Source organism: Perissodus microlepis, chromosome 11 (genome assembly GCF_051167445.1).
Source record: "Perissodus microlepis isolate ML-2025 ecotype Zambia chromosome 11, ASM5116744v1, whole genome shotgun sequence".
Lineage (NCBI taxonomy): Eukaryota > Metazoa > Chordata > Actinopteri > Cichliformes > Cichlidae > Perissodus > Perissodus microlepis.
In genome coordinates this window covers 33,068,492-33,126,288 of record NC_140471.1, presented here as the reverse complement: position 1 = coordinate 33,126,288, position 57,797 = coordinate 33,068,492, and the positions used below count along the sequence as shown (strand labels likewise).

The window sequence follows — 57,797 nt, the reverse complement described above, 5'->3', positions numbered from 1 at the left end:
AACAGCCTCTCCAGCTTCAATAAGTGTTTCTCTGATATTAGTAATCGGATGTATCCTAATTTCCTCTATCTTAATTCTAGTAAAACTGAGGTTGTAGTGCTAAGCCGAGGCAGTTTCTCTAAGGAAGTTAGTCAAGCACATCAGCCCCCTCAGCAATAACCTTGAATCATCGGCTAAAAACCTTGGTATCACTTTTGAGCAGCATCTGAATTTTGGAACTCTTATCTCAAAGGTTACCCAGTCTAGTTTCTTTAATATGAGAGGTTATTGTGCTTTTGAGGTTGTAATGCCCAAACTGTGGAACAGCCTTCCTCAGTCAATCAGGCTGGCTGACTTTTTTTAAGCCAATGCTGAAAACTCAGTTTTTTAGGTTAGCCTTTCCTTAAACTGTTGCCTTTCATTTGTTGCCAAAGTTTAAAATCACACATGCAGGTATGTGTTTATGTTGGAGTGAATGTCCATCAGTATGGCTGAATATGTGTGTGATTATGTGTCTGTATGTTTTAACATGTACACTTATGTTTAGTTTGTGGCTTTTTAAAAAACAAACAAACTGTGAAGCATTTTGTAACTCTGTGCTTTGAAAAGTGCTGTATAAATAAAGTTATTATTATTATAAGATCATCATCTTCTATTAAAATGTTGTGCTCATTTAAGGCAATTTTATTTTAAAAAGGTAAAACTATATATATATTTTTCTAAGCTGATACGGCTCGTGTGACACTATATAAATATTACATTTTGTTTGGTTACTCTCCTGCCTACAGTCATTTTCTTACAAAGATTAAGAGAAGACACTCCCTTCTATATCGACAAAGAAGCAAACAGGAGGGATGGAGGAAGTATTTACTCTACTTTGTTTTGTTCAAGAACAATGTCATGGTACTCTACATAATTACATAGGGCAGGTAGGCATGATGAATCCATGGCAACATGTACAGTTTGTCGACACCAGGGAACACCTGTAATGATGTGAAAGGGAGCATTTGTGTGTGTGTGTGTGTGTGTGTGTGTGCGTTTGAGAGTGTGATTTAAAGAACATTACAAACACAGCGTTAGTTTAAGCTTCACTGGAGACATGAAAACAATGAAGTAGCAAGAATGATTCAATTAACTTTTTGTCCAAGCGAGCGCTACTTTAAAGCCACGGGAATGTTGAACTGCAGTGCGGCGAATGCGTTAGCTGCACCGTATTTATTAATTATCAAAACATATCTATCTATAATAAATTAGCAATACACAATTTCTTTATGACTTGATGGTATTTATATATAGTGATTTTAAGAGCAAGATAAAGAGATTCAACAAAGTTTTGGTGACCTCAAAGGATTTGAATGAGCTCTGGCAAAACTTTCTCCGCTTGTCTTCATTAACATGGAACACAGAGGCAGGTTTATCTTGTAAGGGGGCTATATCTGTACTCAACCATTTACCCAGGCCTGCAACGCCATTTTGTACTACATCCATCACATCACCATTAAGAATTGGAATGCCTTTAAGCCTCTTATGCACATTTCCATTTTAGCCACCATGGCTTTTTTGATACCACTGCAACCAGAGGAATCTCTAATTCTGCATAATTTTTCAGCAAAGCTTGGCTAACCTAATTGTGTTCTTAATGTCTGGAGCTGTTCAAGTAAAGACACAGCCAGCTGTGCAAGGTTAAGAATTTATGGTAAGTTATTGTTTTGTGACTGAGTTGTAATGGCACCTGTGCAGGAATTCAAGTCCAATTTAATACCCACTGTTGAAATCGCTTCATTTCTGTTAGCGAGGCCGTGAACAAACCTACAGCACTGTTACACTGAATGTGACGGGATGCAGTGGAACAAACGCTAAAAATGTAACCGTTTACAAGCTTAAAGCCTACAATAAAAGTTAATGCAAAAGAGCAGTTCAAAATGAGCACTGAGCTGCAGGATCGATTCACCCAAATTTCACAAATGTGTCTACTGATGTCACCCCATAACAGCGAGGTAAATTAAGTTTAAGATGAAAGATAGAAAACATGTCTTAGTATGTTTTTATGCCAGTGAAGCCCTTTGAACCTTTTACATGTGATATTAGACTAGACAAATCAAATTGAAATGAATTCTATGAACGTCTCATGTTTACAGCAACAGAAAAAAAGAAAGCTGCAGCATTTCTAGAAATCATGAAGTTGTTACTCAAAAAGGAATCCACAAACCTACATCTCGCATGAAACTCACATGAAACTCACATGAAACTACTCTTAACTAGGTTTGAGCTTTTTTTTCCCTTTCTTCTTTTTGAAGTAATGAAGTTATGGTTTCAGGACATTGTTGCTGAGTTTTTCAAATGTATTCTTCTGGCATTTGGCGGTCACCAAGTTTCGCTGAATTCAAGAAAATGCTGAGCTGAACCTGGGAAAGTTTGGGCGTAAACTGCACCTCTAAGTCCATTATTTAGCTGCAACTTTAAGCATAAAAATAATACTTGTAATAATAGTAATAGTAATCTTAAGAAAGTGCATATTATCCCTCTGTTCAGCACTTCGGCTGACACTTGATGTCTTTTAAATGTGCTATATAAATAAAGCTGACTTGACTTGACTTCTTTAAATTACTTTTTGAGTAGTGATTTAAAGGTGGATGCTGAGTTTGCTAACCTCAGTTCCTCTGCTAAACCGCTAACAGAAAATGCCCATTTTCCTTCAGTGATGAGATGGTGCCGGGAGCAGTTTGGAGAATCTGACCCAGGCGGCATCTCGGTTCATAAAGAGTGACTAAATCTATAATGTAGTTAGTAAGTAGGGAGTAAGGCCACGTAAGGCCTGAAAGGTAATTAATAAAAGTTTAAAATCAATTTAAGGAAGCCAGTGTGGAGACAATTTGTTAAGTCTGACAGCTGATTTTTAAATGAGATGAAGGCTGATAGGGACTTCTGGCTGAAGTTCAAGTTCACAGCAGACTTAAAGTGTGATGAGATGAAAGCATGGAAAGCAAGCATGGTCCTTTTTTTAATACTACATAGTGACTTTCATTAGGCTGTTTATACCTGGTAAATGTTTAGCTTGCATACAAAAGAAGGGCCTAGTCTGTGAATCACAGTTTTTGAAGCCTCAACCACAATATGGTTGTTAATTTTAGAAGTTTGGGTTGGCTTTAACCTCTAAACCAAAGGTAAATGCACACCCATGAAGTAGCGAGTTATAAGGTAGGCCTGCTTATTGTCATGCTGACCATTAAACCCCCCAGCAAAATCCCATCCTACGGCTCCTACAGATGGTTTTTACCAGCCTTGAGGTACTTCGTGTTGCTCAAGTCTGTACACAGACATATATGTAAACTTATCATGTTATAGTTTTTATGTTTATTATATCACTGTACATAGTGAGATGGCAAAATGAATAGTGCATCTGACATCGTGTTGGTGTTGTTCCTGCGTTATCATAAAAATGTTAGTTCAGAATCAACATTGCAACTTATTGATCATGTTGTTTTCATGCCACAGTTGGAGGGGAAAAAAGGAATTTTCATTATTAATTTATCTAATGTAACAAATGTATCATCACATGAGGTCTATCGTTAGCCAAATTAAGGTTATTCGTGTCGGTTTGCTTATGATAGTTTTTAATAGCATTAGCTAACTTCTTGGCTAATCTCTTTAACAAGCTCTTCCACAGCCACAGAAGACATAAGTCATTGGATGAGGGTGGGAAGTCCTGATGATGCCAAGCAAACTGATTTTTAATATGTAAAATTTGTGCTAATTCAACGGGCAAAAAATACTTGAAAGGAATCACCCAGAAAATGTCAAAGGAGTCAAGTTTTCTAACTGCACATGGAAGCACTTCTCCATTTTTAAGTGTACGTGGAAGTGTCAGCAGATCATCCATCAATCCACAGACATCTCCATACGCTGTAATGCATCACTTCACTCCTAACAATCACTCATACAGTAAACCTCTAATCCAGCTCGTGCTCTCCAGTTGCCTTTGACAGCAGCTTAGCCACCCTGCCATCCAGCGTAACACAGCGGGTGTGGAAAAGCCCTCAGGGGGGAGATATCCTACGCCACCCCCTCGCCCCCTCCACCTCCTTCCCTGTTGCCCCCGGTGACAGTGACAGAAGTCTGTAATTGCCACCTCGTCAGACGGCTTCATTAAGACGAGCATTGTCTGCGCAGCTGAACAGCGGTGGATGGGGAAGAGAGGAAACCTAGCTGAGGAGAGGAGAGAGCCCACAATGCAATTACTGCATCGCAGTGACAGGTGGGGCCTCCAATCCTCTGCGTCTGTGGGGCCCTGATGCATGTTGGGGAGCCGCGGCAGGCACACATCATTTTTCACCCCCCCGTCATTAGTTGGTAATGATTGGATTATTTTGCAGATGAATCGCTGTACATGTCTTGCTCACAAACATTTCCTCGCCATATTAATCAAAACCATCAAGGCAGTGTAGTCAGAGCGAATTAAAAAAACAACATGTCTACATTAAAAATTACCGTAATCCTTCATCAGCGAGCTTTTAACCCTCTGATTTGAGGTGTGTTGTGGTGTGTGCCATCTATAATGAATGCCTTTGACATCATGACAGTTTTTTATGAATTGTAAAACTCACAATGTTGACAATGTTTGAGGCTGATGACACTTGAAGAGTAGAAGGGGTAATACAACCATAATTTTGGTGTCTTTTTGCAGCCATATATCTCTGATATCTGTTCATTTTAAATTACACTTCCCAGTTTGCATCCATTGCCAGTTATGTAAGGCTTGATTCACAGTAATTCATAGCTCTATACCATAGCCTACACTGTAGACTAATGTGTACCTACCTTCCTTCCTGGTAGTAATATACTCTGTAACCACAGTATTGATAAAAACAAGAACAATACCTCAGAGAAACAAAGTGTAACTGGCTACAATTGTATTTAGTTTGCTCACTTTGCTAATAAATAGCAGACTTCCTCCCAGCTCAAACAGTGGATGTACAGATCGTTTCTCCTTCTTGTGTTTCAGTAAAAGTAACTGTTTATAAAGATCTTTTAGCAACAAGTCCACGTGATCAGCTTAGTTTCAGTCATAATGTGGGCACACAAGCCCACAATGAGGTCTTCCATTGCATAAGTCTCTATAGTTTACTGAGATTCAATGTAAGCTTGTAAGTTAAGTTTAAGACCAACATGTGTCCAACTCTGATAACAAATGAGATATTGCATCATCGTAAACACATTTTATAATGATTGGCTGTTGTTTTAAGATCTTAGTCCTTGGTCACCTTTTTTAGTCTGCAAATGTATCTGCACTTGTAAACTGTGGATCCTTAATTGTGAGCTAGAGTTAGCTTGCCTAGTTTAACCAGTGTTTTCACTCATAAACTTTTTGTTTCTTTTTATATTTGAAAAGTTTTTTTCTTAATTGCAATTGAATAAACAGAAAGAGAAAAAAGTGAATTTGCTGTAGGTTTATGTGCTTTTTTTGTCTTTTGTTTTTACAGGTAACTAAGTACAAGTGACCAAGATTCTGGAGAAATAGGCCTTTTAACTCTTTTGATGATAGTAATGAGCTCTCAAAAATTCCTCAAAGTTAAGTCTCAAAGTAAAGGTATGGAGCCTTCTTGACTCTTGGAGAACACATTCCCACCATGTGAACTTCAGGGGATAATTACTATTTCATTTATAATTCTTAAAACCATTTCTGCCTGGATGTAGTCAAAAATGGATCATTTATAATATTCTGAAGTTTTGTGAATATCACTGATGTTTTGTGTAGTGAATGTCCAATGAGAAAACATCTACCTCGAATAATATTTTAGCAAAAATGCAAAGAGCTTGTGGTAGTAACACCACAAACAAACCTTAGGTGGTTTACAATAAACAGTGAAAAAGTTTTTTACTCTTACAAGAACTTTTGCACAACCCAGACCTTTCAACAAATTAGTAGAATGTTTTAATATGATTTCTATGAATGACCCTTGAAATCTTTTTAGGTACATTTCATTAAAAGAAGAACGCCTTGTTGTTTCGACTATGAGATGAGGTAATGTGTGAAGGCAGCAGTCTGATTCTCTCCTGCTCAGTCCACCCCCGGCGAGACACATTCTTTTCATCCATCGAAATTCCACATGATTGAAATTGCCCTCGGTGGAAACATATCATAGCCATCCACAGCTCTTGGATGGCTCCCATTGGGCGGTTCGGCCCATGCCAAGCATCTGGGTTGGCCGAGAGCCTCCAGGGAGGCCGGGGCTTATGTCTCCATGGGCCAGTAAGCCTAGAGGCCCCGTAGCCCTGGGAAACGTAGCAAATCATGGGTGCACCTTGGCAATGCTACCCCCCCCCCCTCCCCCCCTTCTTTCCCCTTAGCCTTAGGACTGTCAAAGCTAAAAGAAGGCTAATGGTGGCCAACTGTGCAGCGAGAGGGTCTGGGGTGTTGGGAAGCATGTCTGTAGGTTCATCTGGATTGGCGTCGATAAGGATGTGCACTCTTCGTCCTCTGCCTATCACTACCCTGCACAGGGTGTGATGCGTTTATGTTTTTGTGCGTTAGACAGTGTATGTGTGTTTGTGTGTGTGCAGTAGTGGCACAATGATGAGGGACTGGCAGACCATCTCCTGAATGCCAGCAGTGACTGATGCCACACCAGACATTCCTTTCAGAAGAAACAGCAGTGCGGTCAGCACCATGCCAGCTTCCAGGGGCCCTCAGGACAGCCCCTCCTCTCGTCTCTCCTCTTCTTTAAGCAAAGACCATGGCAGTGATGGCATGAACTTCCAACGAACGTGTGGAACCGTGCAAAAGGGAAAACAAACTAAAAAGATGTGCTTGGTTTCAACTTCCCTTTTTTTGTTGTTGTTGTGCTGCAGTTTTACTTTGATTCACTTTTAATCAAACACATTTTACTGCATGCGGACCAAAGATTAAAAAAAATGTTTGATAAAAAAAAAACTACAATTAAAAAAAGTGTCCGCTCTTAGAAATTCAGGAATCTTATTCCATCCGTTTGCCAGATTCAGCATTTGTGAACTTTAGTTTTTGACAAAACTAATCAGGACACTCCAACTTTCCAGATATTTGTGGTGTAACTTAAAACATGTGCATTTGCTGGCTTCTTGTTTTAACTGTACTAGCAGAAATCCACCCTTTACAGGGTGGAGTAAGAAGTAGGTTGGTCCACAGGTTTAGCAGCAAAACTGGACATTTTATCCAGGTTTTTATGGTTGGTGCCAATTATCAGACTAACAATATATCTGGATGCAGTTGATTTTATTATTGATTAAAATTCTTTATTAACATGTTACAGAAGACTCATTAGTAGGCATATGTCTTTGAACAGTGCAGCCATGCAGTTTGTTGAAGCGGCTGGCAAAGTTTTTTAGGATTTGCTGATAACTTTTCCACTTTCTCCGTCTAATACGGTCACTTCTAGGTCACAATTTATTGCTTAGGTTTTCCCAGGCCAAGGGCTAATATCATGGTGGCTACACCCATTTTTTTTTAATACAGTCCAAGTTATAATCACATGAAAAGCTATTAAATCCACTGCGACCTTTCTGCCTCTCACAGATAATGCATTTTGCATTGGCATTGAGTTGGACATTGCATGTGAAGTTTCATGTGCAGATTCCTTCTGGTGTGTGTTATAAGACATCTCGGTGGGACTGATTGAGTCCAAAGACAAAGTCATTAAAATGCTGAATGAGTATATTTAGAGATGATTGCAATTAACAGTGTTAAAAGTGTTTGGTGCAAACTCCTTACAAGCCATACAAAGTTTGAGATCAACTGTAATCACTGAGCTGGTTTTTGGATTTTTTTTTTTTAAATGAATGAGTCTAATGATTACAACATTTGAGTTTTTGGGGAAATCCATTTTTATATGAGTGGTTTGTATGGGTTGTGGGTTTCAGTTATTTGTAGCTTCATCCTCGGCTATAAAATTTCTCTGATTACAGTCAATCAACAACCCACATCATTCAGGGTTGTTGAGCTAAATATCTGAGATATTTAAAATACTACAATGTCAAACAAATGTTGAAAAATAAATGCTTGTAAAAAAATATTTTGGAGGTAAATTCTTTCGTCTTTTCTTTTCCGAAAAGTAAAATTTAAGCATTAAAGCTAAACTCAAACCCACACAGCAGAAGATATCGCGAGCCACGGCTGAGCACTCCTGTCATACGAGTCGCTCCGTCACGTACCACAGATTATTACAGAGGTTAAGGGGGTATTCAATCGCCAGAGCCCCTCATGCTCCACCAGGGCTTAAGTGATGACACAGAATGATTATAGCACAGTTAAATACCTGGTCTAATGAGCCAATTAGCCCTATTGACATCCATGGCTGTCTCAGAGGTGGAGCGAGCACCACGTACATGCTCCTTAATCAGAACCGATAACACCATTTAGCCTTCAGACGCTAATCCTGACTCGCAGGCTCTCTCTGGAATCCACTGTGATTTCTCTATACTCACGCTGAGAAACTTCACGCCTGATTCATTTTCAATTCCAATCTTCCTGCACAGTTGTGACTTCGCTGTGGTTTTACAACCATTATGACTACTCAGTTTAGTTATGATTTTTTTTATTACTTGCTCAATAACTTCTAAAATAATTTGTGCAGAGAAGATCTTTTTGCACTCTTTCGGTCCAGAGGTGTTCACGTGGACATGAAAATATATTTTCTTTTAATGAATATGTTTTTAAGATGTAAAAGCAGGCAGTGGAAAACCTTTATTCTCTGATTTCCGTTTGATGTACAAAAAATGAAACTGAGAAACAGAAAAAAATGCACTTCAGGTAAATTTGGGGCATTTCATTAAAACGTGTGCCACAACAAAGACTCTGAAAGACAAACTTTTAGCCGCGGGCACTTGTTGAGTCATAATGGAGTGAATGTTTTGATATTATTCATGTTACTGTAAAAATTATGTGTCCTCAGCCTTTCAGCACCGTGAGAATATGTCATATGAAACTTTCTTTCTTCTCTCAGTGTCGCAGTTTGTTTCTCAGGTTTATTTAAAAAACTGAAAAGAAAATCAGTTTGTCCACAGGCAGGAAAAAAAATCCTACTCCAGGGTCTCTTACAAAGCACTGAAATGTCATATTCGAGGAAACGTGCTGGTTTTATATCGAGCGCAGACAGGATGCAAAGACTTCAGTTTGACATGGAAGAAACAGAGCACCTTCTTCTGTGTCTTTGTGGTTGGAGTGAAGCGAGGAAAGAACGACTGAGGTGACAGTCTGCCGCTTGTCTGCTCATCCTCACTTCTGGGTAACAAACATCAAGGTCAGTTGCAAAAACACACATAAACACCAGACACGGGCAGATAAGCACACTTACAGACACACGTGACCAAAACAGAATTTAGGGCATTTTCCATCTGCTACATGTGTTGCACACAGTCCCTCCAACCTCCAAAGGAAGCAGTTGTGTACATACGTTCAAAAAATGCACACGCATGCAAGGAGTTAACAAATCTTACTACAGTGCAGTTACACATCTACATGAACTTTACACATCACCAGACATACAGTGCATGGGCACCCGCTATGCCCACAACAGAAACAACCTTTAAATCATCCTACACTTTCTCTCAGTATCGCTTTGTTTTCACAGTTGTGTCGCTCAAACACGTTCATACACACACACACACACACACACACACTTGTACTTCTTGAATTCTGAGGTCTAAGACTGAAATAATATATTACTTATACCACAACCCCCCCAAAATCCCCATCACTCCCCCAAATAGAGATCTGCATATTCCAACATTGTGCACTGTTTCAAAAAACAGCTTAACCCCCCAAAAGAGCCCTGCAAACTAAAACTGCTTCTGCTCCCTTTCTTAAATATTTGCACGTTCAAATTGCTTCCCGACTTTCCAAAAATGGCTTCACTTTTGAAAAGTGCTACAAAAATACCTTCACTCTTTTTTGTTTTAAACATCCCCGTCACATTGCGCAGAACCTATTATCACTCTTCCAAAATGTATCTGAATCAAAATATTCTAATTTTGCAAATATTTTTCACAAAGATAAGCACAAAAAGTCCTTTGGGGGCCTTGCTCAGAACCATCTGAAACAATTTGAGCTGAGAAGATTTCAAGTTGTTTTAATAAGTTTTTAAGATGTAAAAGAGAAATAGTGAAAAGCTCTGATGTTCTGGCATCACAAAGCTATGCACAAGATATCTTTTGGCATCACAGCCTTGGTGAATATTAGCAGCCAAGAAATAATCGCCCTGTTTTAAAGCGGTTGAAGGGACGGCACTATGGTTTCATGCCATGTTTAAGGCCTTGTTTCTCCTTATTTTCTCCTGCTGATTTGTATCATTTGAGTTTGTTTTTTACTTGCATGCTAGTTTAGGACAGCTGGGATAGGCTCCAGCGCCCCCCGCGACCCTGAAAAGGATAAGCGGAAGCGAATGGATGGATGCTAGTTTAGCTTTAGACACCAAAACTTTTGTATTCTACTATAGTAGAGTAGTTACTTAAAGACTGCTTTAATCTATATGATAATTTGGGTTAACCCTACACGCTGAAAAATTATGCTTACCCATTGTGTTTAAATCTGGGACCTTAACTTATTTTCCATTGTGGACCACATACAGCTCATTTTGATTTCATTTTAGTTTCCTTTCTGCCAGTATATAGAAGTCTAACCACAAATGTAATCCCTTAGATATAATATAAAAAAAGAAGTGCTTTAACAGTAGGTCTCAGTTTTTCAACATCATAAAGAAATGCTCTTGTAGTAAATGAAAGTTGGAGTCTTTACTGGTCTGATTCTGGTCTCTGGGCCTTATGCTTGACACCCCTGGTTTAAATGAAGTGCTAAAGGGTTAGACAAGTTGGGAATGTGACAGGCATGTCACTATTGCCACAACTGTCACTTCTGTTAAAGGAAACCTTGTTCGTGTCTTTAACAAAACAACAGTATTTGACATGCTCATGTCTTCCTGTAGTTTACAAAAAACGCCCACAAGTATCCTTCATTGCATAAATGGCTCTGAAAAGTCTATGACTCAATTTGGACCTCAGAAAGACAAGAGCACATGCACGCACCAGTTTGAACAGAGGTGTTATCATCTAAAATCATGTTTCATCATGTTCATGAGTCTCTCTGGTCCCGATCCGTTTGTCAGTAAATCTGGTGTCCAGATGGTGAAGGAGGGAAACATCATACTGTCGTCCCTAAAGAAGCGATATACAGAGCCGCGTAGCTGGCGTGAATCTCTTTTCCACCAGTACCTCTGTGGACCCGCAGAAGTGTCTATCGGGCCACGTCTGCCTGCTTATCCAAGTGGCCACAGGGGAGGGCTAATTAGCAGTTCCCATGGAGAGACACTGTGGCCCTAATAAGAGACGGAGGGAGAAGGAGAATCAATTAAACCTGCGCTGACCCCTGGAAACATCATGGGAGAATCCGTCTCCACACAACCTTTAAAATGAGACAGCAATATGATGGCGGGAATTTAAGCCTCTTGCAGATGAATTTGACCACTCTGGCCTATTTGTGGAGGACAGGCAGTGCAATGAAATGAACACGAGAAAACGGCTTGTATGTGAAAGAAGGCCTGATCCTTATCCCATCTCCAACCTCAGTTTCCTTCTAAGACCTCGATGATATTCTGCTGTGGACATGGACAGCTGGAGATCACCTGTTATACTTCTATGAAGTCTGCTTCATAGAAGTATAACAGGACTTGCACCCCAGTGGACATTGCCCACCTGGGGCTCATGTGTAGTTGGTGGACTGTAATGTACGTTCATTGAAGAGACGTCCTTAGGATCACGATATTCAAGCAGAACCTGCACTGATTCTCGCTCATCTTCTGAACACAAAATGTATGCTAACTGGACTTGAACAGACTCCCAATCCCAGCCTATTTCTAACAGGTTAGACAGGCTACCAGTAAATGTAGAATCATGCTAACCTAACATAACAAAAAGAAATAAATCTTACATATTTGACCTAGGTCAGTAAGTAAAATAGGTATGTAAGCATTCAGGACAGCTGACAGTATAAATAGGGATACAGCGACTCGCTATTTAACAGTTAGCGGTTGCTGCCATGCTAGCTTTGACTTACGAAGCTAGCTATCAGCCTGTAGCACTTTTTCCTGTGTCATTTTTGAGAGCTGTCCAGTGACAAATTTGTTGCCACTCCTCACATAAGCACGAGTTGCATTTAAACAAACACTTAAAACAGATGCTGTTGCCAAAGTCCAAACCACAAATACATTTGTAAGTGTTAATTTGACTTGAGACAAATGCATTTTCAGTTTGCCAGATCCCATTAACATGACACATCAGCTGCATTGTTAAAGCAGTCAAACATGCTGCATTACTTCCGTTTAAAAGAATGTTGTATCTGTATGAGTTGGTGGTGCTACATGGTTAACGTGCAACAACCTTTCACATATAGCCAGGAGTTAAAGTGACACCTTCAGTTAGTGAGCAATTAAATCTAATAGGCAGGTTAGTGCATATTACTGTTGAGTTCATTTTAATCCACCTGTCGTTGCTTCCAGTGGCAACATGGAGACACTTGCTCAGTAATCAGAAAATGATGACATCCCAAAACCTGGTTACATGGTTACATGTCAGCACTGGTTACATGTCAGCACATCTTTTTTTTTTCTCTTCCTTCTCATCTCAGTGATGCGTTAAAGGTCCTACTGCAATAGAAGATTTTGTTTTTCAAAAAGTTCAGCAAAATATCACCAAAGAAAGAAATGTTTGCAAAGCTTGTCACACAGTGTGTTGCTAGCTATGGCTGTTGTATTTTTCAGATGTAAGAAATACAAAACAGGACTAGAGAGGAAGATGGGTGATTGTTTTTAAAGGTATGGACTATTCAAGTAAAATTTTATAAGCTGGGACTGATACTGTAAACTGCTTTGTAGTGTCTTGAGGTTGGAAATGAGGCAAAGCATGAATCATTTGCTTATGTCTTGTTGTTTTCAGTTGTATACAAAATCTACTTCAATACAGGTTATTAAACCACTTATTTCAGAATCATTTTAATTCCCACGCTGAATTGTTACACCCGATCTTTGGGTTCACTCACACATAATTGCTTGACACCAACAGCTTCACTTTTAGGAATTTGGTTTGTTCAAAATTTTAAACTGTCAGCTAAATCAATGTTGCATACGCACTGGCACCAATACTGCGATACTAACCAGTCTGATACCGGAAACAATTTAACAAATTCTCAATATACAAACATAAAGCTGTTTCTACATTTCATTTATGCCCTTAAATTTCTGAAAGTGTCCTCAAATATTTAAAAATGTTTGCATTTTCTAAGTGTTACTGCTTATAAATGTGCTTTTACATTTCAAAAATGTTTCTTTCAAAGTATGTCTAGATCCGGTCAAAAATACCCTCACTTGTGACATTTTATGCAAAAATGCACAAAATGCACAAAATTATTTCCTATTTAAACTTTAAAGAACAGATTTTGTTGTTTGACTTGGATGCGCTCTAATGCAGAGGTCCGGTACCAGTCCGTGAGTTGTTTGGTACCGGGCTGCGAGAGTTGAGGCTCGGGTGTGAAATTTATAGTTTTCAGGGTTTTTATCGTTATTTTTTTATCGTTAATTTGGGTTCCCGGGGTCTTCTCCTGTGTATTATGAATAAATCATCTTTTTTTTCTACCAGTACTGTTTTTTCTTTTTGTATTTATCTGCAACACCTATGTTGAACATAATCCGGTCCGTGGCGCAAAAAAGGTTGGGGACCGCTGATCTAATGGTTATATTAACATATATCACTGATAGCAACAGTGATGTTGTTATCAGTGGTGTGGTGTTTGCTGAAAAACAGAAACTTGTGGGATCAATATGCAATGCATTGTGGGTAGCTTCCTCTCATTTATGTTTTGGGAGTTGAGAAACAAAGATCTAGAGCGAAGCAGCAGAGGCACCTCAGGAGGGAGGACAGGATAATGAAAAGTTTGATTATCTGAGTTGCACTCTGTTTTCAGCAGTAATTCATACCAGAAATTAAATTCTGCATAGAGTTCTCTTAATTTGACTTTAATTAAACAATACTCTATAAATGGTACTTTCAATGACCAAATGTTCCCATGTAGCCCGGTGGAGGTCCCCAGGCATTAAGACCGCTGTAGTTGGTCTCATGGGGGTGGACTTGAGTCTGATTTGCAAGAATGACAGCTGATGACTTCAAAAAGTTAATTAACTTTTCAATTAAGTCTGCATCTGACATCAAGTTTTGTTTGCTATAGAACAACTAGACTGCTGTTCAGGGAGAAACAGGCTTGTGTAATGTAATAGATTGATGCACTTCAGTGTTTGAGCGATCGAATAATGGTTTGTAATGTGAGCAAGTGAAGAGATTGTACTCTGGATTTGTTTTAATTTTGTCGTTAGATCGGTGCTATCGTTGTGCTTGAGGAAGTTTTAGATGGTGTGAGCTCAAATATCATGCAGTTCAATTTGACTCCATGAATATTTGTGTTGAAGTGAATTATTCTTGATGCAGTTAAGTTGTTCATGATCTATTATCCATTTTTCCTGTGTTATCCAAGGCACGAAAATATTAGCAACATGCTTGAAATTCTGTAAATAATCTTTTAAAACATTTTATTACTATGATTATATTATTAAAATTATGACTATTCAAAACAAGTTGTTCAACAAAAATATATTAAAGAAGTTTTTTGTTAGTCCCCTCGTGTCCCAGTTTGGGTTCAACGGGGCAAATTGACCTCTTTACTTACTTAGTTTAAGATTAGGCTTAAAACCTGCTCTGGGCTCCATCCCATGTTGTGATACAGAGCTATTTAAATGAAATTGTATTGAAAATCCTTTGCAGTCGATGACTGCCTGAAGTCTAGAGCCCATGGACATGTGTTTCCTCCTTTGAGATGCTCTGCCAGCTCTTTACTGCAGCTGCTGCTTGTTTTGTGTCTCTCTGCCTTCAGCTTTGTCTTCAGTAACTGAAAAGCATGTTCTTTTGGGTTGACATCAGGTGACTGACTTTGCCATTGAAGCATTTCCTATTTCTTTGCCTTGCGAAACTCTTGGATTGCTTTCGGTCATGGTGGATGGCAGCTAGGGATGGGTATCGTTTAGGTTTTATCCGATACCAGTACCAAACCGGTACTTTTGAAACGGTGTCGGTGCTTAAACGGTGCTCGAACTGGTGCTTAAAGAATGAAGAACACAAACTTTGTCCAAAAACCTCTCATGTTTAGCTTTTTTTTGTAAAAAGATAACAATATTAGCCTTTTCTGCAGCTATAGGGGATTTATGGTATCACTCTTGGCTGGAAGCAGTGCTTAATCAATGGGGAAAAAAAACACCAACTTTGTCCAAAAACCTCTCACGTTTAGCTGTTTCCCTCTTTTTCTTTGGTCATTTTAGCCTTTTTGGCCAGGGTGAAGGGAGTATCTGCCATCAAACAAGAAGACAGCCGCATGTAACTATGACGGTGTTTGCTAGTTCACCTTACATGCATTAATTTAATAACGTGGTTAGCCTACTCAACATCAATTACACACGAACAACATTAAGCTACTGACCCAGAGAAGAACGGCTGCTGCTGCATCATCATCCGTCATCATTTCTGCTACACTGGCAGGGCTAGGGGCCAGGACTCTCCTCTTCGGGTTTTTGGGGGATGTTGCTAACTCCGGGACCAATAACAGGCACCACACCCGCAGTAGATGTGCTCGATGTGAGGTCTCGCAGCAAGCTATCAAATACGGTGCATTTCTCGGCTTTTAAAAAAACGCTATGCGTCGCCAGGTGTTTCATCAGATTCGAGGAGTTACTTCCTTTGCACAGTATCACCTTAAAGCACTTGTTGCAGGCTGCTGAGTTTGCATCTTTTGCTGTGAAGTACAGCCAGACTTTTGACCACTTCGCCTTGGGCGTTTTTAATATGTAGCTCTGCTCTAAAAGAACGTACGTACCTGGGCCCGCCTACTATCCTCGGAAAGGTAAAATGATTGGCTAGAATCCAAAGTGTATGACATCTCAGGAAAAAAAGCACCGAAATAAAGCACCGAAATGTGCGCTGCTTTTCGGTCTGGTTACTACCGCTTATGTCAGAACCGGTGCCATCATGGCACCGGATACCGGTACCCATCCCTAATGGCAGCCACACATGCTGAAGCCATAATACTGCCTCGAACATGTTTGACAGATAACGTGTGCTTCGAATCATGAGCTGTTTCGCTGCTTCTCCATCCTTTTCTCTCCCCGTCATTTTGGTGCACGTTCATCTTGGTTTCATCTGTCCAAATATTTCTTTTTTCAGAACTGTGCAGGCTCTTATGCGTAGTTATGAATCTGGCCTTCTTGTTGTTAAGTGAAACCAGCGGTTTACACCTTGTTGTTTCCAGTCGCAAAGGCGGCTGTTGATTTTAGACCTTGACGATGATACGCCTACCCCCTCGAAAGCGTTAAAGACTTGGTTAAATGTTGTGAAGCTGTTTTTCTTTGCCATGGAAATAATTCTGTCATCATGCACTTTTGTTGTCTTCTGTGGTTTTTCAGACCCTTTGGGTGTTGCTGAGCTGGCCATTGCATCCCTTCTTTTCATTGCTGATTTGTTGATTTTGCCACTCCTACAGTGTTTACTGTCTCTCTGACCTGATAGGCCCTCATATCCACTGACACCTCTTTGAGCCGTGTATTTAACACTACAGTGAAAAATATAAGTTAAACACATTAAGTGAACAGGCCTCAACTTGTCCAAATAATTTTGAGGATCTGAAAGTGTCTTTGTTCACATTACTGCCACTGCATATCCACACAGAAAAGCAGATTTTCAAGGAGAATTAAAAGACTACAGCACATATTAATATGAGAATAAGTGATTATCGTATCCTTCTTGATATTAGATCAAATATGCTTCACCATTTGCTTACAGCCACTCTCTCTTTGAATACAGTATTTTCAATCAGTGCACGATTCCTCAATTTTCAGCTAATATTAAGGAGTGCGCCAGGCTCTAATTGAAGTGGCTGTGTGCGCTGATGTGAGGACAATGTGCTAACGGAGAGCTACTCATTAGCCAGACAGTGCCTTACACCTGGGGTTCATTCAGAGCACAGGTCAGAGGGCACGGGAATTTGTACGATAATTATTGACAAGCAGATGTTATAAAATCATTTATGGTAATGCAGTCATAATAAATGGGCTGTGTGCAGCCGGGCAGATGAGTGTCGGAGGAGAAAGTTTATGCAAGATGGAGAGAAAGGAGGGAAATTGACTCCAGTAAGCTTTTGTGGATGATGAAGAAAATCTATGTCGTAACGAGCACTTGCTTGCATCTCACGACACACACACACATACAAATCATCTGTACACTCAAGGATTTGACTGGTGAAGAATGGGGATAAAGCTATTTTAAGGTGTTTTATTGTGTGTAAATTTAGCAAAATAAAATAGTAAAATTTGAATCTTTCACTGGAGGCACATTTGAGTGTTATGTTGCTAAAATAGCATTTTCCGTATGGTTGCAGGCCGAGAGTCACACTTAAAATGTGCGCTTAGGTGTTTGCTACATGTCTAGTTGCTCTTGATCACAATGCCTCCATTTAATTATAAAAATAACCCCTATCCTTGGTGCAAGGAGGCTCCTCACAAATAAAATATTAGGAACTAAAAGGGGGGAGAAAGCTAGGTGTCTTTACATATATTGTCATTTGCTATAAGACACCCTATCTGTCTCTCGAAATGTGTCAGGAATTACCACCAATTCCAAAAACATGCATTAGCCCCCACCTTAGGTGCAATAGTTCTTTTTACAGCGGGCAAATATCGCAGCGAAACATGGCTGTGCGAGGCAGCTAACCTGGCAGCTGGCGGAGAATAACCCAGCACAGGAAGAAAGCAACCATGTTATCATGCACACACATGTGGCCTGGGTAAAGATTAAGCCGTATTCATCCCTGGCTGCTTCGCTCTCTCCTGCCTCAGTCCATCACAAGATATGGCAACCGTTCAGCCAGGAAGCCAGGAGAGGTGCCATGGATTTCACGGCGTTCCCAAATCAGGCCGTCTGGAGACTCGGGCGAGGTGCTCTGCCGCTCTGCAACTCGCCTTGGCTTTCCCACAGATCATAAGCTCTGTACTGATGCTGGGGGTTTGGAATTTTTCTGGATGGGAGTGTCTGCTAACAGAGGCTCCCATCCACCCACCCAAACACACACGCATACACACACATTGACTAAATACAATCCCCTGTTGTGTGCATGGAATTGGGAATCATCTGCTGATTCATGCTTTCTGAGGACTATTGTTTGACAGCGTGTTAATATTTTCTGGGAATTTCTTTTTAGGGGAGTGGATTTACGTGAATGAAAGAAAGAGTGTAAGAAAGGAAAATGATTATTTAGCATGGAGAAGTGAGGGATCATTGCATGTCCCTGCTGACATGTACATTATCACTGAATGGGACTGAGGGCTCAGAGTGCTGTTGGCCTTGACTTGGGAGAGAGGCTTACACCCTGAGATCTACTTAGAGGCCTCTTGCGGTTAAGCCCCTAATAATTCCTGCAGTTCCCTTAAAAAAAAAAGAAGAAGAAGAAACACAAAGGGGAAACAAAGTGATGAATGCAAGCTGTAGCTTAATATATCAGGAGGTGTTCTCAATGAGCTGGAAGCTTTGAGTAAGAGGAAAGGCCAGTAACATGGGTCAACAAAAGCAAAGATTAAAAAGATATTAAGCAGCACTTTGATGCACTTGAAGCAAGTGCTGAAAACGATAGAAAGCAACTCTGCATAAGCAAAAAAACTGTCATAATCTCCAAAGGCTGAGAGTAAATCTTCTTTTTATAATCAATCTGTCTCAAACTGTAGCAGCAGTCAGTTGTGTCTAACTCACACACACTTGCTTTGTTTGGCCAAGAGTCCACAACCCCAAAATATCCGGTTAAATTTCATTCATAAGGGAAAAAAGTTTTGAACCTACTCAAAAATTTGTGTTAAAATCTTAGTTTATTTGTGTATATTCTGTGCTATGTTTGAGCATGCTTTAGCAGCTTAAAGGCAATCACAGGAAATCTACCCCAAATTTCTCAAAACATTATACAAACAATTACTTTACAGGTGTTTGCAGGAGAGTATAGTGGGGAAATGTCCCTAACAACATCCAGCACCTTTGTATTTTCCATCCCTAGCAATAATGATAATACAATTACAATATTGTCCACTCTTAATTCAAATCAGTGATATAGCTTCTTTAGTATTAATATTATTATTTGGCCATTTTGCCTTTATTAGACAGAATAAGGGAGACAGAAAACGTGAGATCAAAAAGCAGACATGCTGGCCAAGAAGTGAGGCGCACAATCAGTGCTGGTGACATTTGTGTGCCTGCTTTACCCAACTTAATGTAGGTTAGTAAAAACTACTGGGTATGATAACTGACACAGCTAACCTCTATAACAACAGAGCCACTTTGTACATTTACTGTGAATTGTGAAGCATATGTAACAATGTAGCGTTGAAACTGTATGTTATTTAATGAATTTCAGAGTATTCTATAAATGGAATGTACATTAAATTTGTGTGTGTTTGTGTTTGTGGTTTGTGTGTGTGTGTGTGTGTGTGTGTGCGCGCGCGCGCGCTTGTAATACTTTCCAGTAAAACAGGTAGCTCATTATGCAACTGTTTTACTGGTCCAGTGCACTTGAGATAGACTAAAATGAGTCTGACACCCTGGCTCTGCAGTCATAATCTCAGAACTTCCCACTCATCTGGAATAAGCCACGACAATAACTGTTGCTCACCAGATTTAATCAGTATTGGTGATTAACTTGTAGTTATTCTGGAAAGGTTTACTCGGAAATCTAAAGTCAGAAACAGGATGTGTTTAAAAAGTAGGCAGCAGAATTTACACATTATTTTATATTTTGCTTTCAAACTAATATATTCCATTAAAGTTTAAATGATTTGCATGGGTTGTATTTAACTCCTTCCAAAATCCTTTTTACACTGAATAAGAAGATTTGGCAAAACATCATCAAACTCTTGCTCATTTTCTGTTGATCAATTAATGCATTAACTGGCTAATTTGAGCCGGAAATTGGCAAAACAAAGAGCTCTGCAGAGCTGCAGCTAATGAAATAGAATTTGAAAATCACAGATAAAAATATTTATGAAAAGTAATGTGTGTGTGTGTGTGTTTTTTTAAATAAAGTCATACATAAATCAAACACTATGTATGAGTAACAAGAACCAAGTGATAAAATTGGTGTAAAAATCTCAGAAATTTTGCTAATTTGCACCAGCTGTTAGGTGGTAAAATCAATCTTTTAAGGCACACCCCTCATTTAGGGTGTTTGCCACAAAAAAAAAGTCATGAAACAAAACAAAAATGAAGACTTGTTCGCACAGTAATCACGGGTTGCTAATGCAAAAGAAAAAAAAGTCATTTATTGGTCTGAATTCATGCCGTGAACTTCAGTAATAAAGTCTCATTTTGCGCTCTGAAACTTTTTAATGGAAGCGCATGGAAACAAAAGGCACTCTGCATCGCCTTGAGAGAGCTCTGAAGTGAAGCCAGGTAATGACAATGGGTTATCCAGGCATAAACAATTAGCTTACCCATCTGAATATTCAAGGTGATGCCCGAGCCATTTGTGTTGTACTTCCTACATCTTCGCTTCAGCACACACAGATGATGGGGGGAGGGGGCACAGCGCTGCAGTAGTGAATCCAAAGTGGTTTCCCTGTGTCAGTAATTTTTTATTTTCCAAAAAGCCACTGGTGCAGTGTATTAGTCATAATTTATGTTTATCATCCCTTGTACCCCGACTGACTTCAACAAACCGTTTAACGCTCCAAGCATATGTGCATATGGCTGCTTTAATAGTTATTCTGCATGGAGGAGCACTTTAAAGACTCTAAATCACTTCTTTGGACAAACACTAATGAATTATGTCACCACAAGTGCAATTGAAAAGTGCAGTGCGAACCAGTGGTAATTATTGGGACTCTTGGAGATTTTAATTATCAGGAGGAAGCTCCTTCAAAGTGTAACTAACAGGATTCAGAAGGAGGGCGATGATGGGACAAATCACTCTGAAGCACTTCGGTTACAAAAAAAGAGGACGGACGAGACAAGTGGGTCCCAAAAAAATTTGATTTTTTTTTTAAAAGTTTAAATTAAAAAAAACAAACAACTTGCTGATTCTTCTGTAATTTAAATAAAATCATGCAGCCTTTTATAAATTAACTGCCAAATGTTTTTTATTTAGTTTATTCATGAATGTGTTTGAGGTGAAAAAGTCATCCTCACCAACTGAAGGAAAAGCCCAAAAAGCAAATACATTGCTGAGTTGATGCTCATCATGAATTATTTAATGCGTTGTTTGTTCCTTGCATGCGGAGCCTTACGTCCTCATGCATGTTGGCTTTTAATAAAACATGACCTTTCCTCCAGTCTTAATCTCACATCTACTTTTTGCATTTACTTTTGAAATGTGAAAACGAGACAAAGCTGCATAACAGACTTTCTTATTTATCCACCATCATCTAGGCTTATTTTGTCATCAGCAGCACCTGATTTTTATTTTTTTAAAATGCTAAAATTTCAGTCTTTTCCTAATCTCTTTTCCCATGTTTACTGACATGTTATAAAGTTTGTTTACAAAGTCAGATGCAGCCGGTGTCATCGCACCGAGTGTATTTATGTCTGAATAGTTAAGCACGACCATTATGAATGTCCTGAAATCAGGTTTATTCTAGTAAAAATATCCTCATTCCAAATCATTAAAAAATGGCAACGAGCTGTGTTTTTTTCTCCACACAAAAAATAGCTGAAATATGGCGTGTGAGAAATGTGCAAGGTGGCCGTCTTACAGAAGGTGTAGAGGTGGGATAAATTTAATTACAGCTTCAAATATTCATTTGGCAAATATATCAAGGTTGGAAACACAGGCCCAGAAATGGCAAGCCAGCCTGGCAGGCGCTCACAATAGTGGATGGCAAATGACAGTAATCCATGAAAAGAGACCAGACATTTATAGAATTTATAGAGAAGGACTCGCCATCCCAGATCTCTGCTGTTTGTGGGATTTACTCACTGGCATGTTAAACGTAGGAGAATATATATAATAATCCAAAACATGTTTTCTATCCACTACTTTAGTTGCTACATTTCCAAACTGATTAGGGTTTAATTATTGAGATGTTTGAACACATTTTCAAACAACTCACCTGACTTTTCATGGGATTAGTCTAAACACTGAGAATATTTTCAGTTAAATGTGCAAAGCCCTCATTTTATTTTCATTTCAGCCTAATGAGCACATACTGACACTCTCAAAGAGCGGTTGCTAATTTCAGTTATGCGAGAAAGGAGCCGCAATCTCTGTGAGTCTTTTGTTCTGAGGCCTCAGACGGTCACTCGACACCGTCGCGGTAGCAGGAAACGCAACATGTGAGCTTCGCTGCTCTCTGATCTAACACGCTTGCCTTCTCGTCTCCAGCTGTGCAACGGGTTGTAGCAGCAGCAGCACCAGCGAGGCATCGAGCACAGGTGAAGGTACACTAGGGCACTTCCTCTTCCTGTGACAGCGAGCAGAGGCGGCCTACTTTGCCTCTGTTATCTCGCTTTGCCCTGCTTAGGGTTGATTTAATCAGCAGGTCGGAGCGGGTGGTAAAGGAGGAAGACGGCCTACCTCACCTTTCCCAAAGCCTGGAAATGGAGGAGAGCACGTGGGCGCTAAGTGGTTCTCCGAAGACCACACAGTCACAGAGTCCCAGTACCGGTGCCAAACATCCACCCTCCTCCCTATCATCTGCTCCTCCCACCCACAATCAGATTAGAGCAGTTCAAACCTCACCCGCCTCACCTCCACCTCCAGGGGGCTCTTTCTTGGGCACGGTTGGGGCTCGGAGCAGGAATCGCTTTCAGGAGGGGAACATGAGGCATCGGTGGGAGCTCAGGTGCAGGGTTTGGTTAAACTTTAATAACAAACTGGTGCAAAACAGTTTAGTCAAAGTTGGAAACTGACACTGACCTACATAATGGAAAGCCACAAAACATCTTCGGTTTGCTGCATGCAACATTGTTATTTCATACTAAAGTCACACAGACACTTCATTGTAGGATCCTGGGTAATAAATTCAGACGGTGAATATTTCTCACCTTAAAGTAAAGACATCGACTGTAAATGAAAGTTTCCTTAGTATCTCGTGTCACGCAACCTTCGGCTTATATTGCGTTTCATACAATATGAGCCAATTTCCGGGCAAATTAGAACAAATCAACATCTTGACTGTGTCATAAATCTGAACAGAAACTTTTGTTTGAGTAAAAACAAGAAGTTATGATGAGCTGTAAGAGAAATCCCCCATACGGGCTTATGTTTACGTTCAAGGAAGTCGCGTGAACAACAAGGAAACCGCCGTTCAGCAGTCACTGTTGTTTTGTTTTTAAAAGATGACCAACATGATTCCTTAACCGTAACCGAGGGTTTATTACTGTAAAAGTTTAACCATTTGAAGCAGTCATATCAACCCACAGCACAACCTAAATATTATAAACTTAACCAGAAAACATGGTAACTTGCAAACTACTTTCTTTTCAATGGTTTTGAAGCCCAGACAAATTGATTTAGACCTGCTTTTAAGAAAGGACGATAAGGAGGATTGATGAATATAGAAAACTTCTTTTGGACAGTAGTGAAAATTTTTACTTTTAAGGCTGTGGTTCTGAAAACGTGTGTGATAGGTCTTGCCAAAGAAACCTGTCACACAGCAACATCAGTGTTTGTTTGGGATGAGATACAGAAACTTGCTAATGACTGCGCCCGAGCACCACCTACAGAGATTTGAATGTCATCATCGACAACAACAACAAAAAAGAAATCTAAGGAAAAAGATGTAGAAGTGTTGGACAGAGTCGTCTGATTCATGTTTGGTTGGTGCCATGGCAGAACCAAAGAAACAGACGAGGCGATGGGAACTTCTTGCAAAATCAAGACGCTGAGTTAAAATCGTAGTAGTCGGGCTGCTGCACCTTGAAGTTTTGAACAACTCCAACGTCTACCTCCACGTCAGCCCCTGCGACGTTACCACTACTGCTCAAATCAAAGACTCGTAAGAAGCGAGTAAATTTGCGAGCCAAATCGCGAAGCGACCTTCAGCTCGGCTGCTGCACGAGAACAGCCTGTGTGGAGGTATGGGAGACGGGAGGAAAGTAGAGGTGGTGGCGGTGGGGTGGAAATCAGGGAGGGAAGGAGGGATGGATGTAGGAGGAGGATGAGGGGGAAGAGAGGGAGGGAGGGAGGATTGATAAAGCCTGATCTGTGCCACGGGGCATTTATGGCTGTTGGGGAGGCAGGGGGACGGGGATAGGGGGAAACGGGTGGGAGGAGGCATTGTCTGCTGTGTCCGTGCGTTTATAGGATTGAGCTCAAGTTTCCTTTGTGTTTCCATTTTGTTGAGGGATTATGTTCTTTGAGAGAGTTGTGCAAGCAGGCAGGCACACAGAGTGGAGGCGGAGAGGGAGAGAGAGAGAAATGGGTGAGGCAGGGAGGGGGCATGAGGGAGGGAGGATGTCTTTGTTCAGAGCGTTGATCATGAACAAGACAGATAGCGGAGGGTGTGTGTCTGCAGGAGTGTGTGCATGTAAGTGAGCGTATCTGTGTGTGTTTAAATGCCAGAGAGAGAGCGTGTTTATGTGCGTGTGTGTGTGTCAGAGAGAGCAAAGCAAGATGTCAGGACATGTAACCAGCCATGTAACAATTTAAAATCAATTTGCCTCCCAAGAAGGAATTGCTCTGCGAACAGTTTTTCCCTCCGAGCGTTCTACAGGACTTTCATTCTATCTAAATAGATATCAATTACATAATCGCTTTTCTTCCCTCTGCCCGGCCGCCGGCTGCAAAGTTTGTCACACCGAGCTGCGGTGTAATTGCCCCTCAAGTCGTAATGTTTTGTGATTGCTTGTGACATTTGCAATGTCATTGATCAAACAGGGCACAGTTCTAATGAAGACGCAGAAAAGCTCTGACTGAAGCGAGGAAGTGGGGTGGAGGAGGTGGCGATGGAGGGGTGGGGTCGGGGGGTGTCTTATGCTTCTCGTGAACTATGTCAACTGAAGCAACAGTTTCATGTTGGAAACCACCTCCTTTCCCTCGAACCGTCACATCCAAAACCACTTTTCCCTCATTAATCGATTGGTGGCGGATGAAAGTGTGTGCCTCTCCAGCATTCATCATAAATTCAAAAAAAGAAAAAAGAAGAAGTAACTGGAAGTCTTAACTGGTGATAATCTGAGCACTGAAAGTTTTCCAGCTAAATACACTTACCTTGTTCCAACCCCACTGGGTAACCACGCGCCCATTGTGTTTTCCTCAACTTGTTAAAACACCACATGGTACATTTGCATAGGATAACCAACATATAGCGAATCATTTGCATGCCTGAAAGTGCACTTGAGTAACCGTAATTACACGTGACACCAATTACTCTGTTACTTTGTATTAAATTATAATGGAAAATTCCACTAGAGAATTGGAGCCTAATTGCATCTTAATTTGCATAATTTTGCATATTAATCACATCTCAGATGAATAATAAATTTCAGCCGATTTTTTTAATTTATGCGCAGATACAAAAACAAGTTGAAAAATAATTTGTGAGTGAAAAAAAAAAAATCAGAAACTATTACTAAGAGCATTTGTGCTAATTTCTCTCATTACCCGACGTTTAAGTTAAAGATATCTGCTCTCTTGATCAACGAGTTCTGCATTTGGAAATTGACGGTTCACTCCGGCAGAAAAAAAGACACAAAAGAGGTGCGGAAATGTGAATTTTGGAAATGCCCGTGCGTCCGTTTTAAATAAAAACTTTACGACTCTATTTAAAGCTTTTTCCGCTGCAGCCATGCCAAATGTATTCTGCAATGATAATTCAAATCACTTTCCACCTCTACCTTTTCTTTCTTTCTCTTTCACTCTGTCTCTTTTTTTTCCTGGTCAACACCTGTGCCTGCTATTGTGTGTGGCTCCCTGCCAGCTCACACAAAATCCAATACCTGTGGCCCAGATTAAATTCAAATTTACAAAAACAACATATTTTCAGATTTAACACGCCATCCTTTCCAACACAAAGTTGACCAAGTAGTTCTAAAAACCTGATTATGAAGAAATGTAAAAAATAAAATAAAATTTGAAATTGCAAAATACCACTTTTGTAAAAAAGAAAATGTAGATATAAATATATATATGAATAGGTTTTATATGAGCCAACGCAACCTCTTCTTGTGGCACAATGGTACAGGTTGTATCTGGTTAAACAAATGACTGGGTTTTTTAGTTTACTGATTGCATTTTAAATGGCAAAGATTAAAAAAAGGATACATCCAAACACCTCAGCTTTACAAATATTAGGCGATAATGTGACACACTTACAAGTCATTACCATTTTGACTGTAATTTCAGCTTCTATGACTTTTGTTTCGTTTTGTTTCACTGAGACAATTTTGAGGGACTGCATATTTAAATTTCACTCGGTATACAGATAAAGTTCACTGCCATGCATGGCTGTGGGTGTGAATGCCAGAAAAATAAAGAACATATAAAGAAACTGATAAATTTGGCTTGTACAGTATATCACTGTGTGTGGTCAGTAGGGCTATAGAAGCACTGTCAATACCAGCTTCTATTACAGTATATTACAGTATATATTGTGCGTTATAGGCAGCAGTTAACAGGTACTTATTTGGATAGCGTCATCATTTTCTTGAGCTGAGAAATGTTTCTGCTTTCTTGTCATTATTTGTTTTAATCCCCAGGTTAGAAACCACTAAGTTAAAGTGAGACGTTTCACCTCGTCCTCCCACGTGAACAGCAAAGCTAAAGTGCCATTTACATTCATTTTGTGACGTCTAGGATGTGCTATAGTTGTGATTCCACCCAGACGGCGTGCCCTTATATTTTATATCCACATGTTGTTTATTGATGGAGTTGTCTCATTGCCTCTGATGAACCAGTGTCCATATTTACTCTCAGTGACCTGCCTCGTGCACTCTGGAGGGTTTGTTCAGCACGGTATGTTCATCTCTGTTAGAGCACGTTACACCAGCGTGGAGCTCAGCCGTGGACAACAGTGCCTTTCAGTGGCACAACAGAGGAACGGACCCAGCGAAGACGCAGGCTGCAGTGTTACAGCTCACACGCTGTGATACTGAGTGACAATAATAACACCCTGAGGGTCCGACACTACAACATTATAAGACTAACGGGAAATTAGATTGAATGAATTCAGAAAGAGCAGAAATACTGCTGGGCCTCGAAGGCTATAAATCTGCCAAATATTTTGGAGGGAAATTACCTTCATTTATTAATTTAGTAATTATGACTCATTTACAGTCCCATTTGAAGATACTAACTCCCGAAAATCTCAAAACCAACCTCAACTGAAGAAGGTACATTACCTTTAAGTCAAGTTCAGCTCTTCAAATGACCCCAAACAATACACAAGACTTTGATATGGCTGTATGTGATCACCTTTAAACAACATCACGATTACTTACACTTGCAATACAACAACATGAGGAGAGACCTGGGGAAGTTTCACTAATGTGAACTTTACAAGAATTTGAGCAGCTTCAGATTTGTTATTATCAGCTAAATAACACCAAAGTCCTTCTACAACCCTGCAAAGCTTACAGATTTATCTAAAAGAACATTTTTACCATGACAAGTGCAGGTATAGAATCTGTTCTAAATCTGATGAAAATCTTTCAAACTTAATGAACCCTGAATTTGCCCTCAAATAAGGCGAAATTTGCCCATCTGAATTATACTTCCACTCCAGTCTTTGCTACTTCTCCCACAGATTTCAAGTCCAGGATTCTTTGAATTCCACAACTTGCTCTGATAATGTCTCTGATCGTGCCCTGCATTGTTAGTGCACATCGTGGCCCTGTCTTGGGGGCCTTCCCTATGTCAGTTCAGACTGTGTATGTTTAATATACCAATGGTGCAATAAACAGCAGCCCGGACTCTAACTCTTCCTCGCTTGTGTATTAAACTGCAGATTCTCCAACAATTAATCCCACCCAGTGAGGAGTCGTTAATATTCTGCTCCACTCCACTGGCAGATGTAAAAAGCATTCTCAACTGACACATATAATTACTATGATACATCCCGGAAAGGTTTCCGTGTCTGAGCGCAATTTCAAATAACCAAGTGCTGCGCGGCTAATTATTGATAAATAAAATTAGTTGGGAGAACTTCAGGTGGGCGGGGCCGCGCGCAGGTGTCTGCTGAATGCGTGCGAGCGCGTGTGTGCACAGAGGAGGGAGAGCGCGACGATACAGCGGAGCTGACCTGCAATCACCGAGAACAGCGGGGACTTAATGATGTTTTGGTCTGCTGATCAAATTTCACATTTTCGCACAATCATTTTGGGCACCTGCTCAGAAAACAAAAGCCTGGCTAAAACTGCTGGCCCGTGTGAACAACTCAGTGTGTGTGTGTGTGTGTGTGTGTGTGTGTGTGTGTGTGTGCGTGCGTGCGTGTGTGTGTGTGTTGCTGCTGCTTTTTTCTTTTACATGTTCTCTTTTATTGTTTTTATAATAGACTACATGCGGGCAGAGACACACGTAAAGTTTGTTTTCTAGTTCCCTTATTCGACACACACACACACACACACACACACACACACACACACACACGGGATAAATGAGTATTTATCTCCCTCTACTGGACCCTATCAGTAAAACCACTTTGCTGCCTTTAATACCCCCAATGAGTGCCATTCACGCATAGAACTCTTACGCAGATCCAGTCTAGTCTTTCAAAAACAATCTGAATTCAATCTGAAGGACCGACTGTGTAAAATACGGTATAAATATGTAGTCACACATTTTGCCAGAAAATACTGAGCATGGTCTGTCTGTGCTCAAATCGGTAATGAATATTATATAAAAAAACAGGAAATAAAATGTAGCAGATCGTTATTGAAAATGTTGCAGAAGTTGAATATGATCATTATATGTGCTGTTTAGCATACTAACTTGTAGGATAGCATAGTTCAAGAGTCTAAGACTTCAAAGCAATAAAAACATATTTATAAAAATGTAATAATACTGTAGTGATTGTTCAAAGTAAACAGCAGCAGACCGAGTGCTAGAGTTCTGTGAAAGCGAAGACGAACCCCAGCACAGGCAAGGCCAAACTAACTGCTCCGATTGTTAAAATTTCCAACTGTTCTTGAATGCAGCACTGTTATGTGTACGTCGTTTTCACCATAGGCATTATGGGTACAATATGGGGTGAGTTGCATAAGGTTAGAAGAGGCTGCAGTGTGGATGGAGGCTGTCGCCCCGGTCTGTGGTGGACACGGAGCCTTAACGCTGTGTCCTTCCCGCTCTGATGCAGCGGATCAGCAGCCTCGCCGCATGCCGGGAGTTCGGCGGCCTCGTGGCCTGTACAGCGGGGGTCTGTGCCCGCAAGAACAGCTGCAAGCAGCCGGCTGCGCACCGGCAGTGGGACGGTCCGGTTGTGCGTTCCGTGCGTCTTTACACCGCGGCGCCGGGCCGGAGGCTGTGGGGACGGAGTCTCGTGTTCGCCGGTGTGAAACACAGACTGTTCTGCTCGCAGCATGGCGCTGACGGGCCCAAGGAGAGCTCCGGCCGCCGGCCCGCTATCTCTGTGGTCGGCATTCCAGACCCGATCACATGGATCAGGTGTAAGGTCATCATGTTTGCACTCGATCTGTACTTTGAGTTAGACGTCAACTCTGAGGAGTTTGAAAGAGGTGTGAAGCAGGTAACTACAGACAGGCCGTTTTACTTTTTCATCAGTACTGTCAATAATAAAAAGCAAACTTTTCATGCTTTATATGGACCATTGTTTGAAAGAGTTACCTTTAGTAGTAAATACACGTTTACATCTGATACTAGGACATCAAGAGGTCATGGATTGGATAAAGTAGGTGGGACCACACCACATTAAACTATAACTCGCTAAATAACATTTTGCTCTGTGCTAAAGTTTGCATCACATCACGTGACCTTCATCCGCCTGTTTATCTTCAGCTTTACTTTTTTTAATACCAGTGTTGTCCCACATGTGCTTGCCCCCTCCCCAAAAAGCATTTTTCCCCCCCATAAACAAATGCTTTCCACCTTCAGTGAATGCACACACAGCCAGGGATTGAACCACCAACCTTCTGATTAGTGGATGACCTGCTCTTCTATCTGAGCTGCAACCACTCCTACTGAATGAACCTGCCAAGGTGAAAACTGGGCAGGTTCATTGTGCTAATGAAGAACACATAACACGACTGAAAGCAGCAGAGCAGTTACAGTTTCAACTAGAGACTTTTAAGATTGTGTATTTATTTATTTTTCTGGTTATTACCCAGCCTGAGGCAACATGGCAGGTTGTAAACCCGTTTTAAAGACGCAAACACACACTTGTACCGTCAGGAATCGCGGCTTTTTATTAAATACTGTGGTTAAAGAGAATAAGCCACCTTTTTGTTCCTCATCCATTCCAGGCCTTGGTTCATGTCTCCAACAAGATGTCCAACGGCAGATATCATGAGCTAAAGGGGATAGTGTCCAATGAGGTAACACATCAAAGACATAACAAAGGTGTATTAAAAAAGCTGACTTTGTTGAGACTGTCCCACACAGACAGTACAGGACTGTATCAAACTGTTAGTTTTAATAAAATCCAACATTTAGTATTTATGTCAAATTAAGACGTTTTTTTTCCCACTTTCAGTCTTTTTTTTTAGTAATGATCATCTTGTTTTTCCTTCCAGATGTTGGAATATGTTGAGAAGAGGTGCGGGTCTCTCACTGATGCTCAGAGGAAGCAGCTCGGTGTCCAAATGGATGATATTGTATTTGTGCTTCCAGAGGACATCTCTGTCGTTTTTGATCAGTATGGTCAGTTTGTGAAATCAGAACATGGGATGAGGAAGTGATATGAACAGCAGGACGGACTCTGATTTCTGTCTTTTTTCTTGCAGGTAGGAAGTTTTGCTATATCGTCATGAGATTTTGGATCCTGTCATCACATGAAGGACCCGATGACCCTGAGGGTACAAAAATCTTCAAAGTGGGATCCAGTGAAGACGGCGGCCCACAGAAGAAAATTGTAACTGCTGTTTATGAGTAAGCACTCATCTCGTCATCTGTCAACATCACAAACAAGCCAATCATCCAGAAGCATGGCTTAGAAACAAATATTTCCTCATTCAGCTCTGGCATGTTAGCAGAGCTGAAGCTATGTCTGCTCTTTCTTTGCTTAAAGAAAACTTTTGATCATTAATTTGCTGAAATATGCCAAAATCTTTGTTTGCTTTACTTCTCCATATAGGCTATGCTGATGCAAAATTAAAGTGTACAAATATTTGCTTAGAGATAATTTTATGTTGGCAAAAGCTCAAAGCTACCTGCAGGCCTTCCAGCATACAGCAGGTCTGTTTTTGTTGGGAGGGGAGCAGAGCTGCTGGTGGTGAGTTGAAGGTTTTTAAAGTAAATGCAGAAAGAATAACAGTGAAATGTTCAGAAGGATCACATGGATGAGGGTCTGTGTTGTATTTAATGCCTCTCTTGGGGAAAGTGGCAAAAGTGACATGTATATTTCTACTGCTACTTCAGTCACTTGAAAGTAAGAAACAAAAATAGTACTGGTAGGAAAAAAAGGGTAAAACAATTATTTCTGCTTTCAATTTGCTTTAAAAACTAATTTTCGGGGTCATTTTTGTTTTTAAAAACTTTTTAGAGTTGTGGCATAGACTGTATAACAGATGAACATATTCACTGGGATGTCACCCATGGGTTGGTTGACATATTTTGAAGCCTTCTTGTTACCGTTTTGGGGGGGTTTAAACCAGAAGTGACCATATTTCATTGAGAAGGTGGAATTTTGCTTACTAGCTGGGTTAGCAGGGATATTTATGTAATATAGTTGTTAATAATATTTGACAGATAGAAGCTTCTTTTGGAGCTCCCTTATGATCGCCATAACAAATGGATCTAAATGTTTGATTTGGCTGATTTTTTTTGCTGGATGTCCAGGTGTGCTTCCTCTCAGGGATTTGTGTGTGATCTTTCATTCATTAGGTGAATGTGTTAACCACTACACTAAAATCAAACCTGCCCCAAATCACCCACACAGTTAAATTTGAGCTTTACCAGCATCCAGAGATATATGAAATGGTAAAAATGGCCTGTATTTGTATAGCGCTTTACTAGTCCCTAAGGACCCCAAAGTGCTTTACACATCCAGTCATCCACCCATTCACACACACATTCACACACTGTTGATGGCAAGCTACATTGTAGCCACAGCCGCCCTGGGGCGCACTGACAGAAATCTAATATCCCTGGAGTCAAATATCATGTTCTTTTGGAGCCAGCCACAGTGGCCATGTGAGGATCTGCAGTTTATTAAGTTTCTGTGTTGATTCATTTTAGACTCTGAATTTGCAGGTTGGTTTATGACCAACAGCCACACTACTGCGGTGCTTATGGACCTTTAAAACTGAGACTTTTGAAAATGCTGCTAAGCTACTTGGAGTTTGAAAATCTTATCAGCGTATTACGCTCTTTTCACAGTCATCATCTCCTCGTGCTTCTAGTCACTTTATGTAACCATTCTTTAAAATCATGCATCTAGGCAAAGGAATTCACTTATACCATCATGGTTCTTCCTCCCCATCAAGAAATCAAACAGTTTCAGCTTCCTGTTTATGATGGCAGATGCATGTTCAGTGTACTTGAATGGTCATGTGACTGGTTCTTCTATCACACGATGTGTGCAGGGATGATGTGTGAAAAAACAAACTGAGAGGCAGCAACTTTTAGTCCCCTGTCACTGTTGATATATGATGCATTCAGGCACAGTTGTGTCTGTTGGTCAGTGTTTAGAACAACACACACTACCGTCACATACCTGAAATGAAGCAAATCAATCTTTTTTTTTCTTTGAAAGCAACCTGGCTGTGCAGAAATCTGATGCCACATCATAAACCTTTGTTATTCTGTGCTTGATCACTGACTGACTTTAAAAGATAAGCAGTAACTTGTAACTTTATTTTCTATTATTTCACCAAATATCAACAAAGAATTGTAGCTCCTTTTTTTTGCCTTAAAGTCTTAAGAAACGTTGGCATAACTGCAATTCCTTCACTGCAAAGGTCTGCTAACTTCTTGTAGTTTGGAATCCAGCTCTGAGTATGTTAAATTCTTCAATAAAGTTTGCTGGTTAAACAAAAAGACAAATCATTCCACACCCACACAGTGCTAACAGTCAAAGCCTCTTTCTGTTCTCAGCCAGTAATCCAGTTGTTGGACCACAGTGTGTGGCTATTCTACCCAATACCCACCTATCTAGTTAGCCAGATTCTCTGTCCTATTGTTCCAGGTCTTAAAATCCTTTCTGAGAAATCCCGTTACACTTCAAATGTTATCCTGAAGGCTCACATGAAACCGACAGTTTGGCATGAAACAGGCGCCATTTTCAGAATTATAAACAATTATTTTCAAGGTGAGACAAGAACCAAAACTTCGTTTGAATGTCAGGGTTAGTCGGTCCATCTTTTCTTTCAGCACTTTCAATAAACTTGTACTACTAATCTAGGATGTGCATGATTAACTGTGGTGGAAGTTTTTAACCATCTTTGCTTCGTGTCGTCGCAGATTCCACCGAGAGCTGACGAGGGGAGCCTCTTCTGACTGGACTGTTACCACTGTTTGGCACTGGCACTGGAAACTAGCTGAATAATCTGACTCAGCTTTGCTCAGATTTGTCATTTTTTGCTTTCCTATGGAAGGCAACCTTCAAAGTGAGAAACTGTACTGATCATTTTCCATTTGGATCACATTAAATGGGACCCAGAGTGCTGGAGCTGTGCAGACACTGAGTACTACTTGATGGTTTTTCTTTGATGCCCCTAAAGCCTTACATGTCAGAGTAGAAGTAGTGGTACTGTACAGTCTCTCTGAATCACCTGTCGACCACCGTCAGGTGTTTTTAAATGGGATTCTGTATATGCTTCACCATTACTGTTCTTATGGTCTGTTGACTATCTCGTTTGTGTTTTCCTATTGAAAATGTTATCCCTTTAATAGACACTCCAAAGACAAAAACAGTATATGAACAGATTGAAGTTATTTTCTGGATCATTGACCAACTTCATATACATGCTTATTTTTTTGGGACCTTTCAACTACATGCTTTATTAAATTGAGTTTGGTCATTTGTCATTGTATTACAGCTGTAACCATGATATCTTTTGTCACGTTCCAAAAGTTATTTTTATTAAATCTGAAAAATAAACTACAAATTATGATGGAGATACACAGGTATTTTTTCTAGAAACTAAGAAGTAATAATGATCTGATTGGTGTCTGAGTACCAGTATGTTCTATCTATAAACTACATCACCAATTTCTGTCCTTTCCCTGATGAAAATCAGGACCCAGCAGATTCCATTTGTTCTACACCAGAGGTGTCAAACTCCAGTCCTCCAGGGCTGATGTCATGAAACTTGTAAATGTCTCCCTGCTGCAACACACCTGAATAAAATTAGTAGGTCATTAGCAAGACTCTACAGAACTTGACTGCATGCTGAGGTGGCAATTCAGTCATTTGATTCATGTTACAGCAGCTCATGAGTGAATGAGCATGGTGCAATAAAAGTACTTTTTAGAAGTACATTTTTCCAAACACTTACATTAGGGGCTGCCACCTCAGCATGCATTCAAGTTCTACAGAGTCTTGCTAAAGACCTGCTACCTTTTTTCAGGTGTTTTGCAGCAGGGACACATTTACAAGTTTGACATGACATCGGCCCTCAAGGACTGGAGTTTGACACCCCTTCTCTACACCAATGGTTGCCTCTGCAGTTTCTTATCCCCACATTAAAAAGCCTTAAAGAAAACCTAAGTGCTTATGCTCCTTACTTCCTGCCTTATATATACACTGCTAGAGTGGCCAAAGTTTAAAATAATAAAGTCAGTGTATGTAAAAGTAATCCATGTGAGGTAATAGCTCAGGTTTCACACTGCAGTTCAGTTTAGCATTTCTTTTTCTTTATTCATTTATGCTTGCAGCTTCATCAGCAACTAGAACAACACATTGAAATCCCACCTGTTAGTGGTTAAATTGTTGTTAAAGTAGGTTTTGAATACTTGTGCAGACATGCAGTGCCACATTTGTGGAGTACTTTGGTACTTTGTGGAGCACTGCAGAATAGTTTCTCCCACAAGTGACTAATATAAAGGCCAAGAGAAAACTTCGTTAATATTAGATCTGTATTCTGGTATTCAACTAATACCGGAATTCTGTTAGTGATAAAAAAAGCATCAGGGAAGAAAATCCACTTTCTGTAGCAAGCAGAAAGGGACATATGTTCTAGTAGATGGCTGCCAGCGACAAAGTTGAAGCCAGTTCTTGATGGGCCAAAGAGAGCATAACACAAATCTTGTACAAAATGAAAATGGTTATAATAGTACCATTTTGCTCCAAGCAAGAATGACTAATTCTGCCATAAAATTCTCCACCTTAGCTTGTGTTCGTGCCCACAGTCACTGCCAGCAATGTGTCACTTGTCGAAGACATCACATTTGACAGGCTCGTGAATGTTGCGTGTCATCCAATTCTGTTAAAGCTTGCTGCAGTATTATTAATGTTGACAACATATCTGACAAACAGAGAGGATTCTGTCATTAGCGTCCGCTAATTCATGCATAATGAAACACGCTGAGGATTAGTCTAATTTTCCTGCATGGTAATACGCGGGGTCTGCGGAAGTTTGCGTGGGGGGGGGGGGGTTTTTTTTTTTTTTTTTTTTACATAGTTCCAGTCAAGCATCTCACCGAGTCATAATGGGATTAAATGAGTGTGGTTAGCTTAGCACGTGTCAATATGCTCATGGATATGGTGAGAGTACATTAAACAATTTAACATGCCTGTGCATCACTCACTTTAATGGAAATTAACAAGAAAACATAAACAAGTGGTGAATATACAAAAGCTGATGTTTTTATTAGTTATTTTATTGTTTTGTTTTGTTTTTTGTATGTTCTGACGTGTGAATCAGTCCAGGCTAGACGCCAACTAGTTCATTAATCTGGTTAGCGAAGCAGATTGCAAACAATTCCTCATGCTTTCTTTAATGTGTATTTGTATGTTTGCATGTGTCCCAGCTCCAGGACGCTTCAGATTCATTGTGCTGTCTCTGTCAGAGTCTCATTATAAGGTTGATTAATAGAATTAAGGGATAAATATGTGTGGAAATCAAAGTTAATACTACTTCTAGACAGAAAAAAAGAGATAAGATTCAGAGAACATACTTAGTATTTACTGACAGCTGCATTTTAATCATAACTGAACACTGCTTCACAGCAGCTTATTATATGCCAACAAAGGATGGCATGTTGTTTCCAATAAACAGAAAATGTTTGCTCAAACAAAGCACGCCTAAAAAACACTCAACTTGATTTTCATTCACTTATTCATATACTGCTGCCATTTGAGAGGGTTGGCAACTACTAGGAGCAAGTTGCAATGTAGTAGTCACGTCAGCACATGAAGGGTCCAGGGACTGAACTACTGAAGCACCTGAACACTCTGATCAGTGGATAGAAACCTCACTACAATCTGAACAATTTTGACATAATACTGAAATGCTGACGTGGCAAATGTGCAAATGATGGGTGACATCAACTTCATACAAAGCCCAAAACATGATCAGTGTTTTTTTAAAAAAAAAAAATCAAAAGAAATTAATTGAACAATGAAGTATTTTTGATTAAAACTGTTTATGCCACTCAGCATCACAATTTCTCTGATGTTCATTTGTGTGTGCACTTTTGTTATACTGATACAGACACGATAAACAAACTATAGATCAAAACAAGTTTTGAATGGGACCCAAAAATCTGTGATGTTTGGTATGAAAAAGTACACCTGTGTGTGCTCTCTGAGGAAATCTCAAGAGTGCCTAAAGTAAAAAATGTGCTTAATAGCTGTAAAATCTGCTCTGATGCATAAAGGAGATAAGTTGTTTGTTGCTGTTCCCAGTGATGAAAATAGAGCTTCAAAGAACATCTCAGGTCTTCAGCGTAACATTGCATACGACCAATTCAATGACGCAAGAAATAATTCCATATAGTGAAAAAAATAAAATACCACAGCAAGTGCAGTATGTCTCTTCACATAACCTCCTTTTTGAATGGGTGTTCTGCCAGAAACTGTTAAGTGGCTTCCAGCAAATTCATTAAATAACATAAAAGGCAGCAACCTACAAAGCCTTAATCCAAAAAATAGGTCAAGATTTTTAAAAACAGTTTAATTTCTTGCGTCCTTTTTATATATTTTTACATTTTAATTTTAATTCAGGTAAGTAGATCTTTATCCATAAAATATATAACACGCGATTGTGTAGAAGATGCAGTTTTCATCAGCAGTAGTTTTTGTTTTGTTGAAGACTGTAGCAGCACAGAAAGGATTCAAATTTAACTCTTTGGAATATGTTCATATTAATGCAGATCTTTCATAGCTGACTCTGAAATCATTTAAACAGCCTATGCACTGCAAGTTCCCCTGTTGCAAAGACAGAGGAAATGCAAACAGCGTTCTTTCCTGCTCTTAAAAAAGACTTTAGCTGACAATAAGCTGTGAGAATTATGAGAATGGTGGTTTAAAAAAAGCTTTCCTAACAAACTAAAACAAACTTTTGTGAGAAGGACAAACTTCTATGGATGAGGAAAATTGTTAGTGTTAAAAAAAAACCTTCAGTATTACATTGCTTTTATTTCCCTGAGAACGTTGCGGAAATTCTCCACACAAACCTCCCTGGTCGGTTGCTTCATTGACGCGAGTTCCCAGGCTTCCTCAAACGTCTCCTCCGAAATATTCACACCAGCATTCCTGAAGATCGTTGCAATCTGTAAGAAATATGTCAGTAACAGTAAGAAAGATTCAAGCAATGAAGTCAAGCAGTGAAGCTGCTCAGGCACACTGCTGTCTGCCATTTCTTACTCATCACTGTCATCGCTCTGTTATTCTTTCATAAATGGAGTCTGGCAGCCCCCAACTTTCTATGGTAAAATATTTTTAAATCTGGCAGACTGATAACAGAAAGACCATAATATGTATAAAAGACTGGACTGGACTATAGACGGTAACCTTGACGGATCGGGGTTGGTATTTTGTTTGTTGAATCTTTGGTTATGTGTTTGGAACCAGAATGGCTTGTAAATGGACAAGAGTGGGGGGGGGGGCTACGCTATTAGCTAATGCTACCAACCTGACTTAGTAAGTTGCATCCACAGATTGTTAATTAGTGCTAACATAAAAAATTCTTACTTCAATTTAACTGAAAAATCATGAGTGGAGACCTCTTGGACAGTCTTGTTCAGTAACTTGAATTATTAGAGGTTAGAAGAGTGTCTTGGCACCTACGTGACACTCAGAGCAGCCATGCACTTAATTATTCCTACATTTGGCGTTTACAGTTTAAACTGGTTATTTTTAAAAATGTTCTAATAAAGCGAGAAATTAGCTGTGGACACCAAAATGGTTTATATCTGCTCTACTTTAAACATGAGATTCTAGAGGAGCTGACACACTTCTGAAGCCAGCCTTAAGTGGTCTTAGAGGAACTGCACTTTCTGGTACTTCTGTTCTGACTATATTTTTCAGCTCTCTGGAAGGACTCCTGATTACTTTCACCATTTCATTTGCATTTTATACTGTATTTCGACACCTTCCAGGGCTCTAGACTAACTTGTTGCCACGGTTGTACTGGTGTGCCTTTTCTTAGGCGCACCAGCACAAAATTTAAGAGCACCCAAATTTTTCAACTGCATTGCTTAACACCGCAGTTTTACACTTTGCACTTTTTGGGGGGGGAAATTGCTGTCCATGCAGACAATATTGATTTGCAAATGATTAACTAACAATCTTGTCAACACAAAGTTCTTTATTTGGAGCACAGTTCTACAAGAAAGATAAGTTACTGAAAAAGTGCTTGTGCTTAAAATGCTTTGGCACTCTTTGGCAATATTGTAGACAATGTTAAACTTAATCATCACATTGGCCTCCTTTGACGACCTGTTTGCTGCTGCCTTCCACTGAAAGGCAGTGGGGAGAGGGGACACTTGGGCAGTGCATTTATTGCAGCATATAATGTGTTTTCTGGATACACTGTACTTTTTCAGCGTTCAGAGATTGATGGCTCCGTGTCAGAGCACTGGCTATGAATTTCAGACGGATCAGGCCTTAACTTAACAAAAAAGTTATCAATAGTTCTTTTCATCTTTTCTTATTACCCACACCTACATCCACTTCTGTCAGGCCTAGGCTACTGACTAAGGGTATCGTCACTGATTTCTATAATCCATTCGATTCCGAATTTCAAGGTCCCGATTAGATTAGATTGAATTTTGACTCAGACAGTCAGAAATATTATAATTCTGATCATTTATCAGTACTGATACATGTGAGACTTTATCAGAGGTGTAGCATCACAGCAGCAGATGCCTTTGTATCAAAGTAACTGAGGATAAAACACAGAAAAACATGAAGGAGATTTTCCTGGCCTGGATTTTTCTAGCAGATAACCTTGAAAATATACTGCAGTAGTAATTATGCATATTTTGCATAATTTTTAAAAATTTAAATTTCGTCAGTATTGAACAGCAGAAATTAAATGACCTCTGATGAGAAAGTGTAAGTAAAAAAAAAAAAAAAAAAAAAAATGCGTGATTTTTATCATGGTGCAAGCAAAACAGCAAAGGTAAGAGAGAATTCATGACGACATTTATTAAATGTGAAGCGTAGTTTGGGTCTTGTTTTGCTGCTGGTTCAGTAAATTTGGTTGGAGAGAGACAAAAACTGCAGCTCAGAATCTAGCACAAAAAAGACGTAAACACAAAGCAGACCTGCCGATGTTTCAGAATCAGTGAGCTGTCGGCTTTCAGCCCCGACGGCGTGTCCATGCTGTCAGGTGAGAAAGCCGAGAAAGAGAAAGCTGATTCTGATGCGTCAGGTCCACGCTCTGTGTTTACATCTTTGTGTGGAATCCGTTTACCTGCTCTCATTTACTGTTTGGTGGTTGTTCATATAGTTTTGTGAGCTTTAACCTGAGATTCTGCCGTTTCTGGCAAAATACATTTATATTTAAAAGTCGATTCAAGATTTAATGAATCGATATTGCTTTATTCCAGCTACTCACCTCTCTCTATCCACCTGTACTTTCAAACGTACACACGAAATTGAAAAATTTGGTTGCTGGTCGCACTCTAGAGCCCTGCCTTCAGTAATTTCACATTTAGACGTATTTATGCGTGTAATTCTTCCACCATTGGGGGGGGGGACACCAAGTTATTCCTAAGCCAGCCAAGACATGAAATCTCTCCAGCAAAAACTGTCCTTAAAAACTATGAACAGAATCAGTGACAAAAGGCAGCCCTGGCTAAGGTCAGAGTTCAGCACCCATGAGAAATGAGTTTGACTTACTGCCAGCAAAGATTCTGAATTGATCTTTAAAAAACAAAGAAAAAAGAAAAACTCAGACATAAGCCTTTCTTAGGCAGATACATTATATGGGCCAGACTTTGATGCAGTAAATGAGATTACCCACATCAGTGGTGTTTATTTTATGGAACAGACCCCATTGTTGTGCATCAACTGACCTATAGTGTAATAACCTTTTAACAGAGGCATCACTTATCTCACTTATCTTAACTTCAGAAACACAATGCTGTAATAACTTTTTTCCTCTGTGTCAGAAAAAAATGTAAAATTGTTTCTGTCGGCAAATAATAATAACAATAATGTTCTTTTTCATACAAATAATAAAAGATGGTGAGATTTGAAAGACAGACAGTGCCACCCCAGTCTCATCTATAGGCTGTACCTCCTCCTTGCTGCGAGGACAGAAGAAATGTTCCTCATAAACACCTTGCAGGGCATGAACTGATGGATGTAGAAGATCTCCAGCTGTGGATGTATCGCCATAATTGTTTTTGTCACTGACTCTTTTAATGCGAGGAGCTGGAAGATCTGAGCGCACAGATGGGATCCCGTATGTACGTCCATCTATTTAAAGAGAGACCAGATGATGTACAAGGAAGGGAGTAAAAAGTAAGCAAACTACGTAAAACATTTCTAAAATACAAAAGGATGTTTTCAAATATGCACAATCTAAAATATGTCATGTATTTGATTTTATTAAAAATGGCTGGTTTTGATAAGTTGGTACGACAGTGATTTGAACTGTGTCATGAGGAAGATCTGTGTTTAAGAAGAAGTGAATGACAGTGGATTCCTGGTATATTCCTTCCTTAATCTTGTCCAAAGCGAGAGGCAGCTTTAATAGCACAAAACATATTTGTCAGCTTAAAGTCTCCTGACTTACCTGATGGGAAACGACCAGCACCTGCAGCCCCGATGAGGGAGGAGGTAGTTCTGAAGTGGTCTGGGGCTGCCCTTGTCTGCCTAAGGCTTCTAAGAGTTTTCAGTGAGCTGCCTGGCTCAACAGGCTGCAAGTCCTCGAGATCAACCAACCGACAGGCAGGAAGCTGTGCTGTCACTCTTTCTATGTCACCTGGAGCTGAGCTGGTTTGACGCTCTGCAGATAAATTAATCAGACCAAAATGTAAAAACGACTTAAATCTGTCATCTTTTGGTATTCCATATTGTCGGTGGTATCAGTGCAGTTTTAGTTCTGTGAAGAAGCATAAAATAAACTGATAGATTAAATTGCCTTCTTCTTACCATTTGTAATAATGCACTGCTCTCGACTGTTGATGGGCATTTTGTCCTTCCAGTTGAGAAAGTTGGCAAACTCCAGAAAGTTGATAAACCCGTCCTTGTCTGTGTCACAGTAGTCCATCAGGTCATCCAGGACCGACTCACTGACGTTCAGCTGGAACTGATGACACACTGCACGCAGGTCCTCTTTGTCAATCATCCCCTTTCCTTTCTGGTAATTAACATTAAAAACAGATTCATAATCCCTATAAACACATTTTGAATATGTAGAATCTGTAGGCAATGGGCAAAATATTTGGTACTGGTTTCTAGTTTCATAAATAACAACCCTTTGAACCCATACCGACTTCGGTATGTGTTTAGAAGTGTGACACAAAGTCTGCAAAATGAGAATTAAAGCTCTATTACTTTAAAAATCATCTTACCACAGAGTCACACATCACTGGCTTTATCTTAAAACCAACAGCTTTACTTCCTTACTACCAGCACTTTGACTTATCAAACACAAGTTGGCAACCTGTTGTGAGTCTATTCATACCTTGTCATAATGTCTGAATGCCTTTAGCAAGGAGGGGAAGTTTTCAAAGTTGACCTTCTTGAGGTGATGCCTCACTGCATTCACCAGGCTGCGCTGTCTGTCTGGGCCTCTCGTGTACTGCCGTGGATCTGTGGAGTAGATCAGCTCTCCAATGCCTGCAAAGGAAGTATTTGTTGTCTTCAACTGAAAAAGCTTTTTCTAAGGACACACCAAATATTCCCGTATGTAAGGCGGGAGAACATTTTTATACAAAATTTACCAAAATCATCCGGTGGTAAGACCATTCCAAACGTGTGATCAGGCGGAACAGGCAACGTTTTTTCTCTCCTGAAGAACATGAAAAGAAATGGGAAAATTAAATAAAATCTTAGTGAGATATTTACAGGTCTCATATGTTTCATTACAGACAGTTAAAAAAAAAAAAGTACTTGACGATGGTTTTGCCCATTTGTTGTGCTATCTTCTCTCTGTTCCCAGATCTCTTCCAAGCAGCTGGATTGTAAAACCTAAGAAAAAAATATGAACAATTCGAGTTGGCTTTCACTTTTTGAATTAGAAGGCCAAGGAGCAGATATGCAGTGTTAAGGAAAAACAAAAGAATTTGCTGCATGGCCACTTTATTTCGGTGCTTACTTCTGTGATTCACCCAGCCAATGAAGAGTTTTGCCAAGATTACGGCCATCGTTGAAATGAGGTGTGAGGATCCCAAACCTGCTGTCTTTACTGTAACAAGTCCAGTCATAATTTCTATTAATTTGTTCACCTGGAATGAAGTAAGATAATCACACTGTGGTGAAAATGATTAAATTAATTCCAGAAATAGACTGTTAGTGGAAAGAGTAAAGACAGCATCAATAGTATGATTTTCTTCATTCTTACCAACAAAATAGGCATTATGGCTACGGATGTAAGCATCATGTGCCACCTCAGCTTCCCTCTCTACCTCCTGTGCTGTTTTTGCAGGGTTTATAATCTCACGCACACCCAAACCTTGATGAAAGGAATGGGAGATATTCAGAAAATACAAGAAATATAAAGAAATATAAGAAAAATATATAAATATAAGAAAACTTAGAATGTAAAACAAAAAATGTAAAAGTTTTAAAATGTTTCAATGACAGCACACAACCATTACAAACTTAGCCTCCTGGGACCTGGCGTCCACATATGTGGACATCACATTTTGGGTTGTCTAGACCAAAATACTAAATTTTGCCCTACAAGGGCCCGATATCCACTTACAAGGACGTTATACTGCCACTGTTCTATCAAAATTTAAAGCGAATGTCCTCATATGTACATCTCATTTTTCTTAGAAACAAAACTCAGGTAAAAAATAAAATAAAATCACGTAATCCTTTGTTTTTACATTCATCAGGTCCCAAACAGCTCAAATAGCAAAGAGAAATTAAAAATGCATGCCATGAGTTTCGAGTCTTAGGAGGTTAAACCAACTTTCTTGTTGTTTTATTAGCTTTTGACTTATTTAATGTTATACATACCTTTTACTATTTTTACGCCAAATGTAGTTTTCTCATTACACAATGGGGGGAGTTCAGAACGTTGGACACATGATCTGCCTAGAGGAGCCTTCTTATTTGAGGCATATACAGATTCACTTAGCTCTTGTAACTTCTGCTGGAACAAGGTCTTTGGGGATGGATTTAGCAAGCTTTCACCCTGTAGGAATGATGTAAAACAATTATTGTCGGTCAGTATTCTAAATGTGTCATTGTATACTTTAAATTTTCTATTCAAAGCAACGTTGTGCACCAGCTTCCAAACACGGTGACATCACAAAACAGATGTGAATACAGAGAAAACTCCAGAAAGCAAATAGAAAAACCATCATCAATGTCTGCTTCTTAGGAAAATTCAATTTGAGGGGTAACATAAAATCATGAAAAAAGCAAATGACTTACTTAGGGAAACCACTATAATACCGCAGTAAAATAAATGCCTCTGACAGGGGTAGATCGTTTTTACTTCCAACATACAAACGTACAAATACATCCTCTTGCACTGCTTCGCCTCTAGTGCCATGTGCACACAGGCAGGTCAGGAAAGAAGGAAAATGGAAGAGAAGGTCCAATATTAGGCTTTTATAATTCTACGACAAAGCCAGTAAGTAGTGAGCCAGTGCTTTTTCAAGTGTTGTTGATCATTTTCTAAGTAATCCTACATTAATATTTTCTATCCCTTATAATTTGTTGATCATTATCAATCTCAGTTGATATGTGCTCAAGTCCAAAAGAGCATCCCAAAACACAGATACTGTATGTGTGTGTCTGTGAAGGTTCTCAGTCATCCAGGTCATCGTAGTCTAAGGACCTTGGAAAGAAAAGCGTCTGGACTTCTTCGAGTTGCTTGAAGACATTTCACCTCTCATCCGAGAAGCTTCTTCAGTTCTAAGGGTCAAATGGTGAAGAGTCCCAGATTTAAACCTAGTGGGAGTTTCCCCCCAAAGGGGGACAAAGGACCCCCTGATGATCATCTACCTAATCACATGAGCCAAGGTGTGAAAGCGGGTGTGGGTCACAATCAGCCAGGGTTTCGGGTGAGCTCATTGTGAAACCTGGCCCCACCCTATCATGTGATTTCCTGAGGTCAGATGGCCCAGGATGTGAGTGGGCTTTAAGGCATCTGGGCAGGGATCTCAAAACTGGATTATAGATGGCAGACAGTTGGTGTCGTAAACCACCACCTCTGTTCAAAGATGGTCGCTCACAGTGGACGTAAATGGCTTCTTTCACTCCTCTTTCAAACCATCTGTCCTCTCTGTCCAAAATGTGAACATTGGCATCCTCGAAAGAGTGACCTTTGTCCTTTAGATGCAGATGAACTGCTGAGTCTTGTCCCGTGGAGGTGGCTCTTCTATGTTGTGCCATGAGCTTGTGAAGTGGCTGTTTGGTCTCTCCAATGTAGAGGTCTGGGCATTCCTCGCTACACTGTACAGCATACACCACATTGTTAAGCTTGTGTTTAGGAGTTTTGTCTTTCGGGTGAACCAGTTTCTGTCTGAGTGTGTTGCTGGGTCTGAAGTACACTGGGATGTCGTGCTTGGAGAAAACTCTCCTGAGTTTCTCTGATACACCGGCTACATAGGGGATGACAATGTTATTGCGTCTGTCTCTCTTATCCTCCCTCGCTGGTGTCTGATTTTCTTTTCTGTGCATCTTTGCTGACTTTATAAACGCCCAATTAGGATAACCGCATGTTTTAAGTGCTTCCTTTACATGTGTGTGTTTCTTCTTTTTCCCTTCAGGCTTAGAGGGAACATGTTCTGCCCGGTGGTGTAGGGTCCTAATTACCCCAAGTTTGTGTTCCAGAGGGTGATGGGAGTCAAAGAGGAGGTACTGGTCCGTGTGTGTGGGCTTCCGGTAAACTTCAATGTTGAGGTTGCCATTCTCTTCAATGTGCACAGCGCAGTCCTGTATACTGTATGTGTGTGTTTTGAATGTGCACAAAAGTAGCCTTATATCTGATATCTGCACTCTAAAGCTTGTCATAAATCATGAAGAGTACAAACAAAAGTAAATCATACACATCTGAACACATACTTAACAGGGATAACAAAAACAGAATAAGTGAGAGCCTCACTGTATTTTAATCCAGGATAGTTTGAACTTTTGCCAATGTTTTTGACATTTGTTTATCATAAATTGATGTACAAAAGGTAAAAATTCACATATGAGCATCCTCCAAATCTTGAAATGAAATCTATTACTACTTTATCAACTGTAAGGTGGTGAGACTTCCTTCCTTCCATACTTAAGTCACTTAAGTAAAAGTCAGAGTCCAACTTAAACAACAGTACAGTTGTACACAGTTACATACAGGATATTATTTGTAGCAAGTGCTAGTTTAAGTGCTAGTTCAAGTGTAACTTTTTATTGTGATTGCACAGTCATACTTTGTAAAATAGTGAAGGAAATTGTAGTACTACCATACATCAAAGATGTACAGCAGTATAAACAAAACACAATAAATAAATTCCATATATATGGAATAAAAAATATACAGTGTGTCCAGAAAATTTTATATACGATATTATATTTAATTTTCTGCACTATATAAATACCATTTCATTTATTGTGTCAATTCCATTTAAGTTATATGAGCCTTAAATCCACTACCAAGCAGAGTAATACATGAGTCATTGGTCATGATCTAAACAAAATATCCACCTATCAAATTTCAGTTTAGTTAAAAACCTTCCCTGTTGTCCCTTTAACAATCACAGGAAGCTCATACTCACAGTGAGGGGTGCTTTGGTGATGACACCATGAACAAGAGTGCTGCCAACATCTGGGTCATTTGCCTTCCCTGTGTGGACTCTGATAGTTCCTGGTCCGGGCTGGTTGCTATTGCGGAATTTCCTCACCACCGGTGGAGTCGTGGGCTGAAAATTGCAGGGAAAGAGTTAACCCACAATTTCACACATTTTTTCTAAAAAAAAAAAAATCTGATTAATAATCCCAACAGAGCTAAAACAACTGTTTTAAATTGAGATAATAGATAGAGACGTCCAAAGAGCTTCAAGTGATTTTTCGGGGGGGGGTTCACTTGGAAGTTATACTTTCCCACAATTATCCCCACTTCCGGATGCTCTGAATGCCATGTCTAAACACATAAAAATGAACTCACTCTTTCCACTTCTCGTAAGCAGATTTTGACACTGTCTCCTGGAGGTATTAGTTTCCCGGCCTGCATTAAAGAAAAAAAAAGTCCAGTATGGTTAATATTAGAGAAATAAAGGTCTATTTTACTAAAACAATACAATAGCAGTACGATAGCACAGGATAAGCTATTTTAATATAGACTTACCTTCGGTATATTTCGGATTCTGTCAGTACATTTCACTTCGCTAGACGTGTTAATGTCAGTCATAATGAATTTAGATGGAGCCTTTGTAACGTTTGTCTGTAAAGTTTGTCTCTAACTAGGTATGGGAAGTTTTTAAGGCCAAACGGGTTTCTGTCGTGCTCGGACGCAGAGCTGTGCACCTGTTTAAGTACCGTTGCCTAGCAACATAGTTCAGCAATTCAACTTAATACTGTAGTTTGGTTTAAAATACCTTTCAAGCGAATCAAAGATTGTGATAACCAATGGGGAGACCATGTGAATGACTGACTTGTCCAAAATAAAACACACTGTCTAATGTATTTATTGCTTTGAGTCAGTGGCATTAACCTTGAACCGCAATCCCTGCTTTTAGCTCACTAGCTTAAAGATTAAAAAAAATGTAAATACTCTCTTTTGTTATTTTGGAGACAGACATATTTCAATAAATTTGGTATAAATCCTGGCGTGTGATTGGTTGGCCACCCTGATACGCAGGCGGATTGTGAATTCCAGTCATACGATCTGTCATCATCCTTCGTACAATGCGAAAAGGGAAGTTGAAAGAAGTGGGAGAGCGAGATCGCTGAGCCTTATGAAATCTAACGTTACAGCAGCTGGTTGGATACTCGACACACTGTGAACATACGTTGAAGTACTGCAAATACTGTCCTGGAGATACCTTTACCATTAACTACGCTCCTGTTTTTGATAGGTAAGTAGCTAATATTAGCTTTAGCTGACTAGCTGTAGGCTATCTGGAGGGCTCCTCCCGATGCGGCCGCAGCTGAACAACGTTAGCCTGCCCAGTACCTATTATTTGGCTAGCTAACATTAGCTAGCCGACACTGGAAGGGCCGTACAACTTAGCCTAGTTAACGTTGTTCTGCTGATAAATCTGGAGGTATCATCACGTTTAGATCACCCACACATTAGCATTAATCCACTTTTACTATCACAAACAGTTGCAGTCTTCTTTCAAACGCTGCTTGATAAGCTACTTCACTAATTCACCGTCATGGAGCTAACGTTAGCTAGCTGTCACTAGCTGTACACACCCAAATCTCCATCATCTGAGTTTGAGCATTTTCAGAACTTATGTAAGTGTCATATTTAGTGCGTATAAGCTTGATTGGTATGCTGCTACCCGCACTCACGTCAGCTTTAATCAAGAGAAATCATGCTTTATAACAAACGCAGATTGGGTTTTGGACTAGGCATTTTGAACTTAGGAGCTAGCTATGTTGCTAACGCTAGCAGTTGCTACCAACTAAAACGATCCACTCGGCAACAACACAACAGGTTATTTGTGGTGATCTCTGTGTCGTAACGCGATTTCGACGCTCGAAGTTGACAGCAATTATTTTTGGAGCGATGTTCTGTGTTCAGTTTGATGGTGGAAATGGTTAATGTCTAGGTTACAGAGCTAATCTGTTGTTGTGGCTGTTGTTTGTTTGACTACAAAATCATGAAAGACAAACAACAAAACCACTAAATTAACCCAAATACTTTTTCCCACACATGTGTCCAGACTGGTGCCATAATCCTCTTTCTGTCTGCCTTACGTAGTTGAAGCCACACACACACACACGTTGTTTGTGTGTGAGTGTTGGGGTTTTCACTGCCAGAACAGTAGTTGAACTTGCCATTTGTAATTGTTGTTGAACTGGTACAGGGTAATAACGTTAGAGGCACATGTATAAATATATGTATGACATCAGTTTCCGAAACTTTGAACATGCTGTCAGGCAAAGTTTTCTCTCTCTCTCTCTTTAAATCTGTTATTGCTGCTTGTTACTATAGCGGACATCCAACTAATGTTTGTAGCTGAATGAGAGTCTGGTAATTTGAAATTATGTGTAATGTGTCAATTTGTACCAAACTAGAGTAAGTTTCCATTCATGTTTACGGGATTAGCTGTGGCATTTTGCCTTTGGATTTGGACTTCTTATTTTAAAAGAAATATAGTTAAAACAACATTATAAAATTTAACAGATTAAATATCAATTGCCCTGATACGCAGCTCTATACGCATCTCTATGCATTTAAAAAAGTAGTTTCCAGGAGCTTTTTATAAAGAGTTCTAAAAGCGGTATTTTTAGATTTAGGAATAGTGGTGTGGGTCATTAACCAAAGGCTAAAGCTGAATAAGTTAAAACACTGATCAATTGCAGGGTTTGTCCTGGTTCACAATCTGCCTTTTAGGGTTGACAGTTGGTCTGTGTATTGATAAAATGAGCATGTTACATTACTTAACCAGGGGGATGCATTTCCCCTTTTCTTTTTTTGTTTCTTTTATTTTACTTTGGTGGCTTCCAGAGATTTTGTCCTCTCCCCAAAGTGTATTAAATACAGGAAAAAGCCTGAACTGGCACTTTGGTTGTTGCAGGGACTAAATGTTTCGCAAAGGCAAAATTACTACATAAATTCTTATTATCTTTAATTTTTGTATCAGTTAATAAGATATTCTTTTGTAATGACACCTTGCTTTATTTTCTTTCTCCTGCTCAGGTGTTTTTCTACAGTTTTTCACATCCCGGGGACGAGACCAGACAGTGTGACATGGCAAGTAGAGGCGGAGCCACGCGACCCAATGGGCCAAACGCAGGCAACAAGATTTGCCAGTTCAAACTCGTGCTTTTAGGAGAGTCCGCGGTGGGAAAGTCAAGCCTTGTACTTCGTTTCGTTAAGGGTCAGTTTCATGAATTCCAAGAGAGCACAATTGGAGGTATGTAATCCTTACGTCATCATAAGTCAGTGTTGGCGTGTTTGTTTTTGCTCTGTGAACAGGCCATCTCTGAGACTTCCAGTAAACCACATAATGGAATATTTACTAATGTTACGCTAGACAACATAACGGCTACATGCAGATAGCTGTACTAAGAGTCATAGTCCCAGAGCCTAAAGTTCATTTAAGAAGTAAGGCTATAGAATCAACAAGGTGTGTTGGAGTAAAACAGAGAAAGTATCACCAGGGGAAACTGGAACTCCTCAAAACAGCATGTAGCCAGTATGAGATTCAGTTGGGAAAAGGGGGAATGTGAGGAATTGTCAATATAAAAATGCCTTATAAGAACAGGCAGCTATGCAAATAATTTGGTCCATTAGGTTACTGCGTTTTGGTTATCTTGATAATCCCTCAGCGTTAGATGACACCTTTACTGTACTCACTACTGAAAATAATCCAATCATCCTGCCATTCCACCACTACTAGTCTGTGTCCAAGGCTGTGTGTTAAGATAAAAAAAAGTCCTTTACAGTCAGTGGTCTGCTGGCATTAGCTGATTGGGTAAAAACAACATTTAAGTGTTATTCACAGTTCTCATTTCAGTTAAAACGGAGCATAGTTTTCAAACTAAGGTTTAACATGTGGTTTAAAAGTGCCTTTGAGCAAATCACACCCATTTTGATTTTGGATGTTTAATGTCATCCCCAAAGTCATTCCTTTGGTTTCCAACATTGGGCCATGTCACCTTGACTGAAACACATTTGTGTAGCTCAGTATTTAAAGACCCACTTGTCACTGGTCCGTCTGCTTTGTACCCCTGCAGCTGCCTTCCTGACTCAGACGGTATGTTTGGACGACACAACAGTCAAGTTTGAGATCTGGGACACGGCCGGTCAGGAGCGCTACCACAGTCTGGCTCCCATGTACTACAGAGGTGCACAGGCAGCCATCGTGGTCTATGATATTACAAATGAGGTTGGTCAGATTCCAGGCTTATGTCTGTGTAGCTGTTGGCACACCTGTTTTCATTTACCTTTGCTAGCTCAAACAACTTTGTTGTCGAAGATGAGGAAGTACTGGGGCTTTCCACCTTAATATTTCTAAGCAGTGGTTAAGCTAAAAACAGAACCTTATTTTGGTATCCTGACACATTAAGAAATGACTCATCACTCAACAGACAATGTTTTGCAGACAGTGCTTAGACCTTAGATGTCTCCCGGGGGCATTGTCAGGGACGGGTTACATGTCAGGATATTTTCATTGCAAAGAGAACATATTATTCTCTGTTTAATATGTAGACCGTGTGCAGGTTAACGATTTGTCCTGTTTCCAATGTTTGTCTGCTTCAACAGCCCTAGAGGGAACCTATTATGCTAATTTCCAGCTTCATGCTCCTATTCTTAACTCAGAGTAGCTTTGTGTGATTCATAGTTCCAGATCCTCCTTGTTTACCTTCTGCTGGACATTAGTGGGTGTAACCTCTCAGCTCTTCTCTAGTCTCAGCTGAGACAAGCTCTTTTAACTTGCTTCCTCCGCCCTTTAACAATAAGAACTTAATTTGTGTAGCACCTGTAAATGCAGAGTTTACAAAGTGCTGTGACAGCCAAGCAAAAGCAGAATACCAAATTCAAACAGAAAGTTGGACATTAGGTGGAAAACGTTAACCTTAAAAATGGAAGAATTCTAACAAAAAATATGAAAGAAAATTAAAAAATGAATCTCAAACAATTCTCAGTCCTTGTAAACAAAACGTTCTAACAGCAGGTGGGTGGAGTTTGTGTTCAGTCAGAGCTGTGGGCCTGATGTGACCATAAGGCTGATTAATACTGACAACATACAGGGCCAAGAGTAGAAGAGAGTGGCTGAAAGAGAGTAGCCTGAAGTCTGAGATTTGGGCTCACAGGGATTACTTTCACAAACGCCGATGTCCATTTTTGTGTGTACTGTGGAGATCCAGCATAACAATATCCAATGAGAGAAAAAAGGAAGCACGATACATAGCATTTTAAACAAACTGATAAAAAATGAAACAGCTGCCAGTAAGAGAGCAGCTAATCTAGTTTTATCGTCCATATCATATTACCTGAAAGTTGCATTGCTTCCTGGCCTCTGGATGCATGACTAAAATGTGGATGTAGAGAGATTATTTTTCCTTTCATCTACTGTATGTATGTGGATAGGTGTGAGTCATTCTTGTGTAAAAGCTAATATAAGTCATATAGAACAGAGCAGAGTTTAAAGTCAGCATTATTCTCTCCTATAGGTTTTACTTTAGTGACAAAGTCAGTAGAAATGTCGTTCCCCTTATCTTTTAATAAAAGCAAAGCACAGAAAGCTATAAAGCGCTTTGACATTTCTTTATTATTATTAAAGGTGGTAATCTTTTAAAGCACAGGTGTCGAACTCCAGGCCTCGAGGGCCGGTGTCCTGCAAGTTTTAGATGTGTCCTTGATCCAACACAGCTGATTTAAATGGTTAAATGACCTCCTCAACATGTCTTGAAGTTCTCCAGAGGCCTGGTAATGAACTAATCATTTGATTCAGGTGTGTTGACCCAGGGTGAGATCTAAAACCTGCAGGACACTGGCCCTTGAGGCCTGGAGTTGGACATCCCTGTTTTAAAGAGATTGGGCTGAATGCAGCATTTGTTTATTGTGCTGCATAAGTTGTTGTAGTACAGCCTCTGCACACTGTGATGTTTACTGTAATATCTCATCAAAAGCATCACTATAATGATTGTGTCCCCTGGAACTTTCTTTAAAAGATAGACAAATCGGACATCATGGGAAAGTCTCCCTGTTATCGTCCATCACACAGGCCTTATTGCTATTTTTACTAACTGAGCCCCTCCACTTACCCCTCCCTGATCTGTTTTCCAGGAGTCATTTGTACGGGCAAAGAATTGGGTTAAAGAGCTTCAGAGACAAGCCAGTCCAAATATCGTAATAGCCCTGGCTGGGAACAAGGCTGATCTCGCAAACAAGAGAGCACTGGACTTCCAGGTTTGTCTTCTTAATTAACTTCAAGATGTGCGCAGAGCCGCAAAGTCATCGTCAAATAAAGTAGACTTTGTGGCAGGATTTGTTGAAGCCAACAGTAAATAATTCTTGGAATAATTGTCGTTAATAATCTGCAGAGAGAAAAACATCCTCTGCTTGAAACATGCCTACTTGGCTTTCTCTGCTGCTTCCTTGCTTTGCCAGTTCAAACTATGAAAAACTAATGATTTTGGTGTAACCTTCACAGGATGCACAGTCATACGCAGATGACAACAGCTTGCTTTTCATGGAAACATCAGCGAAGACCTCAATGAACGTGAATGAGATTTTCATGGCCATTGGTAAGTGTCTCCGCCGCAGGACTTCAAATATGAAGTGAAATACTGCTCGTGACCTTCAGAGCCAGTCACTAGCTGTAGTATTTAAGCACACCGAAATGTCTCTGAAGTATCCTTACTAACAGGAAATGATAGTGGCTGTGCACCTGTCGTGTTGTGTAAATATAATATTGTAGGATTCATCTCAGGGTGTGCATTTGTATGATAAAGTGCACAAGAGGCTCTTACTGCCTTCATCCAAGTGTGCATTTGAGTGCAGGTTGTGTAATAATAGGCTACCGTAATGCACTACTGGGCAGTCGGTTGGCTTCAATCCATAAACCTGGCAAATATTAAATGAGTGTGTGCAGTATTTATATGCAGGTGATCATCTGTCATTAATGAGCTGGATCAGTGAAAAAAAGCCGCTGCAGAGTGTTAGCAAGAACCGGTGGGTTTTAAAGTGAACTGTGTGGTTTGTTAGCAGCTGCTAAATGACTCGTGTATTCACAGATAAATGGTGGATACTTGTAACGCGGGATGTTTGCAACTAGGTACATAGCAGTTAATCCATCAGGTTCTGAAATTATATGTTGTATAGTGCTCACTCAGTCGTCCATCTTTATCCCCGATTGTTGAAACTTTGTCAGCAACCTCGAGTAATGTTGCATTTGAACAGATATTGTAATCTGAATCTAGTTTTGGTCTCAGAGAGGTGACGTTCGGCTAAGCTTTCATGTTGCTGAAGGAAGTTTGAGAGATGCAGTCGGGACTGTGATGCAGCTTCTGAAAGCTTAACTATATTTAGTTGAGTTTTGTATTTATTTAGTCTACTCGGTGGAATGTCTTGCAGAATATGGTGTGCCAGCTGGCACTGTAAAATGCAGTTTGAGGTGTAATCACTGAGGCAGTACACAGTTTGTCCACCAGAGAGCGCTGCCAAGTTATTTTTAAATTGCGAAAGGTCTTGATTAGTTGCTCTCAGTTCTATGGAAGTGCTTTTTGCTTTTTCATGCAGATGTTTTAACTGATGATGGACACACACTGTGTGAGAAATTCTAAACATTTAATAGGCAAAATAATATATTATCAGAAAGTATTTGAGAAGACTATAAGCGGATCAGTCTTTATAAAAGGGAGGGGAAAAAAATGGAAACCATTTGGCTGTGAGAGCGTCGGTGCCACTGAGGTGTAGGACCACACCTATCTTCTGACTAAACCTTCATTTTGATCCTAGCCACACTCCTCTAAAGTGTCATGAGTAGATCATGGCAAGTTATGACGTCGTGTTGACAAAATCTATCCCTGGACAAATGAACACCCGCCAAAGTACTTAGAGACCTATTGTAGTAAGAACTAGCACAAAGGTGGTTTTCACATGTGGCCATGATGAGACAATGACTCACCGAGTAAAAACAATACCAGTCATGTCTGCATGGCTGGTAAGAGCTGTTAGCTGCATTCCTGCCCTGACATTAGCATTGTTGCAACAGTTGGGGTGTGACTGTTCACACAGACATATAGGCTGCGCCAGAAACCAGTGCTAGATACTTTTCAGGGGTTTTCAAAAATGCATTTTAGGGCTCATATTATTTGCTTAGTAAGTTAATCAATATCTCAAAGCGACTTCTCATAATGTTTCTTCACCCTGACACGCTGCTTTGGGAAGGAAATTTGGACTTTTGTGGAGGGGCAAAAACAGAGAGGGAGGTCGTGACAGCATTATTGCAAAACCGACTCGAACATGAAAGACATTTTATCTCAAATATATCTCTGAAAGCTAAAATTACAACTGGAAAAAATTATTAGGATATTATATAAAATATATCAAAAATAATGGGCTTATTTGAAGTTACTCTTCAAATAATTTTTGATGTAATCACCTGTCAGGTTGTGGTCTTTGCTTTTCTAAAATTTCTGTAGGTGCATTACTGATCCGCTGTCTTTCTCACTGCAGCAAAGAAACTACCCAAGAATGAGCCTCAAGCGACCGGAGCCAGCACCGGACGGAACCGGGGAGTGGACCTGACAGAGACGGCTCAACCCACCAGCCGCCCATGCTGCGCTAACTAACCCAGCTCTTCCTGCTCATGCTCCCCACACAAATGCACTCTCCTCCTTCTGGCTCCTCCCTTCCTTCTCACCTGAACAACATCTGGACATCGGGCTTCTTGGCTTTCTGACGTCAGACCTGACTTCAGCCTCACTCCCCTGGAATAGCTAAAAGACTCTGTATAGCTGCATTTCTAATACTTTTTTTTTTTTTTGATGTTCTCTCTCTTTTTTCTTTTTTTTTTTAAACTTTTTTTAAGAAATGTATATCAGTATAACGGATGCATGTATCACTACAACGCCTAAAGGAAAAAAAAAAAAAGACAAAAAAAGAAAAACACATTTTTATCTCATATTCACTTGGAAGACTAACCCTGGTTAAGAAAGATGAGCGAGCGAAAAACCCGTGAGCGTGTGATCATGTTTTGTATGAGTTTCTGATGAGAAGGTGTTGCCTCATTTGCCACTTGGCAGGGTCGGCTTCTCATTGCCCATTTTTGTGTGCGCGTGTGTGTGTGTGTGTGCGTATGTGTGTTAATCTTTTTTTGTTCAGGTTTTTTGTTTTTTGTTTTTTTGCTCACTATTTGGAAAAAACAAATTGTCCCCATCTTGAGATGCCTGGATTCTCAGACTGTTTGTTGTGAGCCACTTGGGTGTCTCAGTGGTGCCAGGAAATGATTATCGTGCAAACCAACAACCCTTCCCTCCCTCTTCACATCTGTTACACAAGAAGATGCATCCCTCGAAGACTTCATTTAGGGGAAACTGTGGAAAATAAATTTGGGTGCTGTTTGGTGTTTGAATAAATTCTAGCATGAAGAAGAAGAAGGAAAAAAGAAATGGTTTTGATACACATGTGACTCCTCAGTATGTGCAGCCATGCATAGAGCAACGCTTGTCAGATTTCTGTACATCATACCCAACAACAAGCCTTCGTGGTGCCGAAAATGTGGAGTTTGAACAAAGAGGACTTGAAAATTTGACCTAAAGAAGGCTCTTATGTTGTCATCACAGTATCATAGTAAAAAATTGGAGTGACATAGAGCGAGAAATCAACAGGAAACTGTAAGAGTGCCGAACATTCTGTTTTGTGTTTTGCAAAGACTTGAATGTATGACTAGCGATATGTTTAAACTTTCAGCTTATCTAACCTGCTCTGTTTCCATTCAGGCCAGTAGTCAACCTGCATCAGTTTGGGTAATGTAGATGAAAGGAGGGGCGTGGTTTTAAAATTTCAGACAGCATACAAACAGAAAATTGGACTATCACCCCATGTCACGAGTCTGTGGGGGGGAAAAAACGAAAAACTCTAATGTTGTTATAGGGTGCAATGTTGCAATGTTGTCTTCTTCCTTTAGTACAGCTTGCAGAGCTCGCAAGCTCACCAGGAAATTTATCTAGAGATGCCGAACAATTGTACAGTTCAGTATAGGTCTGCATTTTTTTTTCTTTTATTTACATTCTAGACCTTGTCACAAACTGGTCAAATGTTAAGCAGTGGTGGTCTTTTTAGGTATATGTAGTGTTATTAACAAAATCCCTCTCTGGTGTCTTGTTACTTTTCTCAGAAATGGTCCATGGTCGTGTTTGAAAGGAACTTTTATTGCATTGCACAGTGTTGATCATGTTTTAATTATTGATGACTGCCCTTCGATTTTATATGATGGACTGTATTGGACTTGCTAACCTTATGGCTATAAGGAAGTAGCATAATTAACCTAACTGGTGGTCTCTCTTACAGCTCAATGAATTTTAATGATGTAAAAACAGCATTACTAGTGATGGGCTGATCATTTTGAGTGTCTGAATACAACTTAATAAATCCAATAAAGAGGTCTGTTGTACAGCTTTTTGCTCTGAACATGTTGTGATATGCGGAGCAGTCTGACACTGCATGTCAGGCCCATATCCTCGTGAGTATATGATGCAAAATGTCCAATTTGGCCACATGTCACATTGAGTCATAAGGAATCTCAACAAAAATGACTGGATCTATATAAAATACTTAATAACTCATAACGTTCTGTGTAATCCTAATAAACAGGCAAATCAGACCAATCACAATAACCTCTTTGCCCTATCTTAGCTTGATGTCAAACAGAACTGACACTGGATTGGAGGGATTCAGAGATTTGGAGTCATACTGGATTTGCTCGAGTTGCTCTTTGGATGTGTGTACATGTACCTGACTTACTGGTTTTTGCATACAAGCCAAAGCAAGACGCTATCACTTTGGCTTATGCTCATCTCCTGCAGTCTAAAGACATGCATGTCATGTAATTGATGGTGTGAAGTTGGCTGTAGGGATGTGAGAGTGTTTATTGTCGTCATTTTTCTCTCTGTGATGGACTGGAAACTTCACCCCCCCACCAAAGGTCCTATTACACCCCTCCCATTGTAGAAGAGTTTGTTAAGGTTGCGTATAATTACCAGGTAATTGTTTTCTAGCATGCCAAATAAACTAAACACAAGCTGTCAAGATTAAAATGATGGGTAGAATATAAACTTTGCAGGTAATTTTGTGAAATTAAGATACTGAATGCTGGATGTTATGGAGACACAAATGTCTGATGTGTCAGAAGACCTGACCAGTGTTCTGCA

The 57,797-nt window shown here is 39.9% G+C and overlaps 3 protein-coding genes across 3 annotated transcripts; 2 read left to right on the top strand and 1 right to left on the bottom strand.

The window, feature by feature from the left end:
* The first annotated feature begins 29,196 nt into the window (after positions 1 to 29,196).
* On the top strand, positions 29,197 to 34,883 carry LOC146378310 (m-AAA protease-interacting protein 1, mitochondrial). Its single transcript, XM_084944267.1, has 5 exons — positions 29,197 to 29,744; positions 30,478 to 30,549; positions 30,748 to 30,874; positions 30,958 to 31,102; positions 33,635 to 34,883. The coding sequence occupies exons 1-5, from the start codon at positions 29,349 to 29,351 to the stop codon at positions 33,717 to 33,719; spliced, it is 825 nt and encodes a 274-aa protein (XP_084800393.1). The 5' UTR covers positions 29,197 to 29,348; the 3' UTR covers positions 33,720 to 34,883.
* Positions 34,884 to 35,887: 1,004 nt separating this feature from the next.
* On the bottom strand, positions 35,888 to 47,590 carry efhb (EF-hand domain family, member B). Its single transcript, XM_084944266.1, has 13 exons — positions 47,086 to 47,590; positions 46,906 to 46,965; positions 46,517 to 46,660; positions 43,761 to 43,938; positions 43,138 to 43,248; positions 42,892 to 43,021; positions 42,687 to 42,764; positions 42,518 to 42,585; positions 42,259 to 42,413; positions 41,724 to 41,931; positions 41,365 to 41,577; positions 40,864 to 41,045; positions 35,888 to 37,888 (listed from the first exon to the last, which is right to left on the bottom strand). The coding sequence occupies exons 1-13, from the start codon at positions 47,146 to 47,148 to the stop codon at positions 37,742 to 37,744; spliced, it is 1,737 nt and encodes a 578-aa protein (XP_084800392.1). The 5' UTR covers positions 47,149 to 47,590; the 3' UTR covers positions 35,888 to 37,741.
* Positions 47,591 to 47,643: 53 nt separating this feature from the next.
* Positions 47,644 to 57,045, top strand: rab5ab (RAB5A, member RAS oncogene family, b). Its single transcript, XM_084944269.1, has 6 exons — positions 47,644 to 47,815; positions 49,612 to 49,828; positions 50,652 to 50,803; positions 52,708 to 52,830; positions 53,075 to 53,168; positions 55,102 to 57,045. Exons 2-6 carry the CDS (start codon positions 49,663 to 49,665, stop codon positions 55,215 to 55,217), a joined length of 651 nt encoding a protein of 216 aa, XP_084800395.1. The 5' UTR covers positions 47,644 to 47,815; positions 49,612 to 49,662; the 3' UTR covers positions 55,218 to 57,045.
* Positions 57,046 to 57,797: the final 752 nt, after the last annotated feature.

Bases quoted from the DNA above. Each gene is read 5' to 3' on its own strand.
- rab5ab (XM_084944269.1), top strand. From the start codon at position 49,663: ATGGCAAGTAGAGGCGGAGCCACGCGACCCAATGGGCCAAACGCAGGC. The intron at 49,829-50,651 runs GTATGTAATCCT...GTACCCCTGCAG, and splicing joins CCAAGAGAGCACAATTGGAG to CTGCCTTCCTGACTCAGACG. The intron at 52,831-53,074 runs GTTTGTCTTCTT...TAACCTTCACAG, and splicing joins AGAGAGCACTGGACTTCCAG to GATGCACAGTCATACGCAGA.
- LOC146378310 (XM_084944267.1), top strand. From the start codon at position 29,349: ATGCAGCGGATCAGCAGCCTCGCCGCATGCCGGGAGTTCGGCGGCCTC. The intron at 30,550-30,747 runs GTAACACATCAA...TTTTCCTTCCAG, and splicing joins AGGGGATAGTGTCCAATGAG to ATGTTGGAATATGTTGAGAA. The intron at 30,875-30,957 runs GTCAGTTTGTGA...TTTTTCTTGCAG, and splicing joins TGTCGTTTTTGATCAGTATG to GTAGGAAGTTTTGCTATATC.
- efhb (XM_084944266.1), bottom strand. From the start codon at position 47,148: ATGACTGACATTAACACGTCTAGCGAAGTGAAATGTACTGACAGAATC. The intron at 43,939-46,516 runs GTGAGTATGAGC...TCATTCCTACAG, and splicing joins TCACCAAAGCACCCCTCACT to GGTGAAAGCTTGCTAAATCC. The intron at 37,889-40,863 runs GTACAGCCTATA...TATTTCTTACAG, and splicing joins GTCCTCGCAGCAAGGAGGAG to ATTGCAACGATCTTCAGGAA.